The sequence below is a fragment of the Anguilla rostrata genome, chromosome 6 (assembly GCF_018555375.3).
Source record: "Anguilla rostrata isolate EN2019 chromosome 6, ASM1855537v3, whole genome shotgun sequence".
Classification (NCBI taxonomy): Eukaryota; Metazoa; Chordata; class Actinopteri; order Anguilliformes; family Anguillidae; genus Anguilla; species Anguilla rostrata.
The window spans coordinates 22041883-22113971 of NC_057938.1; the positions used below are offsets into that span (position 1 = coordinate 22041883).

General features: G+C 42.2%; 3 protein-coding genes across 6 annotated transcripts in view; 2 read left to right on the forward strand and 1 right to left on the reverse strand.

The window, feature by feature from the left end:
- Positions 1-555: 555 nt before the first annotated feature.
- Positions 556-9188, forward strand: LOC135256825 (profilin-2-like). 2 transcript variants are annotated; one of them, XM_064339010.1, is made up of 3 exons: positions 556-899; positions 3055-3247; positions 6715-7172. In XM_064339010.1, the coding sequence occupies exons 1-3, from the start codon at positions 771-773 to the stop codon at positions 6810-6812; spliced, it is 420 nt and encodes a 139-aa protein (XP_064195080.1). In that variant the 5' UTR covers positions 556-770; the 3' UTR covers positions 6813-7172. The 2 variants fall into 2 exon arrangements, with proteins under 2 accessions (XP_064195080.1, XP_064195079.1); XM_064339009.1 differs by having other exon boundaries at positions 567-899; positions 7104-9188.
- A 1220-nt stretch (positions 9189-10408) lies between these two features.
- Positions 10409-47062, reverse strand: rnf13 (ring finger protein 13). Its single transcript, XM_064339008.1, has 10 exons — positions 46610-47062; positions 41389-41526; positions 40489-40569; positions 31811-31936; positions 22801-22888; positions 21716-21806; positions 20770-20875; positions 20265-20358; positions 11986-12066; positions 10409-11798 (listed from the first exon to the last, which is right to left on the reverse strand). Exons 2-10 carry the CDS (start codon positions 41500-41502, stop codon positions 11434-11436), a joined length of 1146 nt encoding a protein of 381 aa, XP_064195078.1. The 5' UTR covers positions 41503-41526; positions 46610-47062; the 3' UTR covers positions 10409-11433.
- Positions 47063-54936: 7874 nt separating this feature from the next.
- LOC135256823 (WW domain-containing transcription regulator protein 1-like) overlaps positions 54937-72089 on the forward strand; it is a 39698-nt gene continuing 22545 nt past the window's right edge. For 2 of the 3 annotated variants that reach the window (XM_064339005.1, XM_064339006.1), the window contains exon 1: positions 54942-55683. In XM_064339005.1, the coding sequence (XP_064195075.1) occupies positions 55280-55683 (404 nt within the window). In that variant the 5' untranslated portion in view covers positions 54942-55279. Of the gene's footprint in view, positions 55684-72089 lie in introns of all 3 variants that reach the window. The other variant, XM_064339007.1, reaches the window with a different exon arrangement.

Consider the following 72089-nt stretch of genomic DNA (forward strand, 5'->3'; position numbering starts at 1 on the left):
ATATAGGAACAGATATGGACCATGATGACACCAGACCAGACAAATTCGGCTAAAATATATCCCCTTTACTGAACGTTAATCAAACAGTTCCCTTACATTGGTGTTCTAATTTACATACTTTCATCACACATGAATCATGCGTTAGTTATCAAGCGTTAATTTTCCATGCATCCTGTCATTAAAACCTTTTCTTGAATCTTGATCCTCGCCCGTGGTTAGATTGTGACTGTGAACCTGTGGCATTAAAGGTTTTTTCTTTTGATATTTCTGTAACTAAAGAAAGAGAGCTACCCATATATGCTATAGACTGCTAGTTCAATCCGGCAAGACGCATCTCCTCAAATGATGACACGATTTTGACATTTTAAAAAATAATAATAAAAACGGGGGAACATATCACAGCAAACCCCAAACACTCACAGAAAAATATTGATCAAATGTTTAAAGATACGCCGCGGACGAACAGTTATCTTGGCTATTCGTATAATCCCTCCGCCTCTATTCTTTGCTGTGCAGGGAATGTCAACCGCACAACGACTGCGCGGAGTGATCCAATGGGGACTACACCCAGGCACTGCCCGATTGCTTTGGATTTCTTTTGCTGCCAGGCTAAGATTAAACCGGGGACCTGACAGCGCGTGGAGTCGTGAGTGCAGTGGAGAGACGTACTACTAACCTAAATACGTCTGAATCAACACCGAGAGTATAATTTAAGAACATTTACCACAGATTTTTATAGGAAATTCGTTTATTTTAACAAAGACGCAAATATGTCCTGGCAAGGCTACGTGGATAACCTGATGGCCGATGGCAGCTGCCAGGACTCCGCCATTATTGGGTACACGGACGCCAAATACGTCTGGGCAGCACATTCCGGTGGTACTTTTAATAATATAACGGTAAGAATTTACCCCAAAGAATGACCTAGCATGGTGCATAACGTTAATGGGATTTTATACCAGGGGCTGTCAATTGTAATCAAAGAGGAGGCCTCGCCGAACAGGGGGTGCCCAGTCTAGGGAATATTGGGAAACGCAAATCTAGTATAATTGCTCATTTTGCTACAGACGAGCAAACTTCGCTGTATTGTCTCTTGTGTTGGAATACTAGCTATCTAATCGAATAGACTAACGTTTAGTATTTCGTGTTAACGGGAGCCCGTTATTTGTGTGACTAGCTATATAGCTTCCCGAAGCCTGAGGCCGCCACATGGAAAACGCCGCTTGCAGGCAAACCTAGCTGTCCAGCCGAGCACATAGCCTAACCACTGAATTACCGTGTTAACTTAACTAGCAGCTTTTCTGCCTTTCCCTTTTTTAATAATTAGTTTTAGTTGTGTGAGGAGGAACACCTGCTGGATTTTCTTTTTGCAATTTTCAAACGTTATGCTTCTAAATGGCTTGTTAAGCGAATGTATCGCAATGGGAATGGGCGGAATAAGGAAAAGTTGGCTGGCTGGTCAGCGAAACTCTTGTGAGTTTATATTGGACATAACTGCTAGCGACATGAAGCTAGTCAAGTTGATTCAACAATAGCTAGCTACCCAACAGTTACTGGTGTTGTTAGTTGGCTTGCTATGTAGCTAATAACCGACACTGCGGTCCAGGGGTCGATGCCGCTAATAATGGCTAGCTGACTTTGGTGTTATAAGAAAGCTGTATGAGAAACAAAATCAATCAGGCCGACAATTTAGATAGGAATATCATACGATACGCAAGTTTACTAGCGTATGTATGTGGTCCAAACAACCAACTTTCAGTCTCGGGTGTTCATAAGTGGAATCGAGAATTCCCGGTCCTCACTGCCGCCCCCTTCGTGTATCCCAAGATGGCGCCTCCCCTCGCTGGATTTATTCATCCCGCTACTTCGGCATTCTCGATTCCGCTAGCTGGCTAGATGAAGGCGTAAACGAGTTTATTGTGGTTGTCATGTAGATTTAGGCTGTATTGACAATCCAGTTCATTTCCCTCATCAAGGGGAAGGCTAGGGGGCTAGTTTATCCGTAAAGTACTGAGAATCCTCCATTTTGAAAATGGACACGTTTATGGTTAATTTTGTAAGACCGTTTGCTAACGCTGACCAACACTGCTAGCCACCCAGTGAGAAGTAGCCAGTTAACCTTCCTATATGAACTAGCTTGCAAACGTTGCTGGGAACTAATAGTCTATAGGCTGTCTTGTTAACACCACTACTCGGATCATTTGTCGGGTTTTTATTATGGAGTGCAGTGCTGCACGACGCTTGGGGGAAAAGACAGGCGAAATTAGCTGAGTCCTGATTCAGCTTGCCCATAATCGATATCTTATGTGCTTTTCCGGCTACGTTGGATAATTTAGATGGCTGCTGATATTTACATTTAACATTAGAGCCAATTAAATAGTACTCAAAGCGGCGCATTTCTGCGTTTTCATATACATAGCCAGTGAGTGAATTAGATTGATGCCTACCAAGCTGTATTAAGTGAAACAAAAACATTCCCAAAATGTCGATGCTCTCCTTCGCACCGTATTTCTTCCAAATGAGAAGGCTGGGCCTGCCGTGACTCTGCAGTTCTGCGTGAGGGCGACGCCTTACTTTCTCCGGTTTCTGCTAAATAAGCGAATGGACCTGGATAGTGGGCGAAGTGCTTTTATGCTACCAATGTAGCATGTTAGCAACTGGTTGCTTAAAGTACTGAACTGATATTCGCGGCTTGGCGATGGTAACTCAAATATAGGTAGAACCAGACACGGTGTAGTCACAGTCCCGCATGACTAGAATGCCTGTTAAAATCTTAACCTTAACGAAGAGACTGAAAGAACATGATGTCCTAAGCAAACAATTTGAGGTTATACTTAACAATGCCCACATTAATGTTTCTAGAATATATACTGAAATCTTCTCAAGCTTGGAAAAAAACATTAATGGCGACATAACGCATACCAGAGTTTGTGATGTAAAACCCGATATAGCTGTGTGTGGTCTGCAGGGATTTTACTTTGACTTTTTACAAGGTATCTGTTTGTTTTATTGCGTAAATAATTCGTTTCTCATGAGCTTTGTTTGCCTTTTTAGCCTCAAGAAATTGACGTCATAGTTGGAAAAGATCGAGAGGGTTTCTTCACTAGCGGTCTGACCTTAGGGCAAAAGAAGTGCTCTGTGATCAGAGACAGCCTCCTAGTCGACGGTGACTGGACGATGGACATAAGGACAAAGAGTCAAGGAGGGGAACCAACATACAATGTTTCCGTAGGCAGAGCCGGCAAAGGTAAAGACAAAAAAAGTGTGTGTGTGTGTGTATTGCATTGCACGAAGACACCCTATAATGCAAGGAGCATTTGAGTATGGTTTTGTAACAAAGGTAAAGTGATCTGTGTGTACTTTCCAGCTTATATATATTGAACAGGTCCTGATGCTTTAAGGTTTGCACAGCTGTCCCCCAGAATATGCATGTTACAATCAACACGTAATTACCTGGCAGAAGTATTGCCTAAGTTTCCATCCATATCAAGTGTCCAGTCTTAAATTGGACTACTTGATATGACTAGTCCAATTTTTCCATATTGTGCCCCATTAACAGTCAGTCTGCTTTAGAAAATTTTAAGCAGACTATGCTAAAAGCTAATCTCACTAAATACTTGATTCCCTATGGATTTCCAGTAGCAAAAGAAAGAATTGGATACAGGAAATAGTCAGATAATAAGAACCAGACAGTGCATGAGCATTTAATCTATTGGTACTTCACAATGCAGGATGAGCAGGACTACAGAATATTTTAGTTAGCATTACAGCAGTCAGAATCTTATCCCTGTATGTAAAAATGACTGACTTCTGTCCAGCAAGCGCTTAAGATTATTTCTCACCAATTTCAAATTGACAATTGTGCCTTCAGACACAAAAACACAAAAATGTATTTTCTCCTCAAACATACGCCCACCTCCAAGAATGTGCCTACTTCCCAGGCCACATGCCTCAAGTAAGATAGAATCAACAAGGGAGCTGACACTAGGAGTGGATTTCAGCTTAAAAAATTTTCTGGAACATCTCTAGGATGAATCCTAACACATTAATCAGAAAATCGCACATGCTACTTTTGTACAATTTACCTGTAATGGCCCCTGATGTGGTCATCTTAGGTAATTGTATGTGATATACCTTTGTTTTACTACGGTGGATTGAAGGGTATGGAAGCAGTTGTATGTGCCAGGCTATTATCGGATACCTCTTTTCCTACAATGGGTTTCCTTGTTTCTATACTGTCTTGGTATGGAGAATTGCATGCATGTCTCCGTTTGCAATTAACACATACTTTTATGTGAATCAAAACTTTCAAAAAATGTCACTTTGCAGTGCATGGTATTAATTAACTTTACAGCATTTTAGGTTCTCTGAATATTTGGTTATGGTGTGCAGCATCACATATGTATTGAGGAAAGAGGTACTAACAAGCATGAACGTTTTCTGAACAGTCAATTCATTGTTTGGCTATGCAAAGTAGCAAAAGCATTCACTTTCCTGTTTAATGCAGTGCCGGTTTATCCTTTTTTGTAATATCAGACTCTTAATTCGAAGAGTTGCCGACATTGCGATTTCACGCACATGACTCGCTTTGCAGTTATGAACCCGCATAGAAGAAGGTATGTGCAGTTCTGCTGAACTTCATAGGCTGTTCTTGTCCGTAACTACACCCGGGCCCTGCTAGCCACACTTCATATTCCTTTTCTTCCTGATTCTGCTCATTGTAGTCAAGACCATACGTGGAAAGAAAAATGGGTGGATGCCCTTTGAATGACAATTGGATGGCTATGGAAAAACTTTTCCATACACATTCCATACATTGAAGCACCTTAAATGGCAAAATCTCAACCACCCCCCCCCTCCCCAACTCGCTTTTTGCAATAAAGGGCAATGATATTTGTCTGAAGGGTGTCCCTGTCCTTTCATGAAATTAGGGAAATGATTTTACCACTAGATACACAGAGCAAACTAGATGAGGAAAATGATTGTGATACATTTTTTTGTCTTGTACAGTGTAATTGGAATTAGCTGAACTTTACTAACATTTGTAATGCAACAGTTTAAATGTTACTACTGTTGCAATCTTGGCTGTTAACCAGAACAGAATAATGTCACTTTCCACGATTTTGATTTGTTAGCTATATCCAGTTAGCATTATTGGAAAAATTGTCAGCAAAAGCTGCATACGAAATTGTATCTTTAAGGTCTGTCAAGTTTGGCTATGCATTTTATATTGCTTAAACTGAGTACAAATATAGTTCCCTACAGGCACATTTTCATAGCCACATTTGACATATGGACAGCAAGATGTGGAAGAATCGCTTTTTTTAGTCACATTTGTTACTGCGGTGTGACTCCCAGCGATGCTGCTTTCCATATTTCTTTTGAAAAACAAATTGAGCAGGAAGTCCCCCCCCCGCCCCGCACCTAGACAAGGTTACAGTAGTAACTTGTCCCTGAAGTTTGCCAGAGGGCAGAGGAAGTGGTTTGAAATGCAGCCAAGGTGAATGCTCTGACTTTTCACTATGGGAATTTCCCTTTCTGCTGTACTCTACCACTACATTCCAAGCTCAGACATGGCCCGTGCAATGAATAGGGGCCACAACATGATTTCCCTCACGTCCACTCGGACGTTTCCAAACTGTCTGTCTGCTTGAAAGCGCCGGAGTTATGGGCAGTACAAACAAGAGGCGCTTTCTGAACATGAAAATGAATGCTTTAAATGCTAGGGCTGTCACTTCTTCCAAAAAATTCAAATAAATTCCATATGTGAATTAGTTAAAAATTTCAAACTTTCTACCATGAAAATTTCAATAAAATGTTGCCAAATGTATAATTATTACAGCCCATCTTTAACTTCCCAATAAACCTATAGCTGAGTAATTTAAATGTGCTATGCTGTAACTAAGGAATAATGACAACAGTATCTTGAAGTTGTATTAAACAAAATAAACCAAAATAAAGCCAGTGATGCCATTCACAGCAATAAAATGACTATAGGTCTCCGCACAAGTCCATTGTCACAACAATGGCATCTGCTTACTTAAACAAAACTGAGATGACTAATCTCCTTTGGAGAGGAAAACGTTTCAGCCTTTGGAGCGTTAGTAGGGCAGTTGCTGGCCACATACGTTGCAGGCAACTTTCTCCTTGGTTAATATTTTGTCTCCAATGGCATAGAGCCCATAATATTCCCAAATGGCACTCCTGAGGTGCAGTGTAGTTTTAATTCTTAATGGCTCCTCCATTTAGAATGTATAGCTTGCAGGCTATGCGGTTAGCATGACCCACACATGAACTTTATTTTTAGGCTACCTAATGGTATACCCTCTAGACAAAACAATAACATGGCTTGTTTATCAGTCTATTTGATATTGAGCGCTACCATGAGCGTAACACTGATGATTACAAAGAGCAACTGTGCTCCTTATTTCATCTAGGCAATGGGATTACAATTTCCAACCTTCAAATATTATAAATAAAACATTTTCTGAGGGAGTCTAACAGATTCGATTATCAAACAAAAAAGTGACAGCCCTATTAAATACTGACCTTGAGGTAGCATGGGTGAACCTGCACCTTCCTTTGAACTAAACTGTCTTGCCATTCCTGAATTTCTGACTTCTTGTTGCTGTCACTTTGTCCTTTGACACTTGTTTCCCTCTTAAACTCTGTCACGTGTGGTCTAAACTTCCTTTTCTATCTCTTTTCTTTCAGTCTTGGTTCTTGTAATGGGAAAAGAAGGGGTCCACGGAGGCGGCTTGAATAAGAAGGCATACTCAATGGCAAAATACTTAAGGGATTCAGGGTTCTAGATTAGTTCAGCCTTGTGAAGTAGATGCATTTGAGGGAAAAAACAAACCAACAAAAAAAAACACAAAACTTAAGAAAAAAGGGAAAAAAGCAAATAAAGGAAAAAAAGAATATTGCTGTTAAGATTTCCCCATCATGTCATTAACGTCTCGGAAACATTAATAGCAATGAAGGGTAACTGGGGGGTAAGATCTATGTCACCTTTTGTCTCCCTATGTTTATTGGGGAAAGACTCAAAGTTTTTTCTTTTCTGTTCATTTGTTTGTTTTGTTCTGTTTCCTTGTGTACTCCAGTATTGGTTATAGTCATGGGAAAGGAAGGTGTCCATGGAGGGCAGCTCAACAAGAAAGCTTTTACCATGGCTGAATACCTGAGGAAGACTGGGTATTAAGCATCCTCCTCCCTCATCCACCCAGAAGCCCATTCTCATCACCATCACGTTATCATTGACACTGCTACTCCATGTAGTCGGTAGATGCTTTTACTTTTCTTTCCCAGTTATGCCCCCCCCCCCCCTATTTTTTTGCCACTCCCTTTCCCCCCCACTTCCCTCCTCCATTTGTTTATATGCATTAACTCACTGTGTACCCAATTCTCTTTTCTCCCTCTGCTGTCGCACCATAGGAAAATAAGCATGTTATTAATGTGACGTTGCAAAAAAATTGTATTTTAGAGTTAAAAAAAAAAAAAAAAAAAAAGTACAAAAAATGATTAAAGACAAAAAAATTGGGTTGATTACAGATCTGGGCACTTGGTATAAACACAGCACTGGAAACCTAAATCAGGCGAAGGAAACCGAAATTAGCTTAACGGCTGACATTGGATGCAAAGGGTGCCGGTAGTGATAATGTTGGATTGGTCGATGCCTTTAGAGCGCTTTGAGCAGTTAACCAAGCTCATATTTGTCTTCCTTTTCTATAGCATGACTAGGAGGGAATTTGCATGCATATCTTTTTATCTTAATAATGAACTTTATCCCTTTGACTACCCCTCCCTAACCTCTTAAACAAAAAAAAAAAAAAAACCTCATTCTCAACTCTGGCCAAAATCCTTTCCTTTTTTTTTTTTTTTTACACCTCACTGTACCTTGTAAGGCAACTTGCCACCATCACATCACTTTACCATTTTACAAGGACACCAGCTTTCCTCCTGGACAAATCACTGTACCTCTTTTCCCCCACAAACTATTGCAACTTCTTTATTAATAACCTGCATTGGATGCTTTTGCTGTTGTGTTTGGGTGTGGTCTTACAAGTCGTGGTGTGGTGTTGGATTATTTAGATCGTAATAGCAAATCGGCATCGTTGCGATGCAGGGGATGTTCTCCCACAATCTCTTCATCACATCCCTGACTATATAATCTCCATGGACATTCCACCTTAACAATAGCTCAGGCACTTGAACCCTTATTTGCCAGCTCCTGTAATATATATTCTTTTTTATTTTTTAAAAAAGGCTGCCATTTTGGACAGTAGATATCCCAGCATAACCATCTGGAGTGTTGTCCAGTTTGAATTGTCTTTTTTTTTTTTTTTTTTAATAGGACCAATTTTAGTTGCAGCTTGGGGTATTTGCAGACTTTCTGTGAATCATTGTAAAGGGCGACTGGTCACTTCATCTGTTTGCCAACTGTATCATTAACTTTTAATACTCTAATGAGATGACACTATAGAGATTTCACAGCTGAATTTGGTCAAAACAGATGGAACGCCATTCGTCCTCATTCGTCAGCTATCTTTGCAGAAATGTCGTCTTCGGAGTACGGCAATTGACTCTGTAAACCCCCCGCTGTGGAGGGAAGAAAAAAAAAACCATACTGTGGAATAAATTGCCTTGTGCTCCAGTCATCAAATAAGATGTGGTATCAGAAGTTGTCTGTGAAAGCACGGTACTTAATGTAATGTCCAATTAAAAAAAACGTGGAAAGTAACCAAAAAAAAAAGAAAAAAGAAAAAGAAAAAAAAATTGTGCACACTTTTCATGGGAGATGGTATTGGTTGGAATAAGACCACTTTTGGTTGTCTTGTGGAATCTTTCTACAATGTGTATCCTGTGCCATAATGTAGAGCTATGATCTGTTGCAGTTGTGAGATGGATTTTACCCGCTGCCCTGCGAGGAGTCATTGGAATGGCACTTCCTACGGATATTCTAGCGCAAGCTCAACATGTTCAGGCCTTGTGGAATATGTACAGATTAAAACAACCCTTTGTCGCTGATTTATGTTCGTTTCTTTTCCCTACACCTTTTCTTACATCTTGGAATACAGTCTAACTCATCTGATTTAATATGCATTAAAATGAAGAAAAAAAAAATGCCATAAATTGATAAACCACCTTGTTTACAGACAGATCAAATAAATTTATTCCAACCAGATAAACTGCAGGTGTCGTCTTGCTTTCGACTCCTGAATGTGATCGTTTTGAGACAACTGATCCAGATACCTGACCTTTGTTTTAAAATGTGGAAAGTTGCTATGTTTGTGGAGTTAAAGGGGGAAGTACTTGTCATTGACTCAAATTGTGATTATACCCTACAAGGTTATCCGGTAATATAAATATGTAACAATGAAGCTGACAAAGCAGTTTGCCATTCTGACTGCTAAACCAGTTTGTATAGTTAATAGCATTTGAGTGGGTAGATGGATCCATGTTCTGTAAGCCTTTGATAAGAGCCTTAGTTAAGCAATGGTACTGCTCCATAGATCAGTATCAATAACCGTAATGGTTCTGCACAGAGGCAAGTACACAAAAAGATCCAAAACATTAGCCTATGAAGGGAATTCTGCAATTTTAATAGGTTCTAGTTTTCTCTGCACCGGAATGCAATGTTCGCAACATTGTCCAGTGAACCCATACAGTATCCTAATATACTGATGATAAATAGTTTAACTTGGGGGCGGAGATCATATTTTTAATGAGAATTTTCCTAATTTCCCCTTAGTGTTCATTTTGAGTTTACTTCCGTTTTATTCACACCATCCATAGGTATATTTTCTCCTTTTTTGAAATGTGACACTGCCTTTCTACATGCAACCCAGTTGTATCATAAAAATCCACCCTGTAGTGTCACTACATTGCAGTCGTCCCCATTATTTACCTTTTTAGCTAAAAGGTACTGCCCTATGGTACTGTTTATACTGTTAATAGTTGCGTATTATGTTGTGGCGATTGTGTACTGGAGACGTGCAGTTGCGCAGGTGTAGTGCAGAGGGTATGTTCCGGATGACATGCATGCCCTTTCACAGCCTTATCTCCAGACCCGAGGCCTGTCATGGAAAAGTAAGTCTGAACCATGAGAGCTTTCTGTGACTTGCACTTAAATTATAGTTTGTATCATCTTACATTTGAAAAAAAAATTAAAAGATTAAAGGTGCAGTGGGATTTCAGGACCGGCTGGACTAGTTTGGACGTCCTGGCTCACACCACTTAGTTTACAAAATTCTGTAGGCTGTTCTAGATTACATTGACAACAATCTGAAATTCAAAGCCTCACAATGCTGTTCTTGTACCTGTCAATCAGAATGTCCAGTCAAGGCACAAGAATCAAGTAAACAGGAATGCAGAGTAGTTGTAACGAAAAAAGACAATACCTTGTCTATGGAATTGAAAATGAAATTTAATTTGAATGTAGACAGGTGTGCATAAAAATACAAGATAGATGAAATGACTTCAAAGGAAGGCAACAAGACTTGGCCAATATTAACAGTTCAAGTCATGTTAAAAACAATTCACTGAAAGTACATTATTAAAATGTAATCATACACAAACTAAATACACATGGTGAGGCATTTGTGAATTTCCGGAAAGTGATTTAGTTTAAGCATTAAAGATGTGTGCCTAACGGGTAAACCAAAATTCAAGCTACTGACCCACACAAATTAGAACTCCTTCACCATTCTGCCAAGTCAACCGATAACACAAAAAGTCAATTCCTTTCAGCTGGATGTGTCCCCAAGACAAGGTTGATTCAATTCTTCCATACGTGAACAAGGTCTCCTACACTGTCCAATCCCGCTTTCTAATTTGTCCACATTTAAAATGTAAGATCACTTTGTAAAGTTTACAGAAAGCTGCACAGCCTCTGATTAACTTATGCAAGTGTATGTACAGTATACACCTCTCAAGGACATGTACAGCTTGGCCTTCGTCTGTGACGCAGTGTGTACAGATGCAGCTGGCGACAAAGTACAACTTTGTGAGGACCTGATATATTGCGATTTTGTACATTATATATACACATGTTGCATTCCATTAAAAATGTATGACAAGCATGATTTCAGCTCATGAACTCTCGCCCCTCCCCCCTTCACAGTGAATAGGGCACACTCACCGGGTGCCACGCCCGATGCCAGCTTGGCAAAGTACATCCCTCTTGGCACAAACCGTCCGTATTCCGTCACCTGTCAGGCTGCACACATGGAACCAGTGTCTTTGGCACTTCAAAGACAATTAAACACACTGGAATGCCTGTTACTGGTCACACACAACTTGTGCTGCATCAGGCTGTGATATGTACAAGTGCAGTGATATGCGTTGCAACAGGGGAACAAAATGAAGAGTCCGGAAACCCATTTCACCACACCTGGGGAGGAGTGGGGGGGCGGAGGGGAGGGGGGGGAGGCTTCAGGCGTTGGGGTCCCCGTCCCCAGGGCAGGTCTGCTGCAGCTGCACCACCACCGTCTCCACGGAGGCCTCCTCGCTCTCGCTGTCGGTCTCCACGTCGTCCTCGTCCTCGTACTCGGAGGACTCCGGGTCCCGCCCGCGCTGGGACAGCGAGCCCGACATGGTGCCGAAGGAGTGGGCGCTGGTGGAGGCCAGCGAGCGGAGCAGGGGCGTGTTCTCGGACGCGTCGTCCTCGTTGTCCTCGTGGCTGCTGTCGTCCGTGTCCGTGTCGGAGTCGCCCTGGGAGGGCACCACCCTCTGCTTGCAAACGGGGCACGTCTTCTTGGTCTTGGTCAGCCACGGGTCCACGCACTTACAGTGGTATGCTAACAGAACATCACCGTAAGTCAAAGGCTGCCAAATACATTCTGATGCAACTGAAATTCCTTTCATTTTTGCAATCTTTTGCTAAACGTTTTGCTAAGTAAAGTATATATGCACGTCTCAGGAAATGTCAGTCAGCAGGTCATGACCTGAGATACATTGCAAATTACGAGTTCAGAATAGTCATACCATGAGAACAAGGCAGGACCCGCAGTTTGTCTCCGTCTTCGTATTCATCCAGACAAATGGCGCACACGTCATAGGAGTCACCTGCAACACAGGGGGTAGGGCTGAGTCGTACCTTCAGCTCTGCCAGGCCCACATTATATTCACCATCATGGATGAGGAGTTGCTGCTGTATCAGTCTTTACTGTTAGAAAGCATGTGATACATATTATAGGACTTGAGTAAATGTGACATATAAGATTTTGTTTAATGGTGCGTGTTTATGTTAATGTCATAGATGTTTAGCCAACAACAAGTATACTCAAATCTGGCCCTATGTAACTATGTATTAACCATTTTACAGAACACTAGGTGCTGTCATAAATATATGGTTTCACATAAATCTGAGGCCAGACAACTGACCATTGCAGAATTCACATAAATCGACATTCCGAAAATCTTCAGTTGGCACTCAGACAAATTTTCAGACTCTCCCCACACCCCCCGTCCCCCCCACCCCCCTGGAAATTTCCCCATCTGCCATTAACTCCCATACATTGTTACTCTGAAGCCACTGTACAGATGTGGATCTTCTGAAAGATTTTTTGGAATCGCCCAATCTGGCACAGAAAACGGCACGCAAAGCACTTCCTGGAAATTCCACAGCATTTCCCTGCCCCTCTGCGTAGAGGAAACACTGCTTCCATGTCGCCGGGTGTTTATATAAGCTATAAATGAGCCTGCCTTCCCCCTTCACAGTCTCTGTGAGAGTGCCAGGACTGCAGGTGACCCTATAAGGAAGAAGGCAAAATCGTGACTCACTTCAGAGAGGCAGTCCTACACTGCTGTAGCCCAGCCTTCTCAGATGGAACCAGGGATAATTTACCTGGGCAAAAATCCAGATCAAGCCAATGCGGAACTAGAATACTAGAGATTGCAAGAACAAAAACCCCTTCAGAACCTGCTCAAAACCATTTGAGACATCCTCAAGAAAATAAGTGCTTTGTAACATCAGTATATTTTCTCATTTATACTCAGTGGGAACAAAACTATTCATGCCAGGTATGTTATAGTAAACAAAACAGCATCTTGCTTTCAATTCAGTGATTCCACACAAGATCTGGCCCCAGCTCAATCTGAAGTGTAACTACAACAGAGTTGGTGCTAAAACGCCCTGATTACACAGCGATAATTCGTAACATTTTCCCTGTCCAGATGGAACCCAGCATACAGTATGTGCTTTTGCAGTGCAAAGGGCATCAGAGGGAATATACAGTTGAAAAGCCTAAAATCTCAACCTCAAAAATCTGGTTGGGTCTGATTTAACCAAACCTCTGCCCATTCAGGAAAACCACTACCAAGGGCTTAGCTAATGTAGCTAAACTGACACATTTTCATTGATATAGACAAGGCCTGCAAGACAAGCACAGGCATTACCTCACTAAGCGCATTGCATCCGAAAACTACATCTTTAGATTCAGAACTAAGAGTGGCTTTTTTTGCTTATATTTGGAGTCACAAGTTACAAGTGCCTGGGGTGTGCACTGTTTCACATGGGGCACTTGTAACTGTTTTTTAGTCAGACAAATTCATGAAATGCCTAATGCTTCCTACTGTAATTTAATGTCACAAAGGGTCAGCTGGAGCCCGGCCTAAGCGACTGTCCTTTTACTTGAAAAATGCAACCCCCGGAAGTTGGGCAGACTCATCACGGCGTGTCCCTGGTCAGGCTCATACCGCACCGTAAACTTACGAGCCTGACACGCGAGACTGGGGAGGAGAAAGTCAGCCGTGATTCAGAGCGTACGCTCCAACCCTCACGCGCGGCCTGGCAGCGTCTGAATCACTGGGGCTGAGGAATGCGCTCGCGGTCCGCTCAGTGCCTATCCCCAGCCAGTCTCCGTGACACCAGGAGAACGGACGACCCGGGAAAACAGTGCCGGCATCTGAATATTTTGTGACCGCCTTCCGTTCCTGTCCTTAACTGGCTGCCATGACAGGATATGCGCAAGCTGTAATAAACAAAGGAAGGAAACGGGATCTGCGCTTGTTCACCACCTTCGGTGAAAGAGAAGGGCTGTATTCTCCGGGAAAAAAATGAAGGCTACAAAATGAGGAAGTCCACACACTTCGCTCCAAACAATCAATCAAAAGGAGGGGGGAAAAAGTCTGTGAATGAGCGTGAGTAAGAAGGGAAGAATGAAGGAAGCATACATTCTTTCCACAATAGATGAAGATCACAAAGTGTGACACGTTAAAACGTGTGATAGTACAAATACAGAGAGAAAGATTTTTAAAAGCTAATAAAGGGAAATAAATTCAATCGTCAGCCGCTTCACACAGGTCTCAATGTTCAAAACACTTAAAAACAAGAAAAAACATTTTTTTAATTGGCACTCAATGAGGGGCTGAGCATGTCCAATTTCCACCCCAATTTGGAATGGTCAGCTATCTGCAACCGCATTCACGGGCGAACCCCACTGCCAATTCAGGAGAGTGTAGACATCTACTGTTCTCCAAAACGTGGTGTCACCGGTCTGCTTCTTTACACACCCCAGCCCACAGCGAAGTTGGAGGAAGGAAGACCCTTCATATGCAGCTTTAACAGACCCCTAGCCAGCTGAACCCTCCCACACCCATGATGCATTCACCAATCGCAGGTCGTTTTATGAATCTACCATCGGCACTGCCGCGGTCCGGATTAGATCTAAGACCGTGGGGCTCACCCATGACAACTTTGTGCCTTAACCAAATGAGCCACCTTGCAGCCCTTTAAAACACATTTTATGGCACTGTTAATAAGCACTGTTGTTTGAATTTAGTTGGGGTGCCAATAAATGAAATGTTCAGGGAGACGAGGCTTTCCGTTGGCCTTAGCAACCAAATCAGTGTGTGTGTGTGTGTGTGGTACCGGCTGTTTCCCATGAAAGATGGCAGTAATAATATATACATTCCCCTGAGTTTCAGCTCTAGACATGGAAACGATACGCCCCCGCACCCACTTTGTCTCTCCCGCCAATTTCTTAATTAGCACTGCAAGCTAAATGCTTTCCTCTGACAGCAGAGCAGAAATTAAACAGCTTACCAATTCACATTTATATCCCCTCCACCATTCAGAAGCCCAGCATTATTATTCTGCAGGAGTGAATGACTATTTATGCTTTCTAAGGCTGTAATTACATTACATCTACCAATCAACGCTATTGTTAAAGTGTGAAGAACAGGTTTCAGCAAACACTGGGAGCTCCTGAGGACAAATGCTGTGTTACAGGACATAAATGGGTGCAATTTTAGTGAATTAAAGTCTTCATCTGAAACACTTTGGGCGATATTTTAACGGTCTTAGCACATGGACTAAAGTGTAACACGCAACTGCATTTTGGGTGTGGCCAGGCCCACTTTTGCTAGTTTGACTGCGGACAATTCAGGTGCAAAGTAAAGCGCAAGATTCAAAAGGGCTGGACTTAGTGGCTTAATTAATAGGTGGGTATTGGGCGTAACCACATCACAACCGTGCGATAAACCAACCATCTTACATTCCCTTTAAAGCCACCTGCCTTTGCCCCTAGGTGGATAGCTAATATAATGGCAGATTTAGCAAAACATCAAGCAAACAGATTTACCTGAGGAAAAAGACCTGGTGCTCTTGCGCGAGTCCATTAAAATTGTCTGAATTAATTGTGTAATGTGGTGAAAATTAGTTTTTGTTTAAGATTTTTAAAAAAGGTTTCATTTTCTTAATTACACTTCTATTTCTCTTCTCGGATCACTATTATGCCCATCCATTATGACGTTGTTTTTTTATTGTGCATCGATATACACAATAATAATATTTCACATTGCAAGGGGCACGCACAAACATGCATGATATTTTAATGCATGTTTGTGTGTCCAATAGACAGGAGGGTGCTGAGTCAGAAAAGGGACCCTCGGTAGCCACATTGCTTTCATAATATTGCATCCTTAAAATTGCAATGAAACTGCAATAGGACTTAAGACCAGGTTTTTGTCGCTGATAACGCAAACGCTCTCAGCTGCATCACAATATCTGTAAGCCGACAATTACCACGACCACACCTAATTTTAAGACCGGCCCGCCCACACGGGCGCACGCTCGTTTGCCATTTTAACAGCGTAGGCGGCTGGAGGGGAAAGTCCAAGATGGAGCCCTTCAAGTTCTGAAAAAGTCTCAACTACAGCACTAAAGCCGAGATATTACAATCACCAAAACCTTTAAATCTAATATTAAAAAGGGTGCCTGCTGACATTTTCATGGAGATGTGATCCACGTACTCCTACAGGCAACAAGCTGCTTACTCAAAAATGCCTAAATATTGGTCAGTTAACAATCGAGTGCCAACAAATTCATCATTTTCCTCTATGGCACTCCTCCCAGTGAACTGGGACAAAGCTACAGAGCCAAATGAGCCATGTTTTCAGGTGAAGTCATTAAGGCAACACATCATTAAGGCATTAAGACATAGTGCTCAACTAGTCACCCATTCATTAGCCTCACTTCACAGTACTATGAGCCTGACCAGGATGAGGTTGACACTCTGACGTAAGTTCTTCCGGGGTTCTGCTTGCCTAATCAAACAGGGCTCAGTTACATGTCCGATGGATCCTTATCTAGTCCATGTGTGGCTCCGATTTGAAATGGCAATTCAAGCTGACTCAACCACGGACCTTATAACATAACACTGGCTAAAACTTACTAGAGCCAATCATACTGTAGGATTTGTAGCAGATACCGTTCACAAAGGCATCAGAGTCTGGCATCGGAATCACATGACGGCTGAAAAAGGGTGCGACGACATTCAGCACGCATCTCCGTGACAATCCAAACAGTGGCGTCCGAATGGGCCGGAGCCAGCACAACATCAAGGGCCATCGCTGACTTTAATTACTTTGCGGACCGGTACATTTCTTCGCCATGATGCACGAGCCCTTGTTTATACCACAATTAATTGACCAGATGCTTCAGCGTCTCTTGTTGTTTAACTCGTCGCTCCCAGAACCAGGCTGACGCAGTCGAGAAAATCCTCTTTGAGATCTGTGTGAAGTGCAAAACGGACGTGACCGCTGTCCCAATGCCTCCCACCAGGGAGAGAAAGCCATCTCCTTTTGTGAAAAGGCAAACGGAACATTTTGACTGCACGTTGTAACGGACGCGGCTATGGAACCTCCACCAATCGGCAGCAGCCACCAGGCTCTGCTACGAAAGAGATGGAAAAGGTAAGGACACACAATCAGAGAGGGTACACGGCTAACCCACTAACACTGGCTGCACTGACACACTTGTGCCGCAGTCTCCGAGAGACCGGGCTAAAAATACGCCACCCGCGAACGTGAGAGCGCTATATATAGGGAGATGAGCGGGACTACAGTAGCGCATTCGCACGGTCGCGTGTAATCGATATTTATGGACCGGGCAGCGCATTAGCAGCGCTTCCACACTTCAGCCCTAAGTGGTCTCGCCGGTTTAAACAAACACGCGCTGACAGCTCCGCGCTCCGGGGACCCGCTGTCGCGGCAGGCCGCGGCAATTAGAGCTGGACCGCGGCTCCGTCCGCGGCGTCGTGCCCGCCGGAGCGGGAGCCCTGCCCGCCAAAGCCTGATTGGAGCGTCCTGTCCGGTGCACTGATCGACAGCGCCGATGACACACTGCGGCAGAAGCGCCCACAATGCACCTGGGGCGCTCAGCAGGCAATGCGCTAATGTGGTGTTGCGTTTAAAGTGCTCATACAAGCGCCAACCTGCCAGCTACCTATTTGCAGTACACTGTGCGGCCACAGTGCATCCTCCCGGTTTCCTGTGTTACAGTTAGGGCCTCTTCAGAAATCCAGCATGGGAACGAGTGGCTAAAAGAACATTTGTAGCCCTGTTTAGGAACCCAACGCTCATATATATCGGCCATTTGCATAGAGACACTAACTGCTTTGTCAGCTGCCCTCTCAAGGACAATGTCACCAGGGGTCAGGGCTATTATTCATTAAGCGTCTCAAGAGTAAGACTGTAATCAGAAGTTGGCTTTGACTTACAATTACATTTTGGGCACAAAATGGTGGACGGTGGACAGTGGACTCCCTCAGCAGTGCTAAACAAGCCGTCCGGCGGCTCTGCTTATTTTCACTGCTGGCTTTAATTACCTAATTAGCCGTCTGACATTTTAGCTGCATTTCTTGATAAGTGAATGAATGACAGCCGAAGACTGTCCTCAAGTCCCTATATGAAACATTTTACTGTGATGATCTAATCTACGAGTCAACCACTGTTGGTCTATACAGCAAAAACAGCTCATTTAGCCGTGAGAATTGGTGGAAACAAAAACCTGCATAGAGGGCTGAGGCTGCCTACCCATGAGGTAGAGTAATCCATTATGACTCAGCGCAGGAGTCTAAGCCAACCTCCTCCTCCTTGTGGGGGGTGAAATTAATCTAGGGGTGGAGTTTTTAATTTCATTTAAATGCCCCATTATGACAAGGCAACAAAGCAGGCGTGGCTAGGGAAGTCTTTCGGAAGGGCTTACCGCCCACAGACTTCGTCTAGGACCTCAGAAGAAAAAATTGGCTGATAAGCTACAATCTAGGGCCAATGTCTGGCCCAGAATCCCTCAAGTAACAAACACAAGGACAGACGCGTACATTTCATACTGGATGAGCACAAAACCAACTGTGTATGTAACAAAAAAAGATAAAATAATGACTGAGCCACACACTTACACTTCCAAAAAGGGTCCCTTTTCTAGCTCACCAGAGACTTGCAAGAGTTTCAAAGACGGACACTGCTCTCTTCCCACGCGGGGATCTGTCCGGCTCAAGCTCTGCAGAGGCACAGCCTTGTGATCGGCTTGGCTGGAAATCGTGCCGTATTAATCAGATTAGCTCACAGTGGAGCGCGAGCGCTCCGGAGAGGCCGAAGCGGCCGCGGGGGTCACGTGACCCGAGCGCATTCTGCTCACACTGGAAGAGATTTCATACGACGGTGCCGAGGCAGCGACGCGCTCATGCCGGCTCTTCGCTTAGGGGAGCGTACCTACTCCCAGGGGCCGCTCCCGCAACAAAAGAATATTCGGCTCTCGTAAACCGTCTCGCGCACCATGTGACGCGCGCGTCTGCCTTCGGAGCGCACGTGACCCCCGCGGATGCCGACGTGCGCAGACCGACCCCGGCCTGTGCTGTTTGTGGGACTCGGCTCTCCGAGGAAAACCCGCGGCGTCTGGGAACGCTCCCACTGGCGAAGGCACCGCCTCCAGGGTGAACTGCTCTTATTGGCTCCCAATGGACAACAGAAAAACAGCAGGCAACAGAGTCTGCCTCCATTCCTACATCTATAGCAGATCAGAAATGGCAAAGGCGCACTGCAATAGCTCGATGTACATGTATTTAATTTCATACATCGAGGACAAATGTGCATGGACAGGAGCGTGTGAAAGGGCCTTTAAAAAGATTTTTCTTAGAAACGGCTTATCACGATCTAATTAGTCTTTCATTTTACTGCCATACAGCAGATGCTCTTATCCACAGCGAATCACACACATTTACATTTCACATAGTATTCAATCATACAGTACGATATATAATGAACAAATTCAGGTTAAGTACTTTTCTTAATGGTAAAATGGCAATGAGAACTGAACTGCAAGTTTTGTAAGCCCTGTTATAATACATCACCGCCTTTTACAGGGCTGGTTTTCACTTTGGAAGTCAGTTGCAGGCACACTCTGATACGAAACCAACGCCTTACGCAACAGTGTGTTTAACAGGTGGGCGTGGCCAAACACAAAAGCGCAGCAGGTACGGCTTTATGCTAAGCCCGCGGTTGACAGTAAGGTCCAGGATTTATTGGAGCCGCGCCAGCGGCGTCCGATTTCAGCCTTTAGCTTTCCATTCAGACACACCTGCTCTGGAACTTTCTCTGCTCCGTGTGTGACAGAGGCAGCTGAGCGCAGATAAAAGAAACAGAAAAACTATTTGTTCCAATTGGGCTTTTAATCCCATTATTGAGCAAACAATTCTCCTGACTGAACAAACGTCCTACTCATTGAGGCTGTTGTATGCTAAATTTGGTATCGCCCTCCTGGGACAAAGTCCAGGAAATCTGATTTAACACCACACCACTCACCGTTCATAATTGATGAGAACTTTCACAATGACTTAGTTTTACATTTTTATAAATTGTGAGCTTCTACAGCATAGCTCCTCCTACCTCTACCCTATAACTATTACCCTTCTTGTGTCTATGAATTGGAAGCTTCTTTAATACAGCTCTGTCTCATCGGCCCCGCCCCCGGAAGCTCTTACCTTTCTTGTACTTGTGGATGGGGAGCTTCTTCAGCTGGTCTTTGCGAAGCCGACTCCTTCTGGCCCTGTGTCTGTCCTGTACGCACTTGGTGATCTAAAAGAAAAGGCCACAGCCAGTCACCAACTTCCTTCCATTCATTCATTCGTTTAGGGAGCAGCAAAGCATTCTCCCAACCGCAGACCCGTTAAGAGGCGATCGGGGTTCCTCAGGATTTACATTTGAATGTTTAGTCGTTTACGTTGGAAGGTGTAGCAGTGTATGGAACCTGTACATCTGTATTGCAATGACTTTACTATTAGCATTATCTGTACTGTTGCGTGCATTGTCTGGGTTGGAGAAAAGAGGATTTGTAATACTATATCAATTACAGTAAAATAAAGTAATATCCAAATGAAAATTTACACTAGATGGCACTGTACTGATGGCACTGGTAATGAGTGCAGTCTTTACCAGCTGAGGGCTGGGGTAGGGGGTCTGGGGTCCAAACTGTGAAAACTTTCTCACCATAAAAACGACTATGAGAATGAGACAGATCCCCACAATGATGAGGAACGGGATCAGATAGTATTCCAGAGGCAGGCTGAAGTCCGGCATCAGCATCACATGACCACTGAAAAACACAAAGACCGCCTTTAGCACGTATCCGTTAGACCATCTAAACAATGTCGTCCAAATGGGGCAGCAGCAGCATCAGATTATGGACTATCATTGACATTCATTGCCTTGCGAATCGGAGCAATTTCTTGCCGTGAAGCATGAGCCGTCTCTCAAATCCTACTTCTGTCATAGCTCCAAGGCAGTTCCTTTTCCCACAATATTGGTATTCCACACACATTATTTGTTATGCCACATTAAATTGTGCAAAACTCAACCAAAGGTCAAATCATTGGAACTCCAGTCAACAAGTGTAACAGATTATTTAAGACCCAAAATTCCTTAGATGAAATCTGAAGGAAATTTGAACAAGAGAATTTGTATTTTTGATGTTGGGCACTTGTGCTTTTCTCAGTAGTACTGATCGCCTGCAAATACAGTACATTTTTCCTTTTTAATGATAATGGACCACAGAACTTTACTGTTCACTAATTGTTTACTTAAAATGAGCAAATGCTCCCACACATGAAGAGAATTTAAATTCAAAATCGTAAATGTAATTATGCATAGAACATATGACCATATCCATTTCACCCTGTTAAAAAAAAACTAAACCAGTCATGATATCCATGTCCATGTAATTCAAGTCCTTGCCCACAGCACTATCATGCCATCAAGACTTCAAGTAGGCTTCAAGCCGATAACAGCAATTAATCTCTTTAATCTACAGTAATACATTAAAACGTATTACCAGGGTATGCCAGGTAATTGAAACATAGACTCTGTTGCAAGGCAACACGCTATAGTCTTACAGTGAAAATATCAAAGATGAAAACAATGGCCTCTCACTACTCACCCTTTGTCATACGTGTAGTCCTCCTTGAGGGAACTGGCCGTGTCTTCACCCACAAACACCGACGGAATGTCTATCTGCTTCAAGACATCCACTGCCAGGGACAAAAGGGAATGCCAGCTTAAGAAATTGGGCGTAAAATCCATGGTACTAGATTCACAGTATAGCTTGTCCGTTTATTTTAAATCAAGGAATTAGCCAAATCACAAACCTGCCAGAATGATGAATAATGCATCGAATGCATATCGCGGGATTGGTGACAAATCAAAGGTTTTTTTTTTCCCCCCTTAGGTTTTTGGAAAGGCATAAGTGAACCCACATGAGTACGCTTTACTGGATCCGATCCTTTCGGCCTGTCGAACGTTAGATGTTTCAAGTTCCTTCAGGCTGCTGCGAATGCTACAGGCCCAGATTTATGGGCCCAGTCAGCCTGAGGGCATATTAATCGCTCACAGGCCGACAGACGGTGGGATGACGGAAATCCCTCGGTGAGGTGATTACAGATGGCACAGTGCAGAGTTAAATGAATTCTACCCCCTGGCTCGAAGGTACGTATTCCTGACAGCTTGTCAACTGCTGTGGGGGACAGCAGGTTTGTATGAAACATATGTGGCACTTCGGGACAATAAAATATGAGAGGCTGACTTGAGCCTTTGGAAACATGGGCGGGTGCCTGAGGTGGAGAGAATGGGCAGGTAAATTCCTCTGGACATCAGTCAAATTTGATAAGCCCTGTTTGGTCTTTGTTCAAACTCCAACTGGCTTAGTCTGTCTTAACTGTCTTTCAGTAATTTCTATTTCTGTTCTGCTTTTTCTTACCTTACGCTTAGCTAAATACTTTCAGCTGCCATGGAGTTCACGGGTTTATTGAAGAAAAATTATACAACTTCTTTAAATACGGTATGTGACATAAAGGGCAGGGCTTGCGATAGCAAGATGACAGCAGGCTAGTTCAGTCTGAGCCATATGGATTCCGCCAAACTGGACGATGGCTTTAGAACCCCAACGTTACCGCCAAATGACTGAAAACATCCGAAGGACAATTTGTGGCCGCACGTCTGCGCATCTGCGGGTTTGAGTGAACTTACAGTCGTTGGACCCCATGCTGATTAAGTCATCAGAGTCCACATTGTGAACAATTGCAGCCTTGTATCCAGCCTTCTGGGCGTTCAGAACCTGGGGAGACAAAACCTTTGTGTTTGGTATCCCCAGCTTACGCACAGTAACCCCGCCCCTCCCCTTCCCTCCACTCCCCCCGCCTCACCACCTCCCAGCACTGAAGACCCCACTGGGCCAACCACACAGAGCTCTACTGTGCTCCGGAGCTGTGCTTCACATACATTAGACTCAGCACATCCACATGTGGCCTCCACACATATTTCACAATTACCCAGCATCCTTTTTGGTCCTTGTGTCAACACTATATTTTTGAAACGCGGTGTCAGTTTTGTGCAGAAAGGAAATGCCTTTCCAGAAATAACACCATGTACTTATGTTTTAAAAAATGCTTTTTTTGTGAAAAAGATGGCATGATTAAGAACATCCTCCATTTCAGGAATGTGTGCGCATACAATGAAAAAAATACAGGATACATTCAAGCATGAAAATATCCATTTAATGCAAAAAAAAAAAAAAAAAACATCCGCAATCCTTCACACTTCAGGAGACATTATATATTGTGTAAACTCCCAGTCTAAATGGTTGGAACTGGTCTTTTGAAATATTTCTACAAAAACATATATTTTCAAAACCTTGTTTTCTACTTTGTGGGATCGAACATAAGACCCAGCAGCAACCTTTAAATGTCATTAATCCCAGGAGCTTATTTGAGTCTGTTACTTTTTCCAAAAGCACTCCAAAATCCTTCAGAACACAAGCTTGCAGACTCTAATACTGGAGCCTTGGTGAGCCGGTATACACTGCTGGAAATTAATATGGTTCAGACTAAGGGTCTACAACAGGGAGGCCTTGATCCGGGCAGAGGAAAAAAGGCCAAAACTACCTCATGACCACAAATAGCAGACAAAACAGAGCTGGCAATATAGCCTTAAGGGCAAAACACATAAAACTGTTTTCCTTCAGCAGTTTTAGCTAGCATCAATCAACGTCTTTGTGTGTTAGCTGCTACACTAACAGCTCATATCTACTGTATAAGGACGGAGTGTAGCACAGCGGGTAGGGAACTAGACTTGTAACCAAAAGATCGCAGGTTCGATTCCCGGGTAGGACACTGCCGTTGTACCCTTGAGCAAGGTACTTAACCGAAATTGCTTCAGTATATATCCAGCTGTATAAATGGATACAATGTAAAATGCTATGTAAAAGTTGTGTAAGTCGCTCTGGATAAGAGCGTCTGCTAAATGCCTGTAATGTAATATAGATGTGGGTGGTGCTGGGACTAGATAAAAATGTCTTTTAGTTGCTTCTAAAATCCAGACTAGAAGTAACAGGCCAGCTGACAGTTAGCATGTTGCTTACTCCCACACTACCCCCATGACAGACGATAAGACATTGTGATGGCATGCGACAAAAACATGATCATGACTTTCCAAAGTGGGGGAAAAAGGGAACACGGAGATTAAATTTAAAGGAGAGGCGCTGTTTGGTATGACAGTCTTGGTCATGTGATGAAATAGGGACTCTATAGCATTCAAATCTGGCGTGAAGGCCAACAGTACTGCAAGTTTTCATTCTTCATTTATCACGGGTACATTTAGATCTGGGACCCCAGATAAGTGGAATTGCTGGCTAATCAATGACATTAATGAATCAATTAGCCTAACTATCAGGTAGCAACGAAGCAGCAATACCACCGGCCTCGAGGGCCAGAATGGAGTACCCCTGCAGTACAGCCACCGCAGTAGAGTGAAAGTGCGCATATCAAACCAAACACCCATTCTCACAATGTTCATTTATCATCTTGCTGCTACAATCCTGCGTCAGTGCATGAGCGCGAGAAAGATAGCGTGGGTCCCACTTAATCAAAGTCAAAGCAGGCAAGCGCAATGCTATTCTGGTTAAGAGTCCAAATCAAAGCTCGAAAGCAACTCTATGCAGCTACAGTACACAAACCACAGGAAACCACAGGTCAAATACAATACACAGGCACCCTCATCACACCCCTGAATGAACACAACATTAAGCAAAAAGGCTGTATAAATGAACAAATAGGCAATGAGCTATATTCTGTGCTCACAAAAGTAGCATTATACTGCATTATACTCAGAGAGAACATTTGTCAAACATTTTGTTTCAACATTCTTTTCCCCAAAAGGATATGATACAATTATTTACACCCTTGTTTTCAGTACTTATGCACCCATTAAAGAAGTGAGTTATGAGCAAAAACATTAAGAAATGTATATATATCCGTAAGCGGTAATTAACGGGGTTAAAAGCATAAAAAATGAATTTTTAAGCTGCAAGGACACAAACTGGATGAATGTACTAAATTTGCACTTCATGCCTGGATCCAAAATAATAATTAATTCTAAGCCTTAAATGCTGTGTACAAGGACCTTCATTAAGAGAATGCAGAAATGGTAAAACTGCCAGTTTGACACTTCAGAGACTTGTGTATCTTATCAGTTTACGCTGCTAATTATATGAAATCATCCAGATCCCCGAACAAACTTAACACCTATCAAAATGATTAATGCATGCACTAATTGTTTAAGCCCCAGGTTAAAATACCGAATCAAGAACAGAGCCATAAACTGGCCCAGGATCTTTGCAAAGTTGCGATTAACGCGCCTAGAGAAAGACTGTGTCCCTGGCTGCATCCAGATAACATCAGCAATAAAGGCAGGAAAAACAGAGACGGCTGAAAAGGACGTGACGTAGGCCTGCGCGAGAGATTTCCACATCCCAGAGCCTGGTCTTAAAAGGCATCTCTCTGTAAGCGAGGCTTCGTTTGTGAGCTGAACGTATGAGGAGCAGGTTTCCCTTTGAAACAGGCCAGCAGCCCCACCAACCACACATTCAGCAAACATCTTAAACATTAAACGGCACGAATTGGGGGGGGAAGGGGGCATCACCATTGCACCAGACAATGCACCCGGTCCCAAAACAGAGAATGCTTCCAAAGTAACATATGGCAAAAAACTTGGTCAAATATGAGGCTTCCCAATATAGACATGGAAGACGGCACGCCCCTCGAGATTCAAGGTGCAAACAGCATTAATGCATGTTTAACTCTGGAACCCAAGCTCCCCGATGTCTAAATGTTACAACACTGACTCTGCATTTTGATGAGTAGACCACCAGTTTTGCAACAGTTTTCAGAGGTAAAGCTGTTCTGAGTATTTCTGAAAGGCATCTGTTTTCACTGGAATTAGGAATCAGCCTCAGGGTCACTTGAATACGCCCGCAGCTGAGGAGAAAAGTGTGTAGGCCGAGCTGGGAGCAGTTTGTATGGTACTGGGGGTTGTGGGCCTCCGCAGATGATTTGCAATAGTGGAAAATGCAGGGGTCAGAAAGTAAAAGTCCTGCCATGTCTTTCTTCCACTCATACCAAAACAAAACACAACAACAAACAGCAGTAAAAGGACCCAATCGGGTATTACAAGTTTTATGCTATACTACTGTTTGATCAACTATTGAAACACATTTTTTGTTAAATAAAATGTTTCAATAGTTAACTGCAATAAAAGGGGAGGCCAGTCCTTAACTCTGTTAGGTGATGCATAAGCTCGCCAGCACACCCAATGTCCGGGTAGGAGCGCATGGACTACAGGTAGACTTCTTTGTTGAAGTCAGGATCGCGAAGGGCTCCAGTCAAGACGACTTGGATGTGCACAGATCTTCCACTTGGGTCTGGTCGCAACGGACATATCGGAGGAAAAGTCTGCACTTGTTCCTCAAAACAGCTACTGAAGGGAAATGAGCCAGCTTGGTTTATTTTGCAGACAATGGCAGGCCAACTTCTCGGTCATCGAGTGAGGTGCAGGTTGGAACGCGCAGAAAAGTCCGACCTGGTCCTTAAGGTTAGACAAGTGCCTGGTTGGTTAGACACTTGTCTATACCATTAGAGCAAAATTAAGGTTTTGGTGAGGTTTTTTATGCTCACAAAGTCACTGACGCACCAGAACCCATTGGCTCATTGTATTGGAGCTGTCAATCAAACATTTACTACCGCTTGTTTAAATCGTGTTAAATCGGATTCTCCATTTTGCTCTCAGAGTGCAGGAGTTCCTGCCCCCAAACTGGTGCCTAATCAATCAAGCAGTGAGTTTATTGCAGGGTCACAAGAGGAAGGGGACAGGCACTTCATTATGCCTTGGTTGACTAGAGATTTTAATTGTGAACGTGACTCAGAGGAGGGTGAGACCCGTGGTCTGGAAGCCAGAGGCCACAAACGTCCTGTGTATCTTCACATTGTTACGACATAATGCTGATCCAGTAGGATGTTTACAGCTGCCATCGCAACTGCCTCTTTATCAAACCCTGCTGAATCCCTGTCAGCACAGTAAACACAGGCTGTTTTCCTTTAGGGGGTCAGATAAGGGGCTCACTTCTGTAAACTACCCGACAGTTTTCCCAGTTCTGACGTCTTCCTTATCAAATCCTCTGTGCCCTAAGCCTATTTGGTCAACTGTACGACGAAAATGACCAAACAGCAGCGAGATGGGAATCGCTTGTTCTGTACGTTAGTACATTATGTTCCCAACTATGTCCCCCTGGCTGAGCAGCGCAGCCATCGCTCCGGAGCACAGGGATTCCTGCACAGCCTGCGCAGGCAGACTGCGGAGGCTAAATCCTCAAGGGGAGCTGTTAGGGAAACCCACCGTCTCCTGGCAGAAGTGTACAAATTTTGTGGATCGATAAAAGCCGCACTGTCACAAAAATATAAATCACAGGCTGGTGCGTTGTCTTAATTCCCCTCCCGACAGGCTCCATAATTTCAATTTCATGAAAATACATCAAGCCTATCACCTGAGGTTGTCAATGTCCGAAACAGTCTTTCTCATTTTGTTTGGCACAGTCCAGCACATTAATGAAGGCAAGAGCTGAAATGTTTGCACGCACCATACCCATGTAGAGATCTGGAAATTTAGTTGAGAGTGCTGTCCTGTTGCTCTATTGAGTTCTTATATGCCACGAAAGACACAAGGAAGAATGCTTTGTAATCAAAATCCAATCGGCAGGAAAAGGACACAGTCTCGAAGTTAGGATGAGTTATTGGAATTTAACACAATTTTGATAAAAAAAGGCTGCGCACTGAAAGTCATATGTAGGCTTGAGGACGCTCTATAACTGATGAAACAATAAAAGGAGACCTTTGTTACGCGGGATCTTCATGTGATCGCCAACAACCTCTCACTGACACAAGATGGCTGTCGGCACACTGGAGCCCTGTTCTCTCTTTAAGAGTGAGGGTATGTGGTTATATATGTCTTTGCGAGTCTGTATGTGTGTGAATGAGTTTTTCTGTGAGTGTAAATGTGTCTGTCTGTGCACATATGCACGCATGTAAGCATGAGTGTTTGAGTGCGAGTGTATTTGTGAGACTGTTCATTACATGTCTGTGTAAATCTGCATGTGTATATTCTCTATGTATATGACTGTGTGTTTGTTTGTGTGGGAGCACATCTGTGTGTGTGTGTGCGCGTTTGTGTGGGTGTGCGTGTGTGTGTGGATGTGGTGTGTGTGTGTGTGTTTGTGTGAGAGTGTGTGTGCGTGTGGTATGTGTGTGTGCGGTGTGTGGTGTGTGTGTGTGTGCGCGCGGTGTGTGGTATGTGTGTGTGTTTGTGTGAGAGTGTGTGTGTGGTATGTGTGTGTGCGGTGTGTGTGCGTGTGCGCGCGGCGTGTGGTATGTGTGTGTGTTTGTGTGAGGACGGGAGCTGTGGCCTCTCTCTCCAGTAGCTGTGACTGGAGAGAGGCTGTGACAGGCCTGTCACCACATGCTCAATCGTGGCATCCCTGAATGGGCAGCCTGAGAATGTGGCTCCCACATGGGTGCAGCGGCCAACGCAGGCCTAACGCAGGCCTAACGCAGGCCTAACGCAGGGGCCTAAAACCGGCAGGGCCGATTCCTGGTTTAAAAAAACGCTAATAGGAGGAGATGTTGCGAGCATCGATACTGGAGCTAATTTATAGATTTAAAAAAATATACCAAACAATGAGGAAGCTGTTCCGCAAAGAACAAATATCTTGGGGCAACATAGCTCAGGAGGTAAGAGCGGTTGTCTGGCAGTCGGAGGGTTGCCGGTTTGACCCCCCGCCCTGGGCATGTCGAAGTGTCCCTGAGCAAGACACCTGACCCCTAATTGCTCCCAACGAGCTGACTGGTACCTTGCATGGCAGCCTTTCACTGTTGTTGTATGAGTGTGAGTGTGTGTGTGAATGGGTGAATGAGAGGCATCAATCGTAAAGCACTCTGGATAAAAGCTCTATATAAATGCAGTCCATTTACCATTTGGACAGTAAGGTACAGGGGGGAAAAAATCTTCATCTATGCTATACCTCAACATGGTGATAAAACTACAATACCCATTAAACCTGTCCCTCTGACAACAGCCCTACATATATTCCATTTTACTGGAAGTTCATAATTTTTCAATGAGCATGTCACATTGAATGGCACATTAAATGCATTAACGTAAAAAAAAGGCCTTAACTCGGTTCCATTCTGGATACATTCGGCAGAAATGCTACAGCCTCAATATTTTAGTAAAGTGCGAGATACTCCAGACGTCTTTGACCGGGTCACAGAGGAGGGAAACACAGAGTGAAGATTCACTCAAACCACCTGCTTTTCCCCATCGAGTGCGTCTTAAATCACGGGGACATGACTCTACCATGTGGGGAACATCAAAGTCAGAGGCATATGTAACAAAGATGGAGTGTCATCTCGGGCCAGGCCTTGCTAAATGACCTCGCCTAACCTCTCTCTTCGTTTCTGCAGAAAAGAGGAGGGAGAACATGGACTGTAAGTCTGCCTCTCGATGCTGCAGAGTTTACATGAGCAGAATGCACCAGCAGATACTTTCACAGTTACTGTATGAAATGTGTTCAGGGCAGGGGCCAATTTATTTCGGTTCAGTTACTTCGGAAATGAATTGGAAAAAGACCGTGAAATATCACAGCCGTTAAAATCAATTAATTCATTCTGTGAGATGCCTGAACTGTAATGGGACTGACTCCAACCCTGAATGTGTTTACTCTGAGGAGAGCAGTCTCGATGAATTAATATGCAGCTCCAAGCAACTCTGCAGCTTGCTCCTGCTAAAGGTCAGCACACTAAGAACCATTTAGTGCTCGTGTAAGAATGGTTTGAATTACTTTCCTTTTCCCCGTTTCACAGAGCACATATCTCGCCATTTAATTCACTCCTTTTTTTTTCCATTACTGTCTTTGATGCACCACGAGGCAGGGTTTCAAGGCCAGGCCACAGATTAGATAGGGGGCATTTGAAACAGCAGGGAAGGACACCAACCAGTGATATACAATGACATTGTTCACCCTGCGTGTTTCTGCTAAAATAATACTGCGTGTGTGTGTGTGTGTGTGTGTGTGCGGAAGCACTTCCAGTACTTGCTAGTCTTCCTCATATTCCTGCCTCAGGTGGAAGAGGCCCTCTCTCACAGACAGATACACCACCTCCCCCCCCTCCCCCCACCTACATTCCACTCTACATCCACTTAGTAACACACTCAACCCTGCTCCACCCACATAACCCCATCCAACAATTCACAATGAATCCATTAAATGATAATGGAAAGCTACTTACAGGGCTAATTGGTTCCTGAGATCTCTTGTTGAGTGATATTTTAACTGCGTGAACCGTCATGTGTAATAGAAGAGTGGCATCGTGTCGGAAAGTGTATTTAGCGTTCGCTAGGAGAGCAGGGGAGAGGCGGTGCAACGGCGCGGTTTCGGGTCCCGCCCACAGGACGTTGACTTGGAGAGCGTGGCCCGCGCTGAACCCGAACGCCGCGGGCGTCGGTCCAGCGTTGGCGCTCTCGAGCCCCCGGGGACCGGGCTCATTACCGCGCTATGCGGCTCTGGGTGCGGGCGGCACGGTGCCCTGGCGCTGCTCCAGATGAGCGCGCGTGAAGGGGAATCCGGTTACTGGTGCTGCTGCTGCAACCCTTTCATTCAGCTGCGCAGCTCTCTGTCTCATTCATTCATTCAGCTGCGCAGCTCTCTGTCTCATTCATTCATTCAGCTGCGCAGCTCTCTGTCCCTTTATTCAGCTGCGCAGCTCTCTGTCCCTTTATTCAGCTGCGCAGCTCTCTGTCCCTTTGTTCAGCTGCGCAGATCTCTGTCCCTTTGTTCAGCTGCGCAGCTCTCTGTCCCTTCATTCAGCTGTGCACCTCTCTGTCCCTTTATTCAGCTGTGCACCTCTCTGTCCCTTTATTCAGCTGTGCACCTCTCTGTCCCTTTATTCAGCTGTGCAGCTCTCTGTCCCTTTATTTAGCTGCGCAGCTCTGTCCCTTTATTCAGCTGCGCAGCTCTCTGTCCCTTTATTCAGCTGCGCAGCTATCTGTCCCTTTGTTCAGCTGCGCAGATCTCTGTCCGTTTATTCAGCTGCGCAGCTCTCTGTCCCTCCATTCAGCTGCGCAGCTCTCTGTCCATTTATTCAGCTGCGCAGCTCTGTCCCTTTGTTCAGCTGCGCAGCTCTCTGTCCCTTTTTTCAGCTGCGCAGCTCTCTGTCCCTTTATTCACAGCTCTTAAGTACAAACTGCAAAAATTCTCCATTACAACTGCCTCTCTCATACAGTGTCGATCTTTTTCATACTGTACATGAATGAAAACAGAGCATTTACGCATCAAATGTATTTTCCATCTTCAAGCCATCACTTATGTATCAAATGTATTTTCCATCAAATCATGTATTTGCAACACGTATCAACCTATTTTTTACAGTCTCTGGTATCAACACTAAATAGCAGTAGCCAACCCCCTTTGCCAGGTGGCTACAACAGTGAATTGAAGCAGCCATTTTGAACTCAGAGGAAGCGACGGTGGTTGAAGAGATCTGGAGAGGAAGGGGCCCTGAGCAGTAGATGATGGAAGAGTACTGTGAGGCCCAAGGGGGGGGGGGGGGGTCTGCTTTACCCTCCTAGTCCATGCCAGGCAGCGGGAGAGGCCTACCTTGATGTCGAAGTTGCAGTCGAAGCGTTTTATGAGCACGATGAAGGCGTTGGTCACGTTGTCCCGGAGGGGCGGCGGGTCGATCGGCTCGCAGGCGTTCTCCGGTCTGGCACCAATCAGGAAGCCCTGGGGGGGGGGGGGGAGGACAAGGGGGATGGGCGGATCAGTGACCGTCATGACTCCGACAGCACTGTAGAACATAACGGCTAACTCGGGTACAGTACAAGCAGCACCCCAGCAAAACACCTGCACCTCCACAGCGGCCAAAGCACGAGTGCTCTGTGCCAACACAAACGCTTGGCTTATGCCTACTGCGAACCCTTACCGAGACAGCGAAGAGAAACGAGGCCCTTCTTTAAACATGGGATAGATCAGCCTTTTCCCAGTTCCCTGCTAACACGATTCCAAGAAGACAAGAAGCAGTTTCGCCTGCAACACTAATGGCCGTGGAGCAGAGTGCATCAAGGCCACCACTTAAGCAAGCCTGCACTCCCCTGACCATAGGTTCCAGGCCTACCATACTGAAGACAACTGTAAATACATTTAAAATATATTACCCATGCGAAGCATGGACGTGTGACCTAGAGGTTCCAGGTTTGATTCCCAGGTTGGGCACTGCTGTTGTACAGCTGTTGCCTTGAAGAAGGTGCTGAACCTGAATTGCATCAGTATAAATCGACACTATCTAAAAATGTAAAATGCCCTGCTGAAAACTGCATTTTAAACCAGCCTAAGCTGGTCAGCTGCTTTAAGCTGTGCTTTTGACACTTGAGGCTGATCAACCAGCTGTTCACCAGCTGACCAGCCTACTTAGCTAGTCCACCAGTTTGGCCAGCAGCTAAATACATTTTGACCAGCTTTGTCCAGATAGAGACCAGCTTTGACTAACCACAGCCAAAACACCGCTTAAACCATTTTAAACCAGCTTAGAATCCTAGTTTGTCTTGGCTGGAACTTTTAGCAGGGGGCTAAACGCCTAAATAAAATATACAGAAATTGTCTTTGGAATATATGAGAATTTACAGAAATATTCAGAGAACTTAAAATGCATGGAAAGTACACAAACATGGTTTCATGATTTAAAAAAAAAATATTTAGAACATATATTGCAAATACACGCGAAATGTGTGGCTTAATTGTATGACAGCATATTAAAAGGTTATTATTTTATGGTCCATATGTATGTCACATTTCTTTCAATGGCATATTCTATCTAGTATGTCATTGTAGAGGTTAAGGTGAGTCACAATATGACATAGAACTTACTATGTATGCTACAAAAAACTTATGTATTACAATACAGCTGCATATTATAAGTTTAATATTTACACACTGAAAGTCTATAGAGGCTGTGTGTAATAACTTAATACTTGGTCCCACTAAACAGGTGAACATTTTTAACACATTTTACATTGTTCCCTTGACACCCCTTAATCCAAGTTTATTCCCTATTCCAAATTATTTGAATAAAGAGCATTTTTGCTAAGATAGCAAGGTAGGCTGGAATAAAATTAAATGGCTTAATTTTCTGTCACATTTTCAATATAATACTTTTAAAATTCCATGTTACAAAAAGCCATGTTGTAACGACCTGTTTTACATACCTATTTTAGTGAAACTATGTACAGTACCGCACAGAAAATACAACAGCGCCATCTACTGCACAAAAGCTCCCATAGTTGATATAAGGACAGGATATATATATATATATATATATATATATATATATATATATATATATTCTTATTATTACAAACAATTGCTATACAAACAAATGGCTTTCAGTGAAATAAATACAATCAGACCTGTCCCTGTTAGTATACCCGGCTCTCATGAAACTTTTTCAGATTACTGTGCACGGGCCTTGGATTTTCCATTTGGCCTCATTAAGCAGGTTAATATGTTATTAACTAGCTTTGAAGCTTTTTTTATAGACTGAGAAAACTATGCCATCAATGTAACCTCTACAAGCATATACATTACATGATGTTTTAGAAAATTCTAAACAAAATTGTACAATAAAAGCTTAATGAGGGAGAAGGCAAGACAATATGATAATGATAATTTATGGATTGTTAATGTTAATGGCTAAACTGGGATTTGGGAGGTGAGAGTACACTAAGGTCTGGTGCACATGAGGTAGACAAAAAAAATGGTCCAGACCAGTAAGTTAATCTATTGAACTTGCATTAACATTTAATGTTAGTAAAGTTTGCTAACCAGCAGTTGGTGTCCGTATGGCATATTTATACATTGTTCCGTTAGCAGCTAAACAATGGCCCTTCAATGGTTTTTCATGTTCATTTCTGGCCATTAGCCTACTTGATAACTGATAGACAGGTCAATATTTTCACCAGACACTTGGTAAATTCTGTTTTGCAATTTAATAGTCCCAAATTACTAGTCAACGGTTTGAAGAGCATTGGATGAAAATAATTTGCATTACACTGCAAACCCTGAATGTTTTTTGCCTACTAAAACCCCCAAGTCACAAGGCGGTTGGTTTTGTAATCATGTATTTTACCGGAAAACAACGGAAGTGCTGTGTAAAATAAAATACTAGCGGATTACCTCAGAAATCGAAGCAGTAATACAGTACTGCAGGTGATCATGCAGCTGAAATGTGGTTTGAGACTTCTGAGAAACTAAAGAGGAAACTCACAATCTAAGTAATGAAACAAGTTTCATTGTGCTTGTTCGGTGTCTCATTCTGCTGTGGCACTGTTCGAGTGTGTGGATGGGCCTCATGGTCTGCTGTCGAATCCAGACATTGGCTGGGGAACTGTTTACACCTGGGGAAGTTCTATCTGTAGGTGGGGCGCAAGAGGCATTGAACTGTTACTAAGTTTAATGTTCAACAATGCAGTTGTCAATCGAGTCCATAGTTCTTCACGTGCTGTCTCTACTGGGACAAAACTACTGCACTTTGTTCCCTAATCTTTGCAATTATATTTGCATTGCAAGTGGCTCTAGATAACAGTGCCTGCTAAATGCCACTAAAGTAAAGCAGGGTAAAAGGGCAGCCTCTTTAAACTAGGCCAGCTGGGGCCGGGAGTTGCTCTGCCAGAAGACGCATCTCTTGACTAATTATTAATGTCAGAATTATGATCCAGCACGTTTAGAATGCAGAGTGCTACAGCCTCGTGCTGAGAGAACACCCCGGAGGTATGGAGCCACACTGCTCCACAGAGAATTTGTGTACACGTGCGCAGGTGTGCTCATGTGTTTGTATAGCTGTTATGAGTGTGTATGTGTTCTTCGCCGTGTATGCGTGTGTGTTAAATGTGTAACTGTATGTGCGTACGTATGTGTGCTTACGAGCGTGCACATTCAGCATTGTGGGATTTGTAGTCCTTTATACCCCAAATCACCTCTGCAAAGGTCACATCAACGTGTCCTTTGCCAAAGGAGGTAAACTAGGATGGATCATGTTTCCTTCCTTTGCTTAAAGAATTTGACCATTCCCTGTCATCATAGCCAGTTAGCCTCTATCGGGTCATTGGGAGATGAGGGGACAAGGAGGGAAGAAGGGAAGGAAGGATTCATTTTTTCTAATGCAGATCTGCTGGTACTGCGGGGGTCAGAGCAGCTCAGCTCCAGGCCCGACATGTGACATAGGGCTTCCTGTCCCTGATTCGCTGAGGCACTGCACTCTGATAAACAAGCTAAGCAGCCAAATCTTCAGAGACAGGGCCTAATCTGGGTATGCTCTACACCTCAGCTATTCTTATATCTTCTTACGTTCTTCATATTTTTGGTGTTAAATTAGACAACAGAGCATGCTCTGAAAGCGCTGTCGCATTTAACGACTTCATTAATATGATCAACATGATTCAAATTCACATACGCCCCCCCCTGCAAGGCTGACGCCTGGATCAGACAGGACGCGTTTTGCAGGTTGCAAAATGCGAGGCGCACTGCACTGCCTTTTTTGTTGAAGCCTACAATTTTAAAATAAGGGCAGCTTGCTGTGCAAGGCAACCACAGAATCACCTGTCATAAGCCTAACCGCTTATTTTGCTGTGAAGTAAACTCACCAATCTGTACATTTTATTAGCTCGCTAAAAATAGTGAAATAAACATCTACATAAAAAATGACCAAGTCTGGTGTTTCTTATTTAGATCATGGTAATTGCGATTTGTGAAATCGTAAAGCTCCGGTTGTCCAGCTACTGCCACTACCAGTCTGTCCTCCATGATTGTTGTTTCCAACTGTAAACTTGTTGTCGTCATCACAGAAGGCCCGCCTCTCAACTCATCCGATTGGACAATGACGCAGGGCACTTTCCTGCTCCGAGTTGAAGTTTTCTCAACTCGAGGCGTTCAGGGCGCCCCTGCAAAAACGCGAGGCGCACAGCAACGCAAAAGCGGCGAGCAAAACGCTTCACTCTCATTGACAACAATTACAAAAATGCACCCCCAGCTGCTAAAACGCGTCCTGTCTGATACGGGCCTAAGTCATTATACTGTGTCCCTAGTGAAAAAAAATCACTCATGACGAAATGAAGTGAACCCACAATATGAGTCTAAAGAACACTCATAGCTCACTAAAACAGGTTGGAGTTTGCCTTTGCCAACCGATGCCTCTTGTAAACCTGTGAGTACATGCGGCGATATTCCCACTTTGGTTTCTGTTTTGGTATTTAAATATGAAGACGAGAAGCTAGCGTGGTTTGACAGCCTTCAAAAACTAACAAACTCTGGACACCATTGTTGTGTCATGAAATAGCTGACCGATGTGATGCAATGGCTAATTAAAATGGCGGTGTGGACAAAGCACCACAGAACCATTCAAAGAGGGACTGAGCGGAGGAGGGGACCGGAGCTGTGGAGTATAAAGAAATGAAAGACACTTGACAAATAATGAAAGCTTGTCAAACTGACATTTGAACATTTAGCCAATTGTAGGCGGAGATTAAAGCCAACTCAACCACTGACCTATTGTAACCTCCCTCTACCTCTACTATGACACATATCACATACTACGCTGAAGGTGGTTAAAAACTGACCCAAACAAGTAAAATTTTGCCAGACACCACCAACAAGACCAAAGATGGCATACCTTCACTGCTGTTAAATCCACCTTACCATACCTAATCAAAGCTCCATCAAAAGAGATGTGTATGTGTGGGCAGACGCGCGCGTGGTGTGTGAGCATGTGTGTGTGCTCACGAGTGCTTGATACTGCAAGTTCAACAGTTAAAATCTGTACTGATTTCCTGTCCTCAAACATTTTTCGAGAACTAAAAGTGAGTCCTTGCGCACTGGAGGACGTCAAATGACTTATGAGGGTTTCAGAGAACTTCTGAAAAAAGGAAACTGGTCACACTGGTGCACCAGAGTTAGCGGAACAGTAACCTGGGATTCCCAGCGCACAGCTGCTTTCCTGCAAAGCATCTCACACAAGAGAGAGTTCCTATCCAACACGCAAACCTGGCTCCAATGTATATGCATTAGCAAACACCCATTTCCAAGGTTCCTGCTTAACCAAATCAAGGAAATGGCCACATCACCCTTCACTTCTATGATGGGGGTGGGGACCTCACCTCTTCAATGAGTCAGGCCTATCAGCCAATGATAAGCATCGGTGGGAACTTGTCAGTCAAATAGCACACCAGCTTCCAATCAAGCCGGAAATCTGCCACGGAAGCCGGCACTTCCCACTTCCCCTTTGACTGTGCGCAGACTAGGCCCAGTGAGGTGCATGCTGGGCTTGCAGAGCCACGGTAAAGCGGTTTTATGCCCCAGCGGGGATGCACCCATGATCCACGCATCAACCGCTCTGGCAGGAAGTAGCTGATCCCTCACTTGTCTCAAAGCAGGAAGCAAAAATAAGCAACAAGTCTACATAAAATAATCAATGGGTGACTGCGTCGTTGACAGCCAGGCAGCGACCCTCCACTTAAGGGAAGTTTATACATCCACTTTAGTTGGAAGGCAGACGCATAAGGACTCAAATTCTCCTGTAAATAGAGTTCAAAGGGGCAGTGTGAAGAGTCAGAGCGCTCACCTGCTAAGAAGCTTACATTAGTTGAATTATCCGCAGTATTACATTTTAATAAAAATGTACCACATTCGGCACAAAATAAATTTTGGGAAAAAAATGCTTCCATAATGAATAATATAGTGGTGAAATTAAATACAATAAAAAATGCTGGAGATCCAAATAACATTCTGATCAATTCAACTAACAGAAAAAAAACAATCTAATTATATTCACTTTTGATATAGTGACAGCCCTACTAATTAACAAATTAACTTGCATTATGATATGAAGCAGAGAGTATGCAATAATAATAAATTATGTAATCTGTGCCGTAATATTCATACAATATTCAAATGCAACAGCCAAAGCAAGGCACTCAAGGTGATGAAGCCACAATCAGGACACCAGGATGTAAACATGCTTACATAAGCAACACTGTCTCCGAAAAACCAATACAAAATCTTCCTGTAGTAGGCATTAGAGAAAACCAAACTTATTTAAAATCTAGATTCAAACAGTATTCACTGAAAGTAATAAAAAGTATTTTGTTTACTTTGGCTGTTTATGCATAACAGAACAATGATAACAACTGCAATCATTATGATATGAAAAATGTACTCAATGTACAATTCCTATGTATAATTTCCTTCATAATGGTGTCTGTTAAAAAAAGTATCTTCTATTGGGACCCAGTAAAATTAAAGGACTCAGTCCACTATCGGGTTAGCTCATAACAGCAACTTTTGAAGTTTCCTGTAACCTTTTGACTTCCTGTTACCTTTGAGATGGATTACACCTAAAAATCGGCAAGTGACGTTCAAATAAAAAAATTTAAAAAGAGAAACTAGTATAACTCAATTAGTGCTTCGATAATCCGCACCAGTTAAAACTAAAGGTTGTTGTTCATAGAAGCCAGTGACCGACACTTCAGTACCGGATCACGAGCCAAGCTGTTAAAAAATGCGGCAATGTGCGGCTAATTTCAAAGCTGCAGAAAATCCCCTTGAAAGTAGTGTCAGCTAGAGGCTGCGTTACGGGTGTTCAAAGTGGTGGATGCGGTCTTACATAGATGAATAGGTTCTAAAGCAGGAAGCTCTCTGTGAACCTGAGGGAGAGGCCATAGTTCTCGATGTATCCGCATGCTCTGCAGCAAGCTGGGTTTGAAGATTCGTGGGCATGTGGAAAAACAGCTTTAAAACCAGGCCCACTTTATCTGAAACGATCTGGAATTCCAGTCTAAATTAATACTCAGTGCTGCATTATTTATTTATCTGAACATTCATCAGAGAATGTGCATAGCACAGACACAGCAGAACACAGCAGTGATACAAATAAATTGGGTTGAACGTCATTTGGTTACAAAGTTTTGTGACTTTGAAAGTTAAATCAAACTGTAACATCAAAAAATATTTGGTCCTTGGAAATGTTACTCGCATTACTGTTGCATTACTCTTGTTTTTTCTTAAATGTTGTAGCTTTTGTAGCCTTGAGTTAATAACCAATAACCAAAATAGCAGAAACTGAGTACACATTAGAACATTCTTTTTTTTCCATCTCTGTGCTTTCTGAATAATACATGCATCTCATATTCAGTTACCTACTATGTTTGGCCTGTTGTACAGGCTTTGATTGCGTCCTGACCTTCTTTTATATCAAACACTACTAACTTTCCTCCATTGTATTCGTCAGAGATGGTGCTAAAGGCACACCTAGCTGGAAGCAAGCACCTAAAGGACAGATATAATGGAATGAAAACAACAGTAACTAAAATACGATAAAACACATACCTTTGATGCATTTGTTGATAAGAGTCCTCCCTAACTTCCAATGAACTCGCACTGCTCGGTGCATCACAGTGCACCTGCTCATAGGACTTTTATTTGCATAATAGACATAGGCTGCATTATTTATGGCTTCAACTTACAGTTAAGTAATGCTTTCATTTTTGAGAATGCGAGAAGGGTAGCGTTTTTGCTATAAACATGCTATTATTATGCTGTGTCTTATTGTGCTGCACCTTTTAGTAAGCTGACACAGAAAAAAATGATATCACAAATAAGATACCACATGCAGCTTGCTTGACTCAATATTAAGAATAACTTAAAAAAAAAGGAGAGCCATTTTAAAAGAATAAGGCGAGAGAACTGAAAGTAACCATTCAAAAAAATGACAGATATTAGTGTAAAATGATTTCATAGTTTAAGTTTTTTTTTATCAATGAAGAGTGCCTCCTCTGTATATAACGTTCACAATTGCGCATCTGTGACGAGGAGCTTGTTAAGGTGTAACTGAGTATGCTACTTCTGGTTAATACCTGTTAGGTTGACCAGTCGGTTCATAATTCTGAAGTTGGGATTTCTGTGGTTGTACTGCATTACCCAGTGCTTCATTTTTACTGAAGCAGTTCAACCTATATGCCTTCCTCAATTGTACAATGGTAGTACAACGACAGCAAAACCAGTAAACCCTAGATCATAAGCTCATTCCATTACAGCCCATTACACCCCGCCCGTGTGCCCCAGACTTTTTATTACACTTGCATGCACAACATAAACCTTTACTCATGTACTCATAATCACTTCCAGGCAGCTCCTTCACATGATCGGCTGGGTGCAAGGCTGCTCTGCATCTGTGACCACAGGATTCAAAAAGGCCTGAAATAGACCAGCCCGTTTCCTTAACCCGCCCTCACCTTCAGTCCCTCGCTGGGTAGCCTGTATCCAAACCTCGCTGGCAGGTCATCAAAGGTCTCCGTTTTGTTGTCAAAGGAGTACTAAAAAATGAATAAAAAAAACAACACCAAATGTTCAAATATATTCCTATACCCAAAGAACTTAAATGCCATATTTCACATATAAATTCATATTGTAGCACGCATGTAATATTAAATGTTCATTGATTCGCAATGCATTCAGGATGTTGTGTGCAAGTCAGCAAGAAAGAAGAAATGAAATCATTCTAATAATAATTCAAGTACAAAAAACTGAAGAAATGGTGAAGATAAACACACATTGTGGTTCAGTGGCTTTTGTTCATTTGAGTCCCAATTTCATGCTTCCTCATCAAATTGTATCTAAAAATGCAACAAATTGTACAGAACTGTTGATAATAATTATTTCTTATATGATGGCCTAGCCTCCCCTTTCAGGTTTACTGCTCTTTTTCTATCAAAGTAATAACTGACAATTGGATTAATGAATCATGGGAGGACAGGCGGCTCTCAATTCTGGAAATTGTTTTGGTGTTCCTCCAAGACACCACAATCAAAACATTTTCAAAGGCTAACAAAGCGAACGTGTTGGCTTGAAAATATCATTTTCAAACTAATTTGCAGAACAGCTTTCATCGGCAGAATGGAATCCTCCGTCACTGTAAGCATCAGTCTGATAGCCAACAAGCTAGCTAGACGGCCTACTCAACCCAAAACTAGCTTCACCGTCTGTGACGCTGTTGTTGTATTGACCTTCCGTTAGCTAAATTTTCCGCTGACGGGCGTGCCCCGAATTGCTCAATTCTGTAGCGGAGGCTATTCCAGCCCCCGGTCTGCTCGGCGCTGTGAAAGCTCCAGGCGGGGAGGGGACGGCGTTCTCACCGCGGAGATGTCGGCCTCCACAGGCAGCAGGTTGAGGAATGCGAAGAGCTGCACAGTGAAGATGGTGTATATCTGGGTGGCAGACAGCATCAGCATTCCCAGGGAGAGCAGCATCTTTCATACCGAGCGGCACAGCACCTGAAGAGGACACAGACAGACGTGGAGCTGACTGGGGCTGGAACCCAACACGCACATTGGGCTGGACTGGAGGAGGACTAGAACCCAAGGTGCAGGCACAGACAGAAGAATCTGTCCCGTGGCAGGTCCAGTCCCAATTATTCAAGGAATAAAGGCTGGTTTATTTTTTTTTTAATTGGGGCTGAGGTACCGCGCCCATTGATTTCACACGGCACCGAGCCTTTTCCTATAATGTTTGAGAAAACATCTGAAGGGGATCTTGAGCCATTCCTCTACACAGAACCTTTCAAGATCAGGTGACCTTAGGTTTGCATTTATGGACCGCTCTCTTCAATTCAGACCACAGGTTTTCAATAGGATTTAAGTCTAAAGACTGAAACGGCCATTGCAAACCTTTTGTCTTTTGTTTTTAGGGAACCATTTTCCATTTTCCTATATTTAAACTCTGAGACGCATTGACAGCTCTCTTTCACAAGTGTGCTGAATGTACACATAAAATACAACAATTAGAAAGGAAAATAGGTAGTACAAAGTCAAATAAATATTTAAAAATACAGTAATTTATAACAGTAACCAAAAGACAGAATAAAATAAATAAAAATACATTTAAAAAATATATCAATTAAATGTAAATGACCTGAAACCTCACTAAAGACACCCACAATTCAGGCTAACCAAATTATTTATCATCAATCTGAGTTCATTTAGAAACACCAAAGTATTTAGTTTAGGGGTTTGCTGTAAGGAGTTCCGAATATCAGGAGCAAAGTATCTACAGGCAGTCTTTCCAAGATTTGACTTGATCCTAGGAACCTGAAGTGACAACCAATCCTGAGAGTGTCTCCTATGAATGGTAAATGGTAAATGGACTGCATTTATATAGCGCTTTTATCCTAAGCGCTTTACAATTGATGCCTCTCATTCGCCAGAGCAGTTGGGGGTTAGGGGTTAGGTGTCTTGCTCAAGGACACTTCGACATGCCCAGGGCGGGGTTTGAACCGGCAACCCTCCGACTGCCAGACAATCGGTCTTACCTCCTGAGCTATGTCGCCCCTATGAATACCAGTTTTCCCATTTAGAAGCTGTGAAAGACATGGAGGCAGCTTTTGTAGAAGTGCTTTGTAAATAAACAGATACCAATGAATATTTCTAGAAACACAATGTGATAGCCAGCCAACTTTCTAGTAAAGAATGCAGTGATAAGCCTCACCTGAGCTGAGAAACCATTTCTGTACTGATTTCCAGGTATGTTTGGGGTCACTGACTTGTTAATAACCACGTTGCAGCATCCTGGCAGTGGCAACCCAGCTTCTGGCTAAAATGTCCTGGTACTTGGTGAATTTTATTATGCCACTGATCTTAACAAGTGGCCCTGGACCACTGGTATCAAAACACCAAAACACCAATGATTCACCACCATATTTCACAGTTAGTCTATGGTGAATTTTACTGCATCCCTCTTCTGATGCCAAACAAACCAAAAGTGCACATGGTAAAGAAGTTTAATCTGGGTCTCATCTGTTAATGGCAGCCCGATACAGGCATTTTTAACACATTGCCGCCATTTTTTTTGCATTCAAGTCTAATCCAGAGTGATTTACACAGCATTTTACTTAAAAAAAAATTTTCTTTTTCTTTTTACATAGTATCTATTTACACCTGCATATTAAGTGAAACAATGCAGGTTAAGTACCTAGCTCAAGGGTACAATGGTTACAGTCATAGTTCCAATGATGGGCGGCAGTGTAGTATAATGGGTAAGGAACTGGTCTTGTAACCTAAAAGGTCACAAGTTCAAATCACAGGTAGGACACCGCCGTTGTACCCTTGTACAAGGTACTTAACATGCATTGCTTCAGTATATATCCAGCTGTATAAATGGATGCAATGTAAATGCTATGTAAGAGTGGGGGAAGTCGCTCTGGATAAGAGCATCTGCTAAATGCCTGCAATGTAATGTAATGTTTGGCACAGTCCAGACACTTGAATTTGTAAATTGCTCTCAGCCAGGGCTTTCTTCATGCAATCCTACCAAAGGGCCTGTAGGTATGGATGTGGTGTTTCATGGTTGATTTTCAGATTTCATGACCCCAAGATGCAACTAAACTGAAGTTCTTAAAATGTGATTCTTGAGTTATTCATTGTCCTTCTCACCATCTTTCTCACTCTGCATGGGGACAGCATGCATTTGGATCTTCTTCCTGGCAGATCTGCAACTGTTCCAGATGTTTAAAACTTTTGGATTAGTATCACTAAGCCCTAACAGAGCTTAGTGGTGTGTTAAACAGTTTGTGTTTTTTTGTACCCATTACCTGATATGTAGATCAACAGCCATCTGTCTCTCCTGATCTGACGGTTATTTGGCTTTCCCCATGGTGATAGATGATGAGGGAATGTAACACGCATGTTTCCTCATTTTTATATTCTAACAAAACAGGACGTGATGGAAGGGCACAATACATTTCCTAAAGACTGAAATTAACTTAAGTAGAATGATTGTAGATTTTACTTTTTGTTTTTATTTTACTTAAAATCACATTTAGGAGTGCCAATAATTTTGGAACCTATGTTTTTTTTTTTTATAAAAAAAAAATAAGATAAGTTTTTTTGAAGAATATGCATTCTAATTTTACTTTATTGTATTAGAATATGCCTACATTTAGCTTCTATCATTTTCTCCTATGTTTGTGCATAAATATTTTATACAGCTTTTTCCCAGCATTTTTGTCAAGGGTGCCAAAAATTCTGAACCTGACTGTAATTTCTACATCACAGTGAAATCTTGAACTTTCACACATTCTACAGAGAAAGACAACAAGGGCTGCGGCATTTCAAGTAGTTTAGGAACAAAGCAGGCTGTGTCAGGCAACAAAACCAAGAAGCAGTATGGGGACTTCCTGCCCACAGCACAGTCTGCCTGAGAAATGAGCCGACTGTACGATTTAAGCCCACTATTTACTATAGGCCTGTCGCCACTATTCCAGACAAATGCCTCCACTAACATCGCCAAAGCACCAAACAAGCAGGATCACTGGTCACTGTATATCAGAACTGCTGTGTTGAAGTCCATTTGCAAATGCATGGATTTAAGCTGTTCTTAACATAGAATGCCTATGGTTTATTACCCACCCAAAATACAAAAATATAGACCTAAATATCACTACTACAGGCATACAGCCTGCATCCACCTTGCACATCATGACTTGTATATTATAATGCACAAATTTCCATCTGTGCAGTCAAATCATTTGTTATCAGCTGCACATGGGTTATTCACCTAGAGGTCAAATGTAGCTTGCCATTGGCATACTCTTGAGGTGCTGAAAATTGGCTACGCTAATTGCGAATTGTTATGATTCAGATGCATCACATACTGCCCCGTCCAAGGCAGCATCTGCATGGTGTCAGTGTAGCTACTAGCCACTAGTGACATATAGAATATAGGGCTTAATACCTACGCATTAAGAATAAGATACAATACAGTATCTTATTCAGACCGTTTCATAAATAGCATGTGGAAAATATTTGTCCTTCAAGCACCATTTCCACGAAGTGGGAAGAACTAGTTAGACTGCCAACATTGCTGGTGAATGATTACCATATTTAGTAAACAAACATTTCCACAAAAGGAATGCCTTGTTAATGCTAACATTCACTTACAGTATACTCGACTTACATGAACTGTGGTAAACCCTCAATCAAGTTGTCCTAGAACAGTATTCTGCTTTATCTTAGGGGGTCATCAAGCTTTAATGGCAAGAAAATTCTGAACAGACTTCAAAGTTTGTTGCAGCCCAGTTTAAACCCATGCTCATAACAGCTTATCAGCAGAGACCCGTCCTAGGTAGAGTACTTGTATCTGGACCACATTTGGAGGCAATTTTCAACACCACACCACAAAAGGGAACCCAAAAGAAGACGAGACAGGCATATATTTCCACTGCCTTCAGATGGGGGACCAAGAGCAGACAGCTTTGTTTGGCAAAGATGATTTCTGGCACACCATTTTAAAGTATAATTAATTTAGACCCACACCCCCTTTCACCACTTAACTAAATTGAAGGGGTGCTTGGGGATGAATGATACTCCATTGCATGCTTTTGTAAGATAGTAAAACAGTGTACAGAACAGTAATAGAGAAAGCAAGTGACACACTGCTGCAATGTACACGTATAAAACACGTGTTTTCCTAAATATTCTGCGCACACTCAATCAGCTTTGAAAAAACACTAGCGCCCCTAAGTTTTCCCTAAAGGGAAAACCTTGCAGTGTAACTGCTGGCGAGAAAGAACAATTCCTCTACCATGATTCTGAACTTTCACTACTCGTTGTTAACTCTAAAACAAAGTCAGCACAAATAAAACATTACAACTGGGTAAAGTTACTCCCTTGGGAGGCAAGCAGTTGTAAAGCAACCCGCTCTTATTTAAGAAATCAGGGTCAACCACTGCGTGCGGACATGTGATCTGGCTTCAAAACAACACGAGTCACGACTGACAGGACTCTTCCTTTCATGTGCTGAGGTTGTACTTAACATTTCATTTCTTCAGTGGAAAGATTGCCCATCCATAATGCAAAACACAGAATGAACAACATAGGACTGTCGTACTGTCCAGTTAACCGCTTGCTCATTCCTCAGAAAGGGTTGGCCTAAATTGCGCTACCTAGATACAGTCGATGGCCATCTGCCAACATGCAATAATGATGTGAATTCAAACATCTCTACTTCGAGGGCTTCAAATAGTGTATAATATTCACAGTAAATTGTGATGTCGCTTTCCCAGTTATATCTGATATTTTACCAAGAGTAAATACTGAAATTGTGCAGGTTATTACATTAAATCATACATTCCGTAACGAAGTATGCCATCTTCATGTTAGAAAATGGCTAGCTATGTAAATGCAGGCGGCGCGGTTCGCTTACTGCAGTTAATTCTTAGGCGCTACAGCATTTCAAGGCCAAATAAACTCGGCGATTGAGAATTTGCAAACCGAACCTATTTAATTTAGCTAGCCAGCTAACCACAAACCCGAAAGGCGTACCGTTATGTCTCGTTAAAGCAAATCGATTTTGATTTCTTACCTGTGCAACTAATGGATTTGATCCTTGGTTAATTAAAGAGTCCACTAATAGCACGGACATTCCAGTGTTTTGCTCTTGGAGCGTATAGCCAAAAAACGCGCGTATTATGGCAATTCTCTATGGCAAAATGTCAACAATAATCACACAGAACCTTGAGCGTGTGGAACTTCCTCTGTGTGCTTTGTGCCTGTCGCAGCCCGAACCGCTGATTGGACAATGTACAGATCACTCCGCGAATGGAAAAGCCGAAATGTGACGCAAGACTACCGCCATGCTTCGTCGAAAAGTTACCATTTTAATAGCAAACACGGTCCATATTAATTACAAAATCACTTAGCCTACATGAAATTATAACTATCCTTGAACAACTCCCCATATTTTAGTTCACGCACTGTCAGAAAAATGAATTATTTGTTCGAGCTACTCGCCGAAGGAGTGTTAATCCCACAGAACAATTCTGTGGTTAATCCGGAGACACCATTGTGTCGCTATACTCTCGTTCTGGGGGTGCAAACCACAGTGGTTCAGACCACTTTGCCACAGTCCATGGTATAAACGGATGTGCTCAAGTGTTTCAGGTTTTAAGAATGTTCACTTCGCTTACAAATAGAAAAGGTTTTCTTTCAGAAAAGGAAAAGGAAGAGATGGCATCTTCATACTAAGATACAAAAGAATAAAAAAGTTTACATGGTGTTGACTATCAAATGGCTTTTGATTGGGTAAACCACGAGCGACTAATTGAGATACTGAAAGAAGGAAATCCGGCACATGAAATAAGGATAATAGAACATCTATATTGGAACCAGAAAGCAGCTGTCATTGTCACAGGAAAATGGAGAAACAGAAGAAGTTGATATATTAAGAGGTGTAAGACAAGGATGTATTTTATCTCCAATTCTCTTTAATTCGTATAGGGAAAGGGATCAAGATCAAGAGAAGAAGGTCATATCGAACAATAGACAGAATGGTTATGCAAGTGGTTAATACGAATTTTGTCAGGCGAAGTACAAATGGGAAGAGCTTGACAAGCATCAGGCATGCTGACGATACAGTTCTTCTGGCAGAAAATGCGCAGGAACTCCAAGAAATGTTAGAAGTAGTAATTCAGGCTTGCAAGAGATATGGAATGACATTGAGCAGCAAAAAGACCAAAGCAATGAGTGCACCCACACTGGCCCTTTCTGGATAAAACTGGGGACTAAATATCACTAACTATTGAGATTACAATTGTGTGTCCATGCTGAGGATGGTAGGATTCTTTGCTTTCAAATGATTATGCATGCTAGTTCTTCAACCAGCCTACTAGCACCCTATTGTAGGGTACAATTTGCACTTTACATTTTCAGTGTTCGTGTGAAATAATTCCATGATGTGCTAGAATGATTCCAAATAATTTCGGCTAGCAGGTGAGCTAAAGTAAATATTACTGGCACATCAACATTTGAGTACATTACAAACGACAGTTTTAACACAGACTATGAAAGTCCATTAGAATAATTTTTTTGTACGTCGCTTTGGATAAAAGCGTCTGCCAAATGAATGTAATGTAATGAAATGTAATTAATAATAAATTGTTATAGAAAATAACTAGACTAAATACTTATTCATTTGCATTATCTCAATTTTAACTTTTGAAAAAAATAACAAAAAATGGGATATTCATTTACATTTATAGTATAGAATTTTACCAAGTGTAACAACTAAACAACAAACATTTTAAAAGACATTCCACAAAGACAAAGCAATCAAAAGTCAAGCTAATGAACAGGCTGATGAATGACACTGATCTATACAATGTTAATTGTAAATTTCAAGGCAGGAGGGAATCTCTTTTTAAAATTAGTTTGTTAAATCAAATCCAGGCTTTTACTTTAGCTTACTAACACTGGGCTGTTTTTAATATGACCCTAATAATATTTGATATTACATTTATCAAACCCTTTATTGAAAACTAGCTTTTAGCGACATCGTGTGTTCATTTGACAAAATAACAGCTTTGGAGTAGGGTATTGCAATTGCAGTATTCACGGTTCACACTGTGGCAAGCCCTTGTTAACTGGCAAGCATTGCAATGCAATATCATTACTTTGTAATGTTACTGGATGATTGGGGATTTAATGCACATCCCCAAATTTACAGAGAGCACATTATTTTCATATTTTGCACTGGTTTGACATTTTCTATAAATTCATGGATACATTATGCATTATTTTATATCTTTTTGAAGCAGATTGAATGATGTATATATAATTATGTGTTAATTGGTGAAAAATACAAATATATGGTAACCTGGATTATATAGGTATTCACACTGAGTATTCTATTCTATTAAGGAATATGGAAAATTAGACATTAGGGGAAGTGTATTTATTAAACACATGCACTGTACTGTACTGAGCTCATTTATATTTATGGGTTTGAATTAACCTGAACTAGCTGTTAGCTTTAAAGCAAATCAACTTTAAGGTAATATGCAATATTTTTAGGCACTAGCTACCTGAAAAGTAGAGGATTTACCATTTTGAAAGCAGAATGTTGTTATGAGGTGGTCATTGGATTATGGTAGCTTTTTAAGTCTGCCATGCAGTTTATACACCATATGATTTATTTTTGGATGAAATTGATAAATTAGATTTTCAAACCCAGTGATTAGTTCTTCACACTCTAGCAAGGCCCTCTGGAAATCTTCCCAGAAAAGAATGAATGAGCATTATGGTTTGCAGAGAAAGTGGACCCACTCAACGAATGTGCACATATTTTCGTCTGTGCTTTAGCAAAGACTGTAGGATGGTGCATTGTGTAGGCAAATGTTGTATCCACAGTGACACATGCGCTGTTGGTTATCCTTTTCAAAACTGAAGTTATCTTCCCCCAAAAAATCTATGTTCCCCTGTTCTCTGTTGGCCATGGGACCATACCACAGGCATGCACAATCCGGTCTCAAAAGCAGGCTGGAATATGCAGTATATTGGAGCCCATCTACTTCTTCCTGGGGGCATTATAAATGGTGCAGACTGACTTAACATTTGACACATACTATTTATAAAACAATTTACAAATGTTAATTGTAAATGTTTGTAAATGCCTTCTGAAAATATGCATAACTGTAACTTTTGTCACAACTGGAATTCATGCCTATGTTCAGTTGCAGACCTGTAAGCACAATTTGATGCATCTGAATGCTTTTTTGTCTTTTCAAAGTTCAAAGGGCTAAGAGCATGTCTATAGCAAGCTGCATTTAGCCCCTGGGCTGTTAGTTGAATGGTTGTACAATATACCAATAGCTTATTCATGCACATTTTAAATTAGTATTCATCAGGCCTAGGTCTAATAATCATTTGAAATACATTAGGCACCAGAAAGACTACTGACCATTAAAAAAACATCTATTTTTACTTATAAAATCTTATTTTTCTAAAAATTTTGTTGACTAAAATGTTTAACTGAAAACTTTCACGAACCTGCAGGTCTGTTTTCAAATTGACGCCTAAAGAGGTATTCAAGTAAAAAGAATTTGAAGTATGCATTTGTACTAAGGTTGACATCCATGTCAGCATTCAGTTAGTTCACTTCAATTAGTTAATTTAAGTGTGTCAGTCAGAACCCAAACCATTCCAGATTTACAGCACCATCGGACCCAACCCGTGGAATTTAATCATTTGGAGACAAGCAGTGTGTCTATGAGGTCATTTTAAACACCTTAGATAGTAAACTTTCAGGGTCTCAGTGCAAAAAACGTCTCTGAATAGCTCAAACTCTTCCTGTGACTGGATAATAGGATTGAGATTTCTCCTGTCCCTCCTTGTAGCCTTGACACAATCTGAAGGGGTGTATCGTACATTCCTCACATCATTGTTGAATTGCATTTAAAGTCAAAACAGGAGATTTAGCATGCAAAAACATACAAATTTTTAGTTAGGTTATGTGTGCTCACAGTCTAGAGCACACAGTATCACACCAATGTTAGTCAAAACATTACATGCTTTCCTATGTCACTTATTGTCTGTGCTGCACCTATAGCCATAACAATTTATATTTTGCTCTGTCATTGTGAGTTTTGTGCTGTATATTCTATGTTCCATAAGTACATATAGCACCAATAAATTTATATTTGATTGCATGAATGATCCCTTTCATTTTTTAACTTTGACTTGTCTCGCCTCATTGAGGACCTTTTTTCTCATATAATTTCTTGGTTTGAACTGCAAACACATTTTGAAAACACACACATGCACAAGTACACAGACACACAAACACACACACAGACAGACGAAAAAGACTTCCCAGTCCCCTGGAGGAGGGTTATCAGGCAAGCCTGGTAGTCCATTAACTGTGGCTCCATCACATCAGTTTAGGACAGAGACAACGGCTAAATCTCTGACCCATCCTCAGGCCTGACCAAGGCACCCCAAAACAGGGGCTACGTTTGGGCCCTGCCCACAGGGTGTGAGGTGTTGCATCCAGGAGTCACACAGCAGCCTTTCTACCAGCGTGGAACACTTTTCAGAGCGGTGAGTGATTCATTATTCCTAAAGCCCCAGGGCTTCAGTACAGTGGAATGTGATGACCTCACTAACAGGCCCATTATTCATCAATGAGCCCTGACGCAGTCACAAACCATTCACAATCCTGCAGAGTTCATAACAAGAAATGTGTTTCAGAGACGAGCGTGAAGCAAAGTGGTTAAAGAATGTAGCTCATAAAAAAAACACGGGCACAAGTAGGGCATTACTACACATTAATTATGGAAGTAATCTGCATATCTTGTTAATCTACCAAGAAAATAAACACCTTCCAAGGTATCACCTAATTACAACTTTAAGTCTCAACATGCTGGGTGGCTCATCCTATAAAGGGCGCTGTTCTAGCGAATGGATAGGCCCCACGGTCCAGTAGCAAATCCCTAGCATGCCACTGCCAGCAGTAGCCTAGCCCAGGGTTAGGGAGGGCTCAACTGCACAGGTTCTGTACTGCATTGCTCTTTAGTCCCCTTAACTGGTTGATCAGCCACCCACAGTCTGCTTGCTAAAGCTGTACACAAAAGTGTATTCATCCGACTCACATGTGTGCGAGCCTAGCTTGTGGGCTGCGATGTGAAAAGAAGCATCTGGAAATATCACCTGCGTTTGATTACTTTCTCAAAGGTCACTACATTCAGTTTGATCAACCTGAAATCTGTGCGGCCACGCTAGCTTTGTGACTTTCATGATGTCAACCTTTACTCAGATTTTTTGCTTTAGATTGTTTCTCTTTAGACAAGTTCAATACAGTTTCTGTGGGAAATACCTCTTAAGGATTTTTCATGGAATATGTTAAATCACTGGTGGCTGCTGAACTGCAAAGAGTTAGACAGATTTTTATCTTTAATTGATAATAATCCTGAACCTGACTTTGATTATTATAAACAAAGATTATGCAAGGTTAAAGAGTTTGCCAGTTTAAATACAGATTGTAGTCATTAACAGTTATTTCCTTTTAACATGCTTGAATCTGTGATTGAAGTATTTATATAATCTGTGGTAGCATTTGTATTTAAAAATAAATATAAAATCATTTTTGCTCAGAGGAAGAGAGTGCAATATGAGTTCCTGTTTGAACTGATCTCCAATCTGCTGCAGTATAATGGAATGTTCCAACATTGCATAGATTTGTGAAAATTAATAAGCTGCCGTGGATCAGGAACATTATAACTTCAAAGGCAAGTTCAGTGAGTTCAGACTTCCACATAAGTCCTTCACTTGTCACTGGCGAGTACAGTATGACTCTGAGGAGCTGTTGTTGGAATGATTTACGTGATCACAATGTCCATTAGCAAATAGTACACTGATACCACTTGGTGTGGACTTAATGTCCTTATTTAATTGCCAGTTAGTATTTCTTGGAGACCCCCATAGATCAATGTACCTACCATTTATTTTTAATGTTATTTTATAGAAGTGAACACTAGAGGGCAGCCCTGTTTTTCCTTTTTGGCTTAACATTTAAGGGACATTAACATTTTCCCTTCAGTAATTTTGTTAAACTTGAGATTTCTCTTTTATTATATTTTAACACAATTTTATTTACTCCACAGTCAGGAATCTCCTGCTGAGCCTGTCCCAACACTGTAATATCCTCAGTCACTTGGTGAAGACTGGCACACTCACACTTTGAAATGTGTACCAGCCAACCACTGCTTCTTTTTTGATTGCAGTCCATCCGTTTAGTTACACCGCCACTGCACCAGAGGACTGCAGCAGGCCACCAACATCTGGTTGACCAGAGTAGTCACTATAACACAAAGAGGACGGGACCTCCCTGCTAAATTATACTGTCCCACACCTGGACAATGCTATAAGCTACTGGACTGTTGGCTTCCAGTGGCCACTTAACTGGATAGACCACAGGAGAGCCCAAGTGTCTTGGAAGGAGGCAACAGAGTATAGAACTGAGCTATCAGTGCCTTTCAACTCCAGGCAGTTTCAATGTCTTTCAGTGTTCACCCTCCAGTTGTACATAGATAATGCTATAAAAAGCTGCCCTAGAATGCTGTTCACTACTATGCAGCTTCAGATCAACGCTAATCACTGCATGCTGATTCTGAGTGATCACGTTCCATGTTGCAACATTTCTTACCTTCCAGGAGGGGCGTCTTTCAGTATGACAATACCCCTATGCACAGAGCATGTGCAGACACAGAATTATTAGACAAGCATGAGATATGCCATATCCTTCTCAGTCACCAGGGGGATATTTCACAAAGCAGGATTCCTGAGTTAATTGTACTGAACAAAAGCAGCTCTTTTCACTTCGGTCCATGTTCTAGGTTCAGGACGGTTCTGGGTTTTACTCAGTGCAATAATTGAGCTAACTACGTAATCCTGCTTTGTGAAACAGAGCCCAGGATTGAATCAAGCTGAGTGTTTAAGGGAGATCTGGGAAGAGAATCAGGTAGAGCATTTCCCCATCCATCTACACAGCATGATTGGACTTTCTAGTGGAATGTGCTGTAACCCTTCTGCAGAAAACACTGATAAATTATGTGTCATGGCAGATATAAGTGGGTATAGTGGCATATGGTGAACAATGACCCTATGAAGTGACTTCATATTGGAGTTTCCACCTTGTGGACCACTACCTGTGTATATACTGTATTTTAGCCACATAAAATGCGCTTAATTATTCCAGTGTTTTTATATCATCACATTGATGTATTTTTAAGGTTAGCAGTCCAGAAGATATGCTTCATCTGAAGATATGCTTCATCTTCATCAGTCTATGGACAATTAAATGACAAAGTTGCATCAACAGCTGTGAAATGTAATATCTTCCCAATAAACAGTGTGGAGATAATTGGGGGGAAGCAGGTTGCTGAACAGGCATTAAATACCAGGCCTAGAATATGTCAAAATGAAAATGAATGCTATTCTCAATAGATTTTATCTTTTAAAAACCACTCCTCACAGTCTCAGAAATATCTTTTAGGTTTGTAACTATTAAAGACCCATGCCCAGAACACAATGAGGAAAGGGCATGACCTTTGATTGACCTTGGATTGGGTCAGTCAAACTATCCTCTGTGACAAAGTAGTACCTCTCATCCTTAGAAGGAAAAACCAAGGTTTATCTTTAAAGACACTCCACCCTTAATGTTTTCCAACCAAAGTGTATGTGCTTCATATACTAGCCTATAATTAGGTATTAGGCATGTAACACATTCAGCATAATTTATTAAGACAAATGGACTACATCAGGAATATACCCCCCCCCCCCCCCCAAAAGGTGAAAAGCGGTGCTCTGAATTGGAATCAACGTTTACAGTACGTCTTTTCTCTTATGCACATTCAGCAGCACTTTATCCCCCAACCACAAATATTTTAGGATCAAGACAAGACATTCCAGCACACTTCGATCAAGCTATGTGCCCCCAGTGATAAACGTCAGGCTTGGAAGGACGCAGCTGATGTAAGGACAGTAGCTCAGATATGCAATAGGGCTATATAAAATATAATATATAAGACTGTCAAATTGATGAACACTACTAAAATGTAACGCTACAAATATAAGCGGAGATCATTTTTGTTTTAAAAAATATTATGGTGTGTTGCAGGAGAGTAATATTTATTTTAACCGATCTACAAAAGTGCTTGATAACGAAACGCCTTCTGTTGACAGATCTGATTTATTTTGACTATCTAAAAAGTCTTCTGCTGATATTATCTTTTAGGCTTACACGTTCATATGTGATGAATTTTACACGACTGTTACTTATTGAGTTTCAGACATAACATCAGACAAGTTATTTATTCTGTGTTATATTACGAAACGAAAGTGGAACACGTTCCATAGATATGAATAATTCATGAGGGGCTGCTGACACCACCGCAGGAAAGTTGAGTTTACAAACTTCAGTTTGAAGTGCGCACAGCTCGCTGTCAACAAGTCAGAGGGACGCATCAACTCAAAGGGAAAAAGAAATGTACTCATGTTTCCCATACAGGGACACATTTATATGTTTTCTAGCCTTTTAAACTTTTTATTCATTCGCATAAACTGAAGTACAGAGAGACAACACAACGCTAGCTTTGGCAAAAAGCAAGCAACCCATCTTGGAAGGTTAAAGGAATCGACTTCTCTCTCAGCTCCTGTACCTTTATTTTTTTTAAACTCTATCTTAAGATCTTCGTGGAAAATGAGTAATCAAATGCAACCTTTACCTGGACATCAAGTGGTCCATGTCGCACAGGACCTTGATACAGATCTCGAGGCGCTGTTTAATTCGGTTATGAATCCAAAACCGAGTTCTTGGAGGAAAAAAATGCTTCCCGAATCATTTTTCAAGGAACCAGACTTGGGGACGCATTCTCGTCAATCAAGCACCGACTCTGGTAGCCATACTCCCAGACTTACTGTGCAACACGCGCGGTCACATTCCTCTCCTGCCTCGCTTCAGCTTGGAACCGGAGCCAACGCGACCCCAAACCAGGCTCACCACGCTCATCTGCGCCAGCAGTCATTCGATGTTGCCGATGAATTGCCCCTGCCTCCTGGATGGGAGATGGCGTTTACGTCCACGGGCCAGCGATACTTTCTCAAGTAAGTCTTATGCTTCATGGTTCAAATACCCGGTACAATACAATAAAATACAATAAAACACAAATATGCAATAGCCTACTTGTAATTAATTTAAAAAATCAACTCAAACTGTTTAGAAATGTCATTTAAAAATAAGAAACGAAGGGGACCAAATTCATCCAGTGGCTAGAGCCGTCCCTGAGTGTCATTGAATCAGGGTCCCATTCAGGTCAACCATCCAGAGCAGGTATGTCGACTTGTATTCTATGAGAATTGAGAAATAGCCTAAGCATCACCATACTATCTGCTTCAAGAATAGCAGGTAATCTTTCATTTGTTAGCCTCATTTGAAGACTGTGCTGGAAGTGAGAGCCTATGGAAAATAAAGTCGCTCAATCAGATCCCTCCTTACTGTGTTTATTCAACCAGCGTTTCGGCAAAAATGCCTTCGTCAGGTTGATTGCCAGTGAGCAAGCATAGCCCTTTATAGGACTAATTGAGAGTGAAATCTGAGAAAAGGTTTTTGTAAATGTGCAAATATTTACAAAATAATTTTACAAAAAATAAGACGTATTTGTAAATATTCATATGCAAAACAGTTGCTCAGAAGTGTTTTTTCCTGTAAGTTATGTGGGTACCCTGCATGACACCTAAGGTTTAATTCAATTCATTTAATTGATCGGCTCTGCTGTCACAATTATATGCTGTCACAATTATATGTCCATATATGTCCAGGGAACTTATCATTGAATGTTTATCCTGAATGCATTTAAAGAACAGTGGCTGAGGTGGTAGTCTGCAAATAATGGCATAGGAAATTTTGGATAGTTCTGTCAAATTTGAGCCTATCTTGTCTCACAGAATTTGGATAGTCAGTTGGCTTATATCTTACATAAGTATCATAGATGATGCTACATAATGAAAGGGCACACTGTTATCCTGGTTCTCTGGAAGCTTTGTGTTATTAGTAAAATTGTCATTAGTGGGGGTTCTGGGTAGTTCATTCGGCACTTGTTAAGGCACCAAGCTGTGGTGCATGGATGAGCCTCATCCAAAGAAAAAAATTACTGCTTACAAGTCATGTCTTATTTTGAGATTACTGAACTCTGAACTGTTTCTCTAACCCCAGCCCCCTTTTGATTAATGAAGAGCAAGGGCATAGATCAATCTAAGACAAATCATGGACATTTCAGACAATCAGAAGAAGCATAAGAAATGTAGAAGTTCTCACTGATTTTCTGCTGTGCTTATAGAATTCTCATGGGTTTCTCCTTGAGTCTTGAGGTTATCGCAATGATTTCAGACAAATAAAAAGCATTGAAGAGAGAGCAAAACAAGAACATTGTAAGCGCTCATATTATCTTAGTGAGACAAATGAAGGGTTTTTTCACTGAAGCAGAATTAGAAAACTATGAGAAAACAGTAAAAATCTCACATTGGTGTTCGATGGAGCTCATTTTTGTTTTGGAAAAGTAAATGGCCCTTTTGAATGGCCTTGGATGTGCCAGGGCTGACTGTGGCCAGTAGCCCCATTGTCGTTTGTGTCGCCAAGGGTATGGGAGGGTTCAGTCGGATAGGGATTCGCATTCGTCGCAATCTAGCAACCCCTGCTGGACGGTCAGGCGTCCATGGACTGCATGCTAAACCTGCTTACAAAAGGACTTCCTCCGACTCTGCTGTACGTGAGCTTAGCTATAGTCTGCGATGTGAAAAGAAGCAGGCGGTGACACCGCGTGTTTCAGAGGAGAACCGTGGGTGTCTACATTCTCCTGAACCGGCAGTGGGGTTTCACATGTACGCAGCTGCAGTTGCACATGATTGGCCATTCCAAAATGGGGTGGGAATTGGATATGCTCATGAATATGCCAAGCCCATTGGGCACCAGATTAATAAAAACAAATGTCATTAGTTACTTGTCAGACATTTTGTCGTTTATTAATGCCACAAAGGCAGCAGGAGGCAGAGTGGATTTATGTCTTCCAGGAAGAGACTGGCCCAGCCAGCATTTGTCTGGGTTTGAGTTTGGAATGACCACAGCCTGTCAGGCCAGGTTTCTTGTGCTTTGCTCTTCACTGCAGGAACTGCAGTCATGTTGGCTCCTGTTGAGATTCCAGGGTTGGCAACAAGACATAAAGCTGAATGCCCAGGCCCACCCTACCCCGCAATTAAACAGTCAGGAAAACAAAGTCTGCCAAATACTTTTCTTTCCTTTTTTAGCCTAAGCCAGTTTTTCCTAAGGTCTTCTCTTCCTGGAAGCCACTTGCAGAGATATTGGTACTGGGTTCATTTTTTGGAAGGTGCGGACAGTAAATCTGTTTTTGGCAGTAAATAGTTTCACTGCCCAGTTTTCATTTACATAACATCTCCTACGGCCCACACATAACCCCTGCCTCTCTCACAGTAGGCTGTTCACTGCCACGCTTTATTAATAGAACTTTAACTTTAGCAGTTTCATTTATGGTGAACATGTAATCCATTACAGGTAATGTAATGCACGTATTTTACTGGAGCCTGGGTGTACTTTGTGTTGGAGCAGTTTATTCATTTTAAATGATGAGCCCCAGGGAAAGGTTTTAGTTGGACATGCAGTACCAAGCACAAAGCTGGCTCAGGTCACCTTAAACAAGAGGCAGATTTATGAATGTCTGTTATGAATGTTCCTGTTGAGTAACTGTGTATGCATTTAAAGCTGAGCAGGGGTCAGTTTGGATCTCAGTGAGGGTGACTGTGTCTTGGATCTGCAGTGTATAGTTCTATAGATTTCAGGAAGCTGCTTTTCCCAGCTCTCCTGCCTCTGACATGCTCTGATACCTCTCTGCTCCACTCCATGGTGCTTCCTGTCACCTGAGCCATTGAGTGGGATTTACTGCCATAAGACCATCAAGCTAACCCCTGCCACACCCAAATTCTTTTTTTGGTTTACTATTTTGCTCAGCTGTAGATAAGAGCCTGTTATTAAGTTCCTTCGATTCGCAGAAGGTTGAGTGGAAGGTTTTGTTCTGGGTGACCTTTGGGGTTGAAAACAAAAGTGATTGATGCAATCACGGTTTATGAACAAGAAGGCCAGCTTCCAGGACAAAGCAAGCTGGAGACAGCGAGTTCTTCAGGAATCTGCCTCTTAACGTCTACCAGCCTGCTGGAGCGAGATCTGGGGTCGGCAGACCACAGGGGCAAGCTGTACAGCTGGATCGGTATTCCACAGGCCTGTTATGGACTAACTTTCTCTTTTCTGTTTGTGCCAGTTAAAGGGTACATTAGGTGTGTAAATTAGCTGTGTCCAGTGCAGTTTTCTGAAAAAAACCTTATTAGCAGTTCTTTACTTGTCATTTAACACATGCAGCTTTGTAGAACCTGGAATTAATTAGATTATTTCTGACAAATATGTTGGTAGGAATTAACACTTTGTGGTGTGTAAGTGTTAAGTAGTATTAAGTAGCATTTATGTGTTCAGACAAATTTTAGTTGCACGTGCCATGTACACACCAAGTCACTGGCCCATAAAAGTGAATTGGATTGCACTGGATTTTTTTTCCATAGAGTCACCCCTTGGTGCCTGTTAATGAAACAGCAGCAAAGGGAGCTGACTTAGCCAGTGTGAAATTCCTTTTTCGCTTGGTGGTGCTACTCAAGGTAGTATGTAATTAAGTACAGTGTAATGCCATGTAAAACCATGTGAAAGACTTTCAAAAGGCTTTTCGCCTCTTATCCCCTAGAACATTAAACAGGCTGAGAATGTACACTCTTTCTTGATTCTGGATTAAAGGCTTTTAAACTTCATTTATGTGGTACCTAGTTCACCACATGTCCCCTGTCTTTTGTGGTTAGTAACAACCAACCGCACTAGGGACCAGACTCTTGAGTTGTGTCCCATTTGCTATGTGGAATCAGTTATGCTTCATTTGGATCAGTTAACCGATCTGCTTTGTTTATTTTGTGGTTGTAGGTGTTTGGATTGATTTTGCACAGCACTAAAAACACATCAGCCATTTATCCTTTGGCCTAGTCTTACAAAAGTCATCGGACACCATCAATATTTGAGCTCTGGTGCAAACCCTATTCACTGCTTCTTGTCATAGATGTGGCATTACAATATGTCTGTTTTTTTACCTGGTTGATTGATATATTTTCTTGTGTCAAGGGGATGAAGTTTGCATGCAGTTTATCAAAGACATCTTCAATGGGATTTGTTCATAAGCTTTTGATTCAGTTGACTAAGGCAAACAACATCATAGGGTGTTTGGAACGGGGTGATTCTCGTACAACAGCTGCATAAAGCCAGGCTCTGAATGTGACTTATGAGAGGACAATGCAGAATGCGGATGTTTACAGTTTGTGGTCTTCTTGGTCAAAGCTGTTATTTTATTCTGGCCTTCTTACAAAAGGATGGGATTAGTTGCCCAAAGGCAACTTAAAAGAAACTCTTTGAAGTCATTTGAAATTAACTTTGGAATAAGCTACCACCTCTGAAATTTCCACCGCTGGGGCCGGATGCAGTCACAGCGGCCCAAACTGTTTTTTTTTTTTTTTTTTAACTGAGTGAGGTCTCTTCCATGTAGATGTTTTGAGTAAATATATGCATGTGTAAATATATTGTCACATAAATATACTTCATAGAGAAGGCATACAGCAAATAATACAATAAGGGAAAATACATAGAAGAAAATACCTGTGAGGGTTACAGTATAAGGTGATTGGTAGGTCAGTTTTTATGAAGGCTCAAATGAAACTTCATAAATATTTTTAACGCAAGTCAGCCGCTCATAAAAATAAAGAAAAGACATGACATGTTGTTCTCTGAAGCTGAACTATCACAATTTGTACAGCACAGATTTAGCACTTTTATAAGTGCATGACAATGTGCGATGCTCAAACTGCAGTGGACCTGTTTCTTTAATGAAGACTGGTGTTATGGATGATGGAGTCTCCCTCTTGAAGGTTGTCATTCGAGGCCTGACTTGGCAGAACTGTCTGTAAATAATGCCTGGGCTCAGCGATCTGCTGCACACACCGCTACGCTTAGCTTATGGCAGAGGAAACATTAGGAGCTCCTGTCTCTTCTGTGTCAGCTCCAGCCCTCTGGGAGGATCGAGGGACTTCCCGTCTGACAGGTGACTCGGGAGCAAACCTGGGTCAAGTAATTATTTGAAATATTTGAACTTTTTAGACATCATAAAAGAGCCTGCAAATGGCTGACAGTCGTAAAATGAGCAAAACTATTTCTTATGACCTTACGCTTCCAGCTAGCAGTACATTATCCTGAAAATTTTGCAAATGTTTTAGAAAATGTGTGAATATCCAAAAGAGTTTGAATATTCCATGTGTTTCTGACCCAGGCCTGATTGTGAGGCACATGATAACCTGGCTGTGAGACTCTGCAGACTGGATCCTGTACACAGCCCCCTCTTTTCGCCGATTGGGGCTCTTAAAGGGACAAGAGCATCTTTGTAGCTGAAGTATACTATCAGGCTCAGGGGCCTCACATGATGTAAATTATATGGAAGCAATTATATCTGAACTAAATGTCATGGCCATAGCCCAGGGGACTATGAGTGAAATCAGTAAAAGGTTTTGTGTGTGTGTGATTAACTGAGTTTACTAGTCATTTCTGGAGGGTAAGTTTCCTTTTTTATACTTTGTCCCCTTTTTTACCTCAGTTTGGGATGATCAGTAATGCTCAGGCTGCAACACTCATCACAGCTTTCACCCTGTGTCATGTGATGTCAGCCACCATTTCTTATCACGCCACATTTCCATGTCAGTCTTGCACAGATATGACACAGAGGAAGACACTTCATGTGCAGCTCAACATCAGATGCCCGGTCATCCGGTGCAGGGTGCTGGTGTGTGATGAGGCCCTGCCATCCCACTAACTGAACCCCTCCCATCCTTGGGTGATTCTCGAGGTGACTGTGCATTGCCTGGTAGCTGTTGGTCACAGCTGGCATGGTTCAGATTTGACACCATACAGTTGGGCTTGTTCCTGCACTAGAACAGTGCCTTATCAGGATGAACCTCCCAGCAGCCCTGTAGGTTGAGTTTAAGTTTTAGCTCAAGGTTTAATTGATTCAGGATAACAACCCCTTGATTAACCTGAGATTTGTAGTCAGGAGTTCCTAATTGTGCTGTTCAGCATGAGTTTGTGCAGTTCCTTTCATCACCGGCAGAGGTGTTCCACCAGTTGTCCAGCAGTCCAGCAGTGGTCTTAGACACAGCGTCACATTTTTTGCTGTATATTTCTTGTTAAAATAAGGGACACTGTAGATCTGAGCTATGACAAATTGGTCTGGGCAACCCTATTGGGCTATTTGCTATCCTAGATGATGACCACACGGACTGATTCCTTAACCTCCAGTAACATTTCACAAAGTATATTTCTCAGCTTTCACGTTGGATTTAGAATTAATAACAGGTGTTTGGCAGTCACTGTTGGCTCTAACTCTTGGGTCAGAAGTTCAGTATCTCAAGGACATACTTTGATTTGTCGCTAAGGACAGTGTGTTACGTTATCGTTGCAATTAAAGACTTCAGATCGGGTGGAATTTTGCCCCCTTTTGGGGTGTAAGTTAAGTGGGAGGACTGCGGGCCAAAAACAGTGGGAGAGATGCTTGCGCTGGGAGGATGAGGAATGGGGTTTATAGTCACAAAGCCCTGTGTTTGTATGGAGCGCAACAAGGGCAACCGTGTCGCTGGAGCTGCCAGTCATCCGCACGACAGCTGAAGGCCAGATTCGGGGGTGCCCCTGCCAGGGCCTCCCCATACGCAGATATTCAATACATAGAAAGGGTTTGTTATTTATGGTCTCTGGGCAGTGGACAGCGCTGGCCAAGCCCTGTTTGACATCTGACCTTTTTCGGGCCACTTAAATGGAATAACGCCAGTGGCGAGAACAGTAGGCCCAGTAGCCAGCTCGTTGTCTCGCCGTAAGTCTTAGCATGAGCGTAGCCGTCTTTTGCTCACAAACTTTGGGTGGGTTCTGCACTTTTTATTGTATTATTTTTTAGCTCAGATTCAAATGTCTGTATTTATCAGCTGCAGAGGCCAAGTTGTTATTAAATGTAGAGATGATAAAATGTTATCACCAAAATGAGTAAAGCTTCAACTTGTTTTTTTTAGTTCTGGAATGCTGACCAGCTCAAGTCTGACCGCAGATCTGTTTGCGTAATTTTGGTGGGCTGCAGAAGGCAGAGAATTGACGCTGTTTTTAAAAACGTTTAAATACATTTGCAGGTCTCCTGTCTCTTTTTGTCTGCTATCGCTCATAGAGAAGCTTTAGCACAGGACTGCCCAACCCTGTTTCTGGAGCTCTACCATACCATACTGTAGGTTTTCATTTGAACCCTGATTTGGCACACCTGACTCTACTAATTAGCAGCTCAACGAGATCTCTAGCTGTTGAATGAGGTGTGCATTGTTAGGGTAGGAGTGCAAACTACCGGATGTTAAATCTCCAGGAACAGGGTTGGGCTGCCCTACTTTAACAGATCAGACTTGGATGCAGCCCTGCTTCAAACTGCTGTCCTTAGGTTTATGAAAAGAGAGCTGGCACTTCCTGGATCCAAAGGAAGAGATTCTTTTGAGCGTTCAATCTTTGTGTTCTATGCCCCCAAGGTTACATCATGACAAGCTCGCGTGTGCACCTGTTTGCTGTGATCTTTCTGAACCAAGACCTACTGTAGAGCTTGCAGGTGAATGCTAGGGAGAAGTAGTTAACCTCTGCATTTAGTTGTCTGGTCTTGTTACTTGTTACTTAATGATGGTAATGTCATCAAGTGAAGTCCTGTATGCTCTTCAAATGCTGTCTTTTGCATCCTAAATTGAAATGTCATAGGTGGGCCTAAATGCTTTTTCAAGCCGCCTAAACCACCCATAGGAGAAATTGTGCAAAAACAACCCCTGTAGAATGATTAGAAATGGCCTGTGGATTAATGGCCCCTTACAATGTATAAATCCTTCATTATTGGCCCTCGATATTTTCCCCTAAATTCTGGCACTTACAATATGTACCCCTTAAATAAATATAAAAATTGTTCAAATTCTTTTGTCTTACTTTTCATTTTTATAGCCTACCTCTCAGTGCATTGTGCTGCTATCTTGAAGACTAGAACTTTACATTCTAAATGTAGCTAAATAGAGGGAGATGACACGTCAAGTTGACGGTGGCAGTAAAGCTGGACCAATTGCAGTCTCTCACAGTCACCATATAAGCCCTATTTTGAGCCAGGAAAAACCATGAAAAAGGTTTTAAAGTAATTGGAATCACTCCCATTTTATAGGACTTAATTCTGTGGATGCAATCGTGTAGTATTTATCTACAAGACCTCAAGACCTCAAGGAAGAGATCAAAAATCTGTTTCCTGGTGGTTGAAGCCATTGTGGTATCCCAGTTTTTCTTTAACTTTAACACTTTTAGCCACTTCCTTGCATTTTTATTTTGGCTAAAATTAACATAATTGTCTATTGGGCATTTTATTTGAATGCTGTTGGAGTTTGTTGGTTGTTTTCCTGAGTGGAGCAGTCTTTTCCACAGTTCCTATCTTGCAATAAGCAGTCACAAGAGATTGCTCCATTTGAGGAAATGGAATAGGTCATTTCCTGTGGCTCACAGGATTTGCTTCTGGGGTTTGGGAAGTAAAAACAATAAACATGACTCACAATCTTCAAATAGGCACCAGGTAAAAATTCCAAAACTAATAAAATGAGACAATGACTCATCACAACTGAATGACATTTTTGTTGCCCCTTGCATAGTTGATATCCTGTGGCTCAATACCTTATGCAACTAGGGGAAAGGGTATTTTTTAAATAGCAATTCCTCTTGACAACTTTGTGGTTTCTAATGAATCCAGGGGTGAGTTTGTAAATCAACAGGAACAACATTGTCATACTTTTCTGTTTTAAGGCCACATAAATCATGTTTGTGTTGAGTAAAAGCCTGTTTGGCCAGTGAGCGTGTGCTCGACTGCTGAAGAATGCATTCATCGTGACATTGCACCGTCTCAGAGGACCGTGAAGAAAACCTTCAGCAAAACAAAAACTGCTGAAGTTTTTGTAAAGGGGCCTTGGCAGCTCTGATGTAGACAAAATGAGTGTAATTATCCAGAAAAGAATCCTTATGGCTTTCACATTCCTCGAGAGCTACGAATGGCCCACCAGGGAGTCGGCATCGTCGCCCAGACACAGAAGTGTTAATCATTGAAGCGTTTACGTCAGAATGCCCTGAAAATGTGACAGGCCATTTTCATATTTTAATGGAGCTGAAACACAGTGACATATTCTGCTCTCGTTCTAAGACCTGAGTGTAGATTATTTATTCATATTTATTTACTTAGCAGATACCCGTATGTAAAAGAATTTACACAACTTATGTAGTATCCACATATAGCTGGGTATATACTGAAGTACTTCAGGCAAAGGTAAAACTACAGTGCGCCACCTGGAGTTTGAGCCTGTTTCAAGTGCAGTTCCCTAAGCATTACAGTACTGCACTGCTGCCCTAGACCATATGACAGTGTTCTGATATGGTTTGTTCAGAGAGACACCTCAAATGAGCATGTACAAAAAACAGGAACTTCAGTGCAACCTCAGTCTCCTGCATGACTAATCCATTTCAGGACTACAAGGAGAAAACTGCCCGCCTTCGCTCAATGCATGTGCTTCCCATCAATGTTGATCACTGTGTATGCTTCCCATAACCCTTTGCTCACTGCATATGCTTCCCATAATCCTTTGCTCACTGCTTATGCTTTCTTTCATCCTTTGCCTACTGTGTGTGCTTTCCATAATCCTTTGCTTATTGCAGATGCTTCCATAATCCTCTGATCACTGTATATAATTTCTTTCATTCTTCACAGAGTATGCTTCCCATCATATTTTGCCCACTGTGCATGCATTCCATCATCCTTGGCCTATGTATCCAATCATACACACTGTAACAGGGTGTGGAGAAGGGACAGCGCACACTGACTCACTGAATTGGCCCCTCCCATCTCCCACACCCCCTCCCCGCTCCCTGCTTTCTTTCCCTCTCTATCAGTCATTTGCTCCGGCTTTCTATTCATCCCTCCTGGAATGTGAACAGGAGCTATGTGGGCATATTGTTCCCCTGTCCAAAAAAGGATTTATCGACCCCAACCGCCTTTTTTATACCTTAGGCATCTCATTCAACTGTCCATGTCACTGTGCTGGGCTGTTTGTGAGGCAGTGGATCGGGAAAGATCAGGAATGGGAATGGCATTTGGCCATTTGGTGATTTATCCCGCATTCTTCTGTGTGAGATAGGTCTTTCCAATGATGTAACCATTTATTGTGTAATATTCCAACTGGAGCATTGCTGTTGTACCCTTGGGCACGGTACTTAACCTGAAGTGCCTCAGTAAATGTCCAGCTGTGTAAGTGGATGGCGTGGAAAAATGTAACCAATGCCAGTTTCCCAGGATAACAGCAAACAAATGATGGTGTGTAATGATGATAGCTAGGCAGCGTATACAGCGTGTCTCTACCTTCTGGAAAAAAATGTGGTCTGACTCCATTACTCACCCTTTGTGTACAACCATTACAATCAATTTTACACTAAGTGTTCAAGGACTATTAATATCAGTGTTTCGGTGCTGGCATTGGAGAGAGTGAAGCATGATTTGATTCTGATCTCTTGGCTCAGTCTGGCACTAACATTGGGACGCTCTCTCATCAGGGCTGTTATGGCATGAGTGTATAACAGAATGAAGAGTTTGTGTGTGTACAGGAAGGACTGAAGGCCACAGCAGTGTCATCCATCCTCCTGCTTTCCAAGCTCGGCAGTGTTTCTGAAACATGTCACAGGATCGGCTTCGTGGCCTCGTTTTCAGTCTGAAACATAACACCATGTCCCCTTAACAGCCTGAGTGCAGACATCTCAATAGAGCTGGAAACATGGCAATTTTTGTAACTCCTATTCATTGGACGTTACATAGTTAATAATACATTTTATTTATAGAGTGCTTTTCAGGACACTCAAGGTCACTTAACAGGGAAATCAGAATAAGACACACAGTACTGAGGATTAAATGGTAATAGTTTAAAAAATATTAATTACACTTAAAAATAAGTTTTCTGAAGAGTATCAAACATACTATATTATTATTTGCTTATTATTTGCTGCTAAATGCCTATAATGTAATGTAATTATTCAGCATTTTGCTATGACATTTCTGGTTGAATTCCATAAAGCTGCTGAAGGCTACAACAAAAATACCTTAGCTAGCATTCGCAGTTCTCTGGTATCCAAACTACTAGGTGGTCGTCATACTGTGGATGTCTGGGAAACATGCATGGGCATATCTGAATGATCCAGTGTAACACTGGGAATCTGTCAATTCCACTTGTATTATTATAAACCTGTCCATAACATTTAATGTCCATTTGCACATTTACAGCAGTACCTGATTAATTTGGCATGTGCCCCTTCACACACACCCAAGAGTGGTGCTGGAATGCTACCTGCGTGATCGTAAAAATAGAACTTACTCCCATGTGAAAGTGGAAATGAACATGGAGGCTGTGGCGGACATGTTTTTGCAAATAGTTACTTACAAAGCTTTGTGTCTGTTTGCTGTTTTCTGAAAAGGAGGAGTTCTGCTTGCACATTTTTTGCAACTACTATCTGTAGTCAATTAATGTTGCTGGTTCACACATTAACTCATGCTCATTTGTTTACTAACTGGAGTTAACAACTAACTCCATTTCCTGCCTGCTTCTAGTGAACTCTAATATGGGTGTTGTTTTCTTTCCTAAGCATACTGTGTGTGCACTTAGCACAGAAAGGGGTATTCGCAGCAGTGTTCATCTGTAGTGTGAACTGGAGATTGGATAGCCCTTAGGGTTTGTGTAAATAACATAGACAAATAGTGGAGTAAAATCTCATGCAGTCAGGGAGGAAGTGGAAAGTTATTTTTTTCTCCCGAAAGTGTATGATTACTTTACACTTTACACAACGATCATTGACAAAAATGCGAAAGAAATGACAGCTATACAAATAACTGAGAAATGGAAATAGAGGGTAACAAGGTTCCCCACACGGTCAATGTGCCAAATATTTTATCATAAATGTGCTGTGAGAAAGAGAGGGGCATTTGTGAGGGGGTGGAAAAGCGTCTGCAGGAACGTTTTTAACAATACGGCCCTTGTGCCGCGTGGAGACATTGTGCCCATTTAAATCCATCGATTTAATTAGCATTTCCTGGACAAGAGAGAGGTTTGTTTGTTTTTGTAGCCTTTTAGGAGTGCATATTGAAAACCTATTTCGCTATTTGTCTGCAACTTCTGGCAGAGCAGTGGCACAGACAGAATGGGCAACATGTGCTCATGCAGCTGTCCTGACTGAGGCAGGAAGAGGCGGTAGGTGACTTACCCAACCATGTAATTGGCATAAATCAGTAAATCTAGGGAAACCATTTTTGAGCTGGTGGGGGGATGTGGTTCCTACTCACGGCTATTGACACTAACCTTAGCGCATTTGTATTACATACGCACTTCTAGAATGAATGAGCGCATAGTCCCGCTGGTCTACGGAGAGTGAAATGGATCTGTGTGTGGAAGCGATCCAGTGAAGGGCAAATGTCTGCTCGTGGACTGCAGTCTTTCACAGGGGGCACTGAGGCTGGGGTCAGTGAGCTGCCTTTTACCAGACACAGTCTCTTTATCTCAGAGAAAAGGCCTGCTTGGGCTCATGCTGCAGGCCTAAAGCCAAGCCTTCTGCCAAAGTCTGTTTTCATGGCCCGAGAAGAATTTCTCATAGGCAAACAGTGGCAGCCTACCAGGCCCTTCAACTGAAAGATATCCCAACAGCCCTCTGCACTAGAGTAATTGGACAAACACTGGATTTCTCCACATTAATGATGCCAGAAAAGTTGAGTGCCCCAAGAGAAATTAACAATTTTTTTCTTTTAAGGTATAAGCTGCTGGTAGCTTAGAGTAAAATGTTGCTGAGCCATGACCATGAAAACATTTATTAGGTTAGCTCTCTGTGTCAGGACTGGTTTTCCTGATTTAAGGATCCCATATCAGGTAAGTGAGAGCATGAGGGACCTAGCTTTAAGGACAGCATTCTCCTACAGCTTCTGTCTTCTGACTGTATAAGAAGGACTGCAATTCTTACACAGATCACCGGATAAATTCCCTCACATTAAAGCCAACAGTCTGCACTGTAACCTCATGTTCATTGTTGTCTTGTAAATCCAATGTGCTGGAGAACATAGGCAAATATATATAATTGTGTTACAGCTGTGTTACAAGTTCTTTGTTGTCATGACAATTTGCCAAATGCGTCTCTAGTGAGCTAGATTCACTCTAAGCTGAGCCGCACAGCTACGTATAATTATAGAAAGTCATTATATTGACCAGGCACTCCCTTACAGTTTATTTACCATGTGCACACCTTAAACCATGTATCCCGTTGTCTCATAGAAACTGTGTTATTGGTTTTCAGGCTGGCAAACATGCAAAATGCAGTGCCCATGCCAATATCAATTCAATTTTAATTTAAAAATGTATTGTAGAGATTGGACATATTAGGAATAAATGAGAAAGTTCATTAGCCCCATATTTACAGAAAATAACATATAGAAAAATACACAATTCGTGCCTTTTCTTGGTGCAAAAAGGGTTTGGAAAACAAATGTAAAATGAATGCAAAAAGTCCTGTATTTGTATTGTAGAGTTTATGATATTAGGATGTCTATGTGTGTTACATATGCTTTAAATACTACGTTAAACACATTTTCTGAAAGGAAATGCAATGGAAATACTTTTTCAATTGGTTTTGGTATGGGTTTCCTGCACAGACAGAGGAGTACTGTAGAAGTTCTCAGATTTCCTTGGCAGCTGATCTGAGCATTAGCCTTGTCAATTGCATTACCCTCTTCATCCCTTATCCCTCATTAGCTTTATAGGTGAGCTTTAAGCAGCAGCCATGCTCTTAATTTGAAGGGTTCCCTGTAGAGCAGTCTGATGCCCCTTCTGTACATGTAATAAACCCCTGCCCCCCCTCGAGAGCACACAGATACACATTGAAGCCGTCCAATCCCCTCTTTCTGCTACTGATTCGGATGTAATTTAACACTTTAGTGAAGAAAATCCTGCTGCAATCTCAAATATGTTCTATGGGGCCATTCCTACGCTATAAAAGTCTATGAATTTATCGACGCTCAGGGTTAATGACATTCACAAGCCCCTTTGCAGAATGTTAAAAAAAATCCCTGTTGGAGCCTCAAGAGGCTCTTTACTGAAAGAGTCGTGCGCACATCTCTTTGGATCTCACAATTTTCTTGTTGTTTGACTCCAGTCTGGGGTCACAGAGTCATGGAGTTATTTAACATACTGGGCTCACGGCCAGTCCGAGCGGATTGTGTCATTAAACATGGCTGAATGATGCGTTTGTTCCCCCTGACTAACCAGCCCAGGAAGGACAGCGCAAATAAATATGAGCCATTTTATTATTAATATTAACAATTCAGTAAGTTGTCAGGATGTTTGTTTTGAAGTTGCATTTTTAGATTTCAGTACATTGCTGTACGTATGTGTACCATCAGTAGAAACTAACTGATCCAACTGTTTTTTCTTGATTTCTTGACTGCATTTCTCTATTTTGCTTTATGAAAACAGTTAAGAGTTTTATCCTCTAAGATTCTCAAATGAATATTCACAAAACCACTTATTGCACAATAAAAACAAACTACAGCCATCACTGTTCCATAATATAGTACACACTGTAATTACTGTATAAGACAAGTGCATATTTTACCAGTGCATCGGCTGTATCTTTGTTTCCTAAGCAGACTTTGTCAAGGAAGACGAAAGCAGAAAGGTTTCACACAGAAGGTTTTATTTCACAATGTTCGAGTGTGGTTGTGTCCCTTACACAGTGAATGATTCTGAAATAGCTTGCAGAGAACAAATGTAAATTACACCAAGCTGACAACGGGAAAGCAGTACTGTGAAAAGCAAGGGCAAAAAGGGCAGCTCAACTGCAATCTAAACTGAGTTCATTCGTTATTGCTGCTCAGACCACATGTTCTCATTAACATCTCATTAAAGTTTTTCCCCTCGCAATTCAGCGAGGGAAAAATGCCCTGGCGTGGCACATTCACCCTTGGCAGTCCTCGGCAGGGATTGCCTGACAATGGGCATTCATTGCATCATGGGGAGGCGCGGCTGGGTGGAGGGTTATCATATATCTTCCATATCTACCATTCCAAATATAATTCTTCAGTGGGGTTGAGAAAAGTAGAGTATGGAGGGAGGAATTGCATGCTCATTTGTGGGTGGGCTGCAAATCATTCGGTTACAAGGCGGGAGTGGTTTCAGCTACACTGTCCTATGTTACTGTGGCATATCAGACCTCCCCAGGCCTCCCTCTTCTCTTTCTTCTGGGAGTTAAATTTCGTTGTACAGAGCATCAAGGCATGTACGGAGGTTGGCTGTGTTTTATGGCCGAACTGTGGGAATGTGCAAGAGGAAAACCTCTCTAGTGGCTCTAGTGGCTAAGAGCAGAGCATATCCACCTAAACATGCTTACAGGGCTTCATTTTCAAATGCCAATGGACTTTTTTCAAATGTAAACGTTGAATGCTAAATGTAGTTTAAATTATGAATGTTTCTAAAATGAAGTCCTAAATGCCTTTTTTGCACTGATTTGGGTTGGGCTGCGAGATTTTAGCTGACTTCCCAAGATTCATGGTATGGAAGATCTGCAGATATATGAAACCTGTTTCTTTAGAGGAGGCCCTGCCATGTGGTCTGCTCCAGGGCTCCAGGCCATTCCTGGAGATCCACGGTTAGAGGGTACGGGCAGCTGCCCAGTTCTGCAGCTATAGTTAGACAGGTCCTCAACAGCACCTGCTGCTCGGCCCAGCAGTTGCTCCATTCAATAACAAGAGTAGAGCCCCATCGCGCTCTGCAACAGCTGAAGCAAACTCAGGGAAACTGGTTTCACATTCCCACCAGACAAATACACAATGAGGATTTTAACTGCAAATAAACACAAGCGTACTGTGTGTATGCTGTACACATCGAAGGTTGGAGGCACTGGATGAGAGCAAATTTTTAGCATAAATTAAAATGTATATGTATATATATATATATATATATATATATATATATATGTAATCAGAACAAATGGCGTGTAGTTAACGTGCACATTCCCAGCTTTTATTTAAGGGTATTTTTTATACATTTTGGTTTCACCATGTAGAAATTACAGCACTTTTTATGAATAGTCTCCCCATAACAAGGCATCATAATGTCTGGGGCAAATGGTGTCACAGGTGTTTCTCATTGATCAGGTGTGTTCAATTGCTTCCGTAGTGCAGGTGTAAGAGAGCTTTCAGTATCTATTTTTGATTGTAGCCTTTTAATTGCCTTGGGAGTCTGTTACTGTGCCAATGAAAGTCAAG

Bases quoted from the DNA above. Each gene is read 5' to 3' on its own strand.
- LOC135256825 (XM_064339010.1), top strand. From the start codon at position 771: ATGTCCTGGCAAGGCTACGTGGATAACCTGATGGCCGATGGCAGCTGC. The intron at 900-3,054 runs GTAAGAATTTAC...TTGCCTTTTTAG, and splicing joins GTACTTTTAATAATATAACG to CCTCAAGAAATTGACGTCAT. The intron at 3,248-6,714 runs GTAAAGACAAAA...CTTTTCTTTCAG, and splicing joins CGTAGGCAGAGCCGGCAAAG to TCTTGGTTCTTGTAATGGGA.
- rnf13 (XM_064339008.1), bottom strand. From the start codon at position 41,502: ATGCTGCTCTCCCTGGGAATGCTGATGCTGTCTGCCACCCAGATATAC. The intron at 21,807-22,800 runs GTAAGTTCACTC...TGTCCCTGGCAG, and splicing joins CAGCATGGGGTCCAACGACT to TGGATGTCTTGAAGCAGATA. The intron at 20,359-20,769 runs GTGAGAAAGTTT...CTTTTCTTTTAG, and splicing joins TTCTCATAGTCGTTTTTATG to ATCACCAAGTGCGTACAGGA.